The sequence below is a fragment of the Thamnophis elegans genome, chromosome 6, assembly GCF_009769535.1.
Source record: "Thamnophis elegans isolate rThaEle1 chromosome 6, rThaEle1.pri, whole genome shotgun sequence".
Taxonomy (NCBI): domain Eukaryota; kingdom Metazoa; phylum Chordata; class Lepidosauria; order Squamata; family Colubridae; genus Thamnophis; species Thamnophis elegans.
The window spans coordinates 23891766-23963854 of NC_045546.1; the positions used below are offsets into that span (position 1 = coordinate 23891766).

The following is a 72089-nucleotide window of genomic DNA, read 5'->3' on the forward strand; positions in this document are numbered from 1 at the left end:
ATAGCAGATTTTGTGCAGCACAATGTTTGCTTCATATTAGATATTTAGGAGAGGAAATGGAAGTGTAATGGCTCTGTAGTTCCCATAAGGCAGTGATGGCTAACCAAAAGCATGTGTGTACGTGCAAAGGTGCATGCACGCACCCACAATGCAATGCGTGCATGACCCCTTGTGTGTGGCCCATCTCCCCGCATGCGTGTGTGACCCACTGCATGCACCCAGTGCATATGTGCATGATCCCCCCATGTGTGCCCCCACACAAACCCCCCTGTTCCCTGCCCCCCCATGCATGCACGGCAGAGACCCAAAAACCAGCTGGCTGGTGGGAGACGCGCATGCATGCAAGGCAGAGCTGAGCTGGGGCAATGACTTGTATGCCCTCAGAGAAAGCTTTGCATGCCACCTGTGGCACATGTGCCATAGGTTTGCCATCATGGCCATAGGGGGACTTTGGTAGTGCATAGGAATGGATTAGTAGCAAAAATGTTTCCCTTAATTTGTATAGGGAGGGAAAGGAGTTCCAAAAGTTTAACAGTAGGAACACTAGACTGTTATGAAGTTAAAGTTTTCTATTGCCATTCTTGCAATTCCCAAATCAAGCAAACTGTACACAAATAAATCAACAGTGAATAAAAGAGGCTTGTTCTTCCATCTTGTGATAACACTTCACCGGAAGTTCTTTCTAGGACAGGAAAACTGTTAGCCATCAATATGAAATATACAAGAATTTGTTCATCCCTTGTATAGTTCACAGTTTACCCATGCAGGCTCAGTATGTGATGAACCATAGATTACCAAATTAGGAGGAAAATCTCCATCACTCCTTCAGTGACTTCCCACCTTCTCTGTAAACTCTTCCATATTTTCTAGTTTCCCAGACACAGGCTTGAGATTGGAGGAAGATTAACATATGCCAGGATCAAATCACTTAGTGGTTAGTTTGCAGCTTTCCACTAATACCCCCCCACTTCCAGGGAAGTGGATCCTACCCTAAATGCCTGAAACTTGGTTTCAAGCAAGTCCACTTGGAGAGTTTTCTGAGTCTTTACTCAGCTGTTCTTTAGAAGTCTTGGTTACTTCCTGAAACAAGGCAGTGTTGCTGGTCTTGGATAAGGTTACACCTGGGTACTGTAGGAAGTTAAAACCCACCCCTCTCTTAGAAAATGAAATATTTTAGGAAATATTAAAAAGGAAGAATATTTCTCCTAAAGAGAGAAGTAGAAACTCAGAGAGGCAGAAACTCTTGCCCCCCACCTTTCTCAATGGGCCATTAAGGCCTGAGCAGGAGAAACAAGTATTTAGGCAGGAAATAGACTTGCTCTTAATTATAGCTCCCCCTACCTTTGTCAATGGGCCATTAAGGACTGAACCAGCCTATTCTGCATAATCAAGATCTACCCCATCTCATTGCCCTTCATTGCACCACCTACCAAGTTTCAACCAAACTTAGCACACCATCTACAAAGTTAGCTGAGACCCGCTGCCCCTGGGAGTCTGACAACCAATCAGAATACATTTCTTACACAGAAAGAGGAAACAGAGAGATGGGGCCCAAAGAGGGCATAAAACCAGGGCACTCACAGCATCTCTTCCCTTTTCTGCTCAGGAACTCAAGCCATGTGATTCTGCTCAGGAGCTCAAGCCATATTATCCTGTTCAGGAACTCAAGCCATGTGATTCTGTCCACCATTAAACCATCTTTCCAAGCAGCCTCCATGTTTCCAGTGTCTTTCCCCCCACTTGGAATTGAACCCAGATGGACACTTCTTCCAACAGTACCTTATCTCTATACATTGATCTTAGTGGGCTATTTGGTTTTGTGACAAAACTCCAAGAAATGTAGCATCAGAAGAAATGCCTAGAATGCTACCAGGGAAAGGTGAATAATGAATCCGATCAAATGCTTGTATGAACCCATATTAGCAATTAAAACCTATATTTTAATGATAATAAGGTTAGCAAAACATGATGTTCTGCCTTTACTAAATGTGTATAATGTGGCTCTGCAGCCCTTTTTTAAGTAATTAAGACTCCTATGGAGGTTAAGATTTTGAAGGCTGCAATCTGGAATATTTCACATATCTAGCCAATAAAGTTCTTTGAATGTTTTTGGAGTCAGACTCTGGCTTGGCAGGTCCTATGGACCTGACTGGGGAGGGTACTTGCTCCATTGTCTGAGAAAGGTTTGAGTCTGTGATTCTCAAGAAAGTGGAGAGGATTTTGCAAGAAGTGCTGCCACCTGGATGCAGATCCTTATCTCTCCTGCTCACCAAGGCTTGCTGAGATATAAGGATTGGTTCAAACAGTGATTAATCCTACTACCTTGTGGCGATTCATGCGGCAAAGCGGAAATAATTCTCTGCATAAATTGTATCTTCTGATAATTGCCCAGCGGCCTTTTTCAGGGTGACCCAGGTATTTCTGGGAAAGGTAGACTCAGAGATTTATCTGCAGGGTGTTTTGAGGAAGTTGCTGATTTTTCTGACAAATAAAAATCACTCAGATTTGATCAAAGTTATCTGGATACTGGAGGAAGCAGATTATCTGAACCTCTTTCAGACAGATTTAGGTCTGGGTACAACATCAAGGAAGCACCAACTGCCGTAGGTAGCAACTCGGCCCACCATGCACCTGAACCGGTTCTATCGCTGGTGCCGCCATCTTGATTTTAGGTTCTGTGCATGCGCAGAACAATCTTCACATGCAGAAATGTAATTTTTTTTCTTTTTTTTAATGTTGTGTGCACCGAACCAGCAGTAATGCTGGCAGCAACCCAATGTAAGCAATGGCTCACAACCACTTCAACATCGTCATGGTCATGTGATCAAAACTCAGATGTTTGACAACTCGTTCATATTTATGACGGTGGCCTTTTGCGACCTTCTGACAGGCTAAGTCAATGGTGAAGCCAGGTTCACTTAACAACCGTGTCACTAATTTAACAACTGTGACGATTCACTCAAAAACTGTGGCAGGAAAGGTTGTAAAATGGGACAAAATTCACTTAACAAATATCTCACTTAGCAACCTAAATTTTGGACTCAATTGTGACTGTAAGTTGAGGTCTACCTGTTTTGAGAGCTTAACCTAGCCTGCAGCTTTCTGCACTGCTTTCAAAGGTTCTGATAGAGCTTTTTCCTCCCACGGGAGTCAATTCTTTTCCCTCCTGCTAAATATGTATTTTTAGTCTCTGTCCTTGAAATATTTGGCTAGGACTGACAACCTGTTTGCTATGTTGTTAATAACAGCAAAAATAATGACTGTTTTTATAGTAATTTTGGAACCTCAATTAAAGCAGTATTTTAATAGAGTGGTCCCATCAAGCACACCTGAATGTGTATCCTGGAAATTACCATATAATACTTTCTATAGGACAATATCTGAGGTTGCAATATACAATTATTGTATCAAAGAATTACAGAATTAGTCATAAAGCCCAGGTGTGCTGCCATGACTCTTGTGGATTGTCTGTTCTTGCATTTAAAATACCCTGGCAATTACCATATAAAAGTTCAGTCTTCTACATCAGGAAGAATCTTGGAAAGGAGCAGCAGTAGAGAAATGACGAGTTTCTGGATTTTGTCCCACTTGCATAATTGATCTGTGTAATTCACTGCTATGTGCTGAGTTCTAATTTGGATGACTTAAGACTTGATAGCTTTATGATGCAACATTATCAACTATTTCTTCTCATAAGGGCTATATGATGTCAGCATAACCACATCTCTGAAAACTACTTGCAGTGAAACAGCCATTCTGGTGATGCTAAAAGGCTTTACGTTAACTATGTAGCTGGCAACTTAATAGGACAATGGACTAGATAGATTGCTAATGTGATCCAAGACTTTTCTTAAATTTTGGGAATAGCTGATATTTCATAATGTTATCCGAACCTCCTTATCTATAAAAAGAGGGAGAGGCATTTTTAAAGATCTAATGCTGGAATTATTTTAAAAGGATCTTAATGGGCTCTCACATACTAGTGAGATAATGGACCCCATCACTAACATCTCTATGTTAGAAAAATTAGGCAAGCACAATGCACAAACCTATCTTTTGTTGCTTTGTGTCGGCGTCCCCTCTTGCTTTGCCTAACCCTTTTCTAATAATCAGCCAAATATTACAAATGGGAGAAGTGCTAGAGACCCCATTTATAGTTTGAGATGCAATTCAGATTATCTTAGTTTAGCTATTACTAATTCACTTTACCAGGCAAGTAAATGCTCATCCCTCACTCTGGTTCCAGTTTGGCTGGGAACTTGGTATCAGTTTTTCTTTTTCTGAGATTTTAGGGTATTTATTAAGCCAACAGCCATCTGAACCATTACATTGAAATATCATTGTGTTCTTTTAGTAATTCTCATAGATCATTAGAAGAAAATGGCCCTAGTTTAATTACAAAGCATATGCTTGACATACGTATGGGTTTAAGTCTCCAGGTCCATGAAAGAGGGTGCTGTTTCTATGATACACGTATGATGGAGGCTGAACTGATGTTTCACTATCCCTCTTTGTATTTTTAGCTCTCTTTCTTTTTTCTTAAGTGTTGTTTTTGTCCCTATTTTTTTCTTTCTTTTGTTAAACTTAATCCAGTGATGGCCAACCCATGACACAGGTCAAAAGGTGACATGCCTTGTTTTAGGTGATACACTAATATTCACCAACACCCCATAACAACTATTCTTGAAATCCTGCCCCATGCTCATGTGGTTTTCAGAGGTTGTGGATGCCATGTGAGAATAGGGTATGCTGTTGTGTAGCCTCCAGATCTTCTGGAAATCATGCAAGAAGGTCATGCTCTCATACTTCGCACAATTTTCTGAGGCTGTAGAAGAGCAGTCTCTGAAGCTGCTTAATAATGAAGGCCTCTTGTGACCCAGAACAGCCTTGAGTAGGTTGTGAGGGCCTATAAGCAGAAAGACAACAGTGTCTGAAGTGGTGTGCAGCAGTGCTGGGCTGTGGGAGCAATTGTGCCATTCCCCAAAGGCTTGCCCAGCCCATCACTTTAGATCCAGTTTCGGCATTGCCAAGTGCGACTATTCAGACTGCACCACCAGATCTCTTGTGTCTGTAAGAAGATAAAGGACATCACAGAATTCCTTGAGGCAAGGGGCATGACATGACATTATGCAAAAGATGCAACTTGTGTCAGACATCATAGGGCAGGTACATCATTACATTATTTGCACAATGATGTGATGATAATATTGGTTTGACATCATAATGGCTTGTTATAGAAACCAAAAGGAGGAGGAAACTTAAATGTGCATCATTTCAGCTTCCATAGAAAAGGCTGGTAAAACTGAGACAAATACAATTAAACTAAATTGTAAAACTCACATCACTCCTGGTATTCCAAACCTAATAATTTAATGATTAAAAAGAGAACTAGGAGAGTTCTGTTACAATAGAACTAATTTAAAAATGATGCAGGCCAGATCAAGCGCCCCAAATCATAACCAGGTACACTACAATATTCTTCTTTTATTTAGTTTACAGAAGAATCTATCAGTACAGGTTGCAGAATGAAAATGTTTAGTGCTATTTACAATTTGTTTAAAACTCTGCTCTATACAAATTTAATTTTGATCATTATGAACAATATCTTTGTAGGCCTACTGCATATAAAGCATTTTCTCAAAGCAGTAACATTGAATAAAGTAACCTGATTACATTTAAATGAAGATCATTCAAAACACGGAACGTTTGTAATGGCTATGGACTCAAATACAGAACACAATGTTAGTCTGCATCTTTAAAAGCCTAGATCTATTTATATAGTTTATTGTTGTATTATTTTACCCGCCAATCTATACTTAAGTTCTATAGCCATGTTTTTATAAGTTTTTTTAATTAAATATATTCTACATATTTTTTACTTTCAACTAGGAAGATTTCTCCCTAGTAGAAAAAATATAAAATCTTTATATAATTTTTACAAGTTTAGATGAAACTACCTCATGCTTTAGTGCTGTGCAAATTTTTTAGCATATCTTTTTTTTAAATTACATGAAATAAAATAATGGCATCCTTTGTAACTATGTATGCTTTTAAAAAACAGCTTTTGATTTCCAATACAATTGCAAGCACTAATATCAAATGCAAATAACAAACAAATGAACTCATCATTTAGCATTTTTTTCTATTTTATCTTTTTCTTTTAATTATCTCTTTGAAGTCACTGTTGAGTAAGCATGACACTGGACACTAAGATCAGATGAATAAGGATGACTGAAAAACATCAATTGTAGATATTCAAAGACATAAATTGATTAGTAAATGAGGTCTTTAATATTTATGCACAATAATAAAAGCCTATGAGCTACAGGAAATTACCCCTCCCATATTAAGGCTAGGAAATGCACTCTCTGCACTTATTTGTGCTGTCTAAACAAGCACTCAACAAATGTACGAAAGAAGAGTGCACATCAATTAAAAAAAAAGTTGCAAGAGCCCTCTACAGAGTGCTTTAAAATTACAGGCACATAGTTTGTTGCAGTGAGATTTTTTTATATATATAGACAATTTTAGTAGTTAGTGTTTTGTGCCACTTGGTAATCAAGGGTGACTTAGGTAGAATTTACTTAGTAGTTACTCTTTTTGCAGTCCATCTATCTCCCTGCTTCCTATTGGCCATGACTGAATTTAAGAAAAAAAACTATGGATTTTTTTCAGTGCTGATTCATTTCTTGGTGTTGGAAATACTTAAGAACATTTGTTGATGAGGTCTATATATTGTCAACTGTTTTAGTGCAAATTGCCTCTAGTATTCGTGATTGGTTAAAGTTCCGGTTAAGAATGATTTTAAGGTAGCAAAATGATTTCTGCTGAAGAGTAGTTAATTTTTTTTTTCTTGGAGAGAAAATTCATTGGCGAAATGATGCATTAATAAGCTTGTTCAACATAAGGAGTAGAAATAAAAAAGTATTAATTGTTCTAGAAAAAAAGTGTGACCAGGTTCATGTAATATTTCAGTTCAGTGGATTCACAGATAGGCAGAAAGGGTTTTTGAAACAATGTTGGTCTCCTCTAATCCTGCAGCATGAGAGACAAAAACTATTCTACATCACAAGTAGCAGATACAGTGGCGCTTCTACAGGATCACACAACAATTGCTCTCTCCAGTTTTTTCACGATTTCTCTGCCCTACAGAAAAATAAACAAAATGTTTTCAAGGTAATTAATGCAAAACACCATATATGCATTATAAAAGCTTTACAGTATTACTATAATCTTGAATAGGCTAGTAATAGGGTTTTACATGGGCTGAAAACAATTGCTATCCTATTTTCCCAAAAGATTCACTGGAATATTTTGAATTGCCTATGTTCTGATGGAATAAGAGCCATAAAAATAATCAACGGGAAATGTCACAAGTTTCCTGTTGTCTTGTTTTTTTATTCTTGGAATACAAAAGTAGATTAGATGGTAGACCACACTGATTATTATCTACCATGCAATGTACTGAAAATTGGCCAACAGGTCACATGGATATGTGTGTGTTTGTTTCTATAAACATAAACAATAGTTAAGCGCTTTTGTAGCCTGTTTGAAGAAAAAAGCTGTCTCTCTCTTCACTTTAATCTAACAGTTGGGTTGAGCATTCTCCCTAATGCACATACAAGATATGGATTTTTTTACAATTGAAATCCCCATTTCAAAGCTCAGAAAGAAAATGCAGGTTTATGAGCACTATTCTAATAATAAAAAGATTAAAAATAATGCATCAGATTGGCAGCAATAAATGCTTAACAGACAACCCTTACCTCTTACCTCACCACCTTTCTCATCACACTATTTCCAACCAAATTCTGCAGGGACAGAACAAATGTGTACAGCTAATATTGTTCAAGTCTCCATGACCTAACCCAACCCATGAGTTTTGGTCTCAGATTAATGTCCAATTCTGAATTTAAATTCAATAGTTCAAAGGAACCTAAGAAAACACTAGACTGATAATAAATGTAACATATTTACAACAAACAAAGTTGTTTTCTTCCCAATTTTCATATTCAAATCCAGTTTTAAAATATGTTGTAATTTGCTAAGCCTACCTTGAGAATTTGGCTCTGGCAATGTCTCTCTAGCCACCAAATGCATCACTGTTGTTTTGCCAAAGGGCAATTTTAATGCTGCAAAAAAGAAAAAAAAGGTTTTGTAATGCTTCTCTATAATGCACAATATTGTTCCATAATTTCAACTACATTACAATTGTTTCCTGATTCTGCTAGTATTCATAGTACACATTTTAAAAAATATATTAGCATTTCTTTAACTGAATCTCTCATGCCACTTACAGAATATAAGCTGTAAAAGCAGAAAGTAAAGTATTTTATTAACTTCTGCAAACCTATTGATGTGGAAGGATAAATTAAAAGTCAATGTAGCCATAATTGATTCAATTAAAATAACAGATAATGAAACACTTCTATGCCCATGAGGTTGCTGTGGATTGAACAGCTGTTTTATATCACTTCATACTCACTGAACCTTCACATTAATTGTTCTGTATTACCCATCATTATGCCAATGATTGTGTCAATTATGAATGGAAGAAACTGTAATACAATATATAATACAATCTATATACCTAAATTCAATAATACACAGATGATTGTGTGTGTGTGTGCGCGCGTGTGTGCATAAACTCTTTTGTAATTGAGTTTGGTTCCTGTTGATTTTATGGACCTATCCATTTAGTATTCTTGTCAGTAATATAAAAGTGACTTGCTATGGCCTTCTGAGATTCTTCAATTTCCAAGCATAACCTATAGCTTTGCACTTTCCTGGAAGTTTTGTCATCAAAGTCCTAATCATGATTAACTCTATTTAACTTTTAAAATTGAAGTAAGTTTGATCACTGGCTGCTACCATGCAGGTGTAACAGGGGTGAAATTCAGCAGGTTCTGGAGAACTGGTAGCAGAAATTTTGAGTAGTTCGGGGGAACTGGCAAATACCACCTCTGGCTCGCCCCAGAGTGGGGTGGGTATGGAGGTTTTGCAATATCCTTTCCCCAGGAGTGGGGAGGGAACGGAGATTTTACAGTATCCTTCCGCTGCCATGCCTACCAAGCCATGCCCAAAGAACCAGTAGTAAAAAAAAAAAAAATTTCACCACTGAGATGTACAGATCCAGATAAGAAAGTGTGTTTTTCATCTGGTGTGGACATATTCATTGCACACAGGATCTGAAGCTCTTTTCTAACTTTGAATCTAAATATCTGCAGAACCCAACAGTACTGTAAATATAGCAGGTTTATTTTGCTCTGTCTTAACTTCTTCAGTATCTGCCTGTCAGAAATGTCGCTGGAAACAAGTTTGGTAATTTCAAAACTGCATTATGTTTATTTTTCAGATTAATGTTATAAACTGAGAAATTGGGATTTCGTGATTCCCCAGTGCATGGTTACACTGGCTGGGGGCAAAAGGAAGGTCAAAGCAACTAGAAAAGCTGAAAAGAAATGAAAAACACAAAGATCTGTTGTACTTCCTATAGCTAGACTGATTTATATTGCTACCTAGCAGGTTTTCTATTTCCTGCTGTGAGATAAATGGAGAGGAAATAGTCAGAGACAGAGATTTCCTCATGTGCTCTTTTAATTTTAGCTTTTCAATGGACATCTCTGATGGCTTTCTTGATAGCTATTTAATCTGTTAGTCCTTCTCAAAGCTCAATCACAATGCCTTGCGTGAAGCATCATTATAAAAAAGTAGAAAACATTAAAGTAGAAAACAATGCCAAATTTAAATATAGATGCAAGAGTACATTAACAATGGTACAAGAAAAAACATTCATTGTTATGCAGAAAATATCCTGAAAGAATGTAAATAATTCATAGAAAACTAGTAAATGATAAAATCTATCGTCTGGGAAAAGCCTACATCAAGAATCCCAATGCTTCCAACATTCCAAGAACTTATTTTTTCTTCATGTTTCAAAGCATCTTAACTGCATTGTGACAGAGATAGTAGTAGAGAAAAAAGAAACAAGTTTATCAGCTCTAAAGACAGAGTAGGAATCTTTGGCTTCTTATTTGAACTAGTTCTATTTTCAGTATTCATAAGAATTTTTGCCTGAACTCATTCATTACATCTTCTGTCCCACTTTCTTTCCTTGCTGTGTCTTGCTAACAAGATAAGCCTAAATGCAGGATTCTTCTGTTAGTTCAATTTTGTTCATTTTCTGGAACCTAAAAAAATCCACGTTTAAGTGCTGTGGTAGAAATTAGAGGTAAATTGTCTATATCCAAATATACTTATATGCCATCTGAGATGTCATTCACAATCTAAGAATAACCTGGCAGGTACTAGATACTGTAGATGTTATTCAGTTAAAAAGAATCAGTGAGGCATACCACAAGGGGGCACAACTGAACAGCTTTTCTACTCCAAGTGAGATAATATCATTCTTGTGTAACTAACTAGTAGTGTGTATCTGAAAAGCAATGCTTGATGTGGGAAAATTTATTTTGAAATAGCCATCAACATTTTTACTCACAATTATGATCTAGGTCACTTCTTTAATCTTAATTTTATTTTGATTATATTTTCTAACATTCCCGTGCAATATAAAAACTAAAACTATAATACTGTTATAATGTCAATTAAAAAACAATTCATATTAGAAGTATTCTCTGTTTCAATTTCAACTATACTATTTGCTGAACTTTCCAAAAAGTGTATTTTAACTCTCGATTGTTCCCAAATCAATTAAATATCAGAAGATGTTTATGAGCCAATTTCTTTTATTACCTCCTAGTGTTACATTGCCATGAAGAAATCTTCCTTGATAAATAAGTCTCAGAATATTTGGACTGCTCACTTGTTCTTCTTCCCAATCTGGAAAAGCAATAAGAAAAATAATACAATTCAATTATCTAATTTTGAAACTATATATTATTTCTTATAAACTTCCAGCAAGGCTAATCACACATCAGTTTATAAATATTCTTCTGAATGTTTCTTTTCTTGTCATAAGGATAGGTTTATAATTTCAGCCTTAAAGAGACAAGTCAAAGGGAACTGAACTAGAAAATAACTCCAGACATTCCTTCTAAAAACACTCAAGATAAATATAGTAACTGTTTATTTTGAAGTTATTTTGTAATTGATATTAACAGCTCAGTGCAAATGAGAATATAGAAAAAGTAGGTCATTTAGGGAGTAAGAATCAGAATAGTAACTGTTTAGAAATACCTACTTAGTAAAAGATCTGTTTCAACTATGTGGGTTAAGTATCAGTCTATTTACATTTATACATCACAATGGGATGATTCTAAAAGAACATGCTTCATTTGACTGTGATGAAACATTGAGATAATTCACTAAGGACATTAGGGTGAGAAAAGATTTCAGTTAAGGACCAAATTAATTTGTTATTTAATTTGTTAATTAAATAATTAACTTAATAAAGAGGCAGGGCACAACCCGGTGGCTCAGCAGTTAAGATAGCAATAGCACTTAGATATATATACCGCTTCACAGTGCTTTACAACCCTAAGTGATTTACAGAGTCAGCATACTGCTCCCAACAATCTGGGTCCTCATTTTACCGACCTCAGAAGGATGGAAGGCTGAGTCAACTTTCAGCCTGATGAGATTCAAACTGCCAAATTGCAGGCAACCGGCAGGTAGCAGAAGTAGCCTGCAGTACTGCATTGCTGGGCTTGTCGGCTGGAAAGCCAACAGCCCAGGTTTGAAACCTGAGCACTATGCAATGGGTGAGTTCCTGTCCTCACCACAGCTCCTGCCAACCTAAAAGTTAGAAAGCATGCGTGGGCACGTGCGCACAAACACACACACAAACGCACACGCACACACTGGTGGGATTCAGCTGGTTCATACTAGTTCAGTCGAGCCGGTAGCTAATTTGGGGGGCAGTTTGTCAAACTGGCTGAACCACCTAGCCCCTCGCCCCTCCCCTCCCAGGCACTCCTTGTCTGGCCTCCTGGATGCTCACTTGGCCTGAGAAGATAAGACCAATGCTGGGGGAGGGAGACCCCCTTGGGGGAGGACACAGTGAGGCCTGGCTGTCTTTCAGGTCTGACTCTTGGCTTCTGTGGGACCTCCAGGCGGGAAGCCCAAGAGAAAGCACCTAGTCTGAGCACACAGCCCTGGCGGCAGTGCTCGTGACAGGTGGGTGGGCAAATGTCCCGTGCTGCATGTGCCCACCTCGCCGCAGAGCAGTGGCTTCCACCCCAGCATAGCACTCTTTTCTGAGGACTGCCAGCCCACCTGCCAGCTGGCTGGCCAAGAAATGGTGCCCCACCATTACGGGCTGGATGTGGGACCCAAGGTGGAGGGGAGGGCGAATGGGTGGCAGTCACTAAGAGGCCTCGCAGAAGCCAAGCATGCCATGTCTGAAAGGTGAGTGAGCCTCACCATGTTTCTTCCCCCCCCCCCCCCAGGTCGCCCTTCGCCTGAGTGCAGTGGGCCCAGAGCGGATCTCCCTCACCCGCCGTAAGCCTTACCTTTATGGGCAGCTGCAGTGAGCAGAGTGGTATGAGCCCCGTGGGTTGCAAGGTAAGGCCAATGGCAGGGGAGGGAGATCCGTTCCAGGCCCACCGTGCTTGGCCAAAGGGCTGCCTTGGGGGGGGGGGGACACGGCAAGTCTTGCTTGCCTTTCGAGCCTAGCTAAAAGGGCAATCATTTTGGGATTAAATTCCAAATGAAATTGGGTCTTCAGGGTAAGGAGACATGAAGTACTTTCAACTGCAAGTTTCTAAAAATCTATTAAAATGAATGTCTAGATGCAACTCTTTGACTCATTAGTCCAGAGTGAGCAAAAGAGATAGGGTCCCAATGAAGGTCTTAGCATATTTAGCTCAGGAATAAGAGAGTTGAAAGAGACTTTGGAGATCTTCTAGTCCAACCTCCTGCTCAGGCAGGAAAACTGAGGGTGCCAAAATCGGAGTAGGGTCTGGAAAAGGTGTCGGAATAACAGAATAATATTTAGAAGGGACCTTGGGAGGGGGACCCCATAGCATTTCAGAGAAATGGCTGTCCAGTCTTTTCTTAAACACCTCCAGTGATCGAACACCCAGAACTTCTGGAGACAAGCAGTTCCACTGGTTAATTGTTTTCACTGTCAGAAAGTTTCTCCTTAGTTTTAGATTGCTTCTTTTTGTTCAGTTTACATCTGTTGCTTCTTGTTTTGCCTTCTGCTGCTTTGGAAAATACATTGCCAACTTCCCCCTTTTGTTTTGTGACCTGCCTAACACACTCTTGGGCAAATCATGTGAGCCATTTCCTTGTTTCAGTGATCCATGAAAATGCATCTATAGTATGTAGATACAGATAATAAAGTCAAAAAAGGTGAACATTTTTACAGAACCTATAGGTATGTTTTTTATAAAGATTTTTTTTATTTTTGAATAAACACAAACACACAAAACACACAAAAAAACCCCACAAAACCATCTTCCATTACAAATTGTAGAAAGTGTGTTGATTGGTTACAAAAACTTCCGTGCATCCCTTCCACAGTCATCACCTACAATTCATATCAAATCATATATTTTAAATCAAGTATATTTATATATATATTACTATCATCATAACTCAACTTTCATTTGACTATAATTGTTTTTACGTCCTTTTATATAAAATATTCCAGATTTAAAGCAAAACCACATAATGGCATTCCATTAGCTCTTCCCAATATCATCCAGTAACATTACATCTTTATAACATGTTCTATATAAAAATTGGTTATATTTAATAACAGAGTTTCTAAACCTTTCCAGTAATAGTGCCGTCTTATGTCTCTTGCCATTTGTGGCATTAGTATTCTGGTTATTTCTTAGTAAGTTTTCTATGGACTTTTCTTCACAACTTATTGGTTATTGCATATCTTGTATAAGCTCAAAATCCTCCATCTGCTTCTTCAATCAGCTTATCTTTGGTTATCATTAGTGCTTCTGACAAAATTTCTCTCCTTAGTTCCATCAATTCTTCTCTCTTTTCTTCTATACTTTGAGATCTGGGGTAGAGCTCCAGTCCATCTATCTCCCCTTTCCATATTCCACTCTTTCCATTTCCAACCATGCTCAGTTCACTGTCAGTATCAACAATTTTCTTATTTCTTTGTATATTTTTTCCTTCAGTTTTTAGAACTCTGACCTCCACTTTCTTCATTTGATGAACATCCTAAATTTTTCCATCAAATTTTACTGTTCTAGGGTCTATGTTCTCCAATCTCTTCTCAATTTTCTCTGTTACTTCTAATAATTTTGGAATTTGAAACATAATCTTTTGCAATGTTAAGGTTTCTTTTTCATATTGCGCCATTCTTCCAACTTGTAAACACTGCCACTGCATTCAAAACTTTTTATTAAGTTTAAAGCAAGTTCATTTATAATCTTTCAAGACAAGGCTTTGTTTTCACTCCACTCCAGCTGCCAATGAAGCTCACGAAAAGCACCTGTATAAACAACCCATGCTCTTCTCACTATTACTCTCTGTGAAATGCAAAATCAAATGATGAGAGAGAAAAAAAAACAATATTTCCACGCCTCCAGCCTCCAAGTGGCAGTGTTACTTCCTTTCCCTCTGTTATTATAGTCCTCTTTGTATTCCTTTTATATCTTCTTTATATTCCAGGCTTAAAGAAAACAAAATTCTTAAATGGAGCAAAAAAATAAACAAACCATCCAATCCAGCATTATAAAAATATGGAAAAAGATTTTAATCCATAGGTATAAAAAAGTAGTAGAAAAAAAACCTAATCCGTTCAATTTAAAGAATAGGAAACATTTGCAAAAGTTCCATCCATAAAAGAAAATTAAGAAAAAAAGGATAACACACTGTCTAATGTAGTTTAATTTTGCTGCTTGTTCTCTTCTGTTTTCAATTTTTTTTTTGGGGGGGGGGTTGTCTCTTTTATAAGATTTCCTCACCAGATGCACACACTTTCTCTTTCCATTTTCCTTCCATTCCGGAGCTGTCCCAACTTCAGCAGCTTCAATGGCTATGCTTCTGTCTCCAGCAAAAAGGTCAATCAGGATCTTTGGATCAATCAGGGACTTTGCGGTGTCCCTGAGATCAGCAGGACCTACTCTTCCCTGTCACCGTCTCTTCGGGACAGTTTAGGTCCAAAAGGACCGTCCAGTGGCAAAAGTATCGACTGCGATCTTGGAGTTCCAAGTTCTCACGTCGTGTTGTTGTGACGTCAGCTCCTCCTCCTCAAACTTGGTCATGAAGTAGAGTTGTGGCTTGTAATCATTGCATTTTTCTATATAACATAGATAGGGCTGCCTATACACTCTGCTTACTTCCCCTATTATTAGGTGGAAAAATAAATGCATGAAAATTTGCTTTCAACATGGGAGAAATGTTATGTTCCCACTTTTGTATCACATACAAGGGTATATCCCTGCATTCTACTTTAACAAACATATTAGAAATACGGATTAGTAGAGGGGATAATAGGATCCATGCTTGAGATTGTGTATGAATTCATACTCTGGACATTGATATAGCAGCCATTATACAAAGGTTGCCATTAACTAGGTTTCAATTTTAAACTCAATTTGGTTACCATAGTTTACTTCAGAATTGATCTACATAATTATGGGTTTTTTAACTAGTTCAGGAGGGAATTCATTAATCAGAGGCCATGATAAACACAGTTCAGACAAGTCATCACCATGGCCAAAACACTGATATCTGAAAAGTATTTCTTTAGCCAGCTTTGCTTCCAGCCAGTTTACACGTAAGAATTTAGCAGCTTAAAGCTGCAAGATGTAAAAGCTCTAAGGTTCAGGTTTAGCACTATAACTTGCTAATCATTCAGTTGGAGCATTTAAGTTAATTTGACAATAGACAAACTGCCATTTTGTTATATTCCTAAACCCCTCAACAACTTGTGATATTTATTAGACTGGTTGGTAGACACACTGTGTACCAGTGGTAGGATATTTAATTGAAAATTAGTTCAAAGAGAAGTTCTGACCATCCATATGCCAGAGAAAACTCTCAGAACTGGCATGCTCTCCGATGGAGCTTCTAGACAGTGAAATAGAATTTCTACAGATTATAGTTACATCACCTTTCCACTTTCCAGTTCTACTCTATTCCATTATCAAATAGTCTAGTGAGCCTTCTCCCCCCCCACACACACACAAGGGGCGGGGTAAGTATCCTGAAGCTGATTTGGAAGTATATTTTGGACTTTTGTCTTGATGAGACAACCAGTCTCTTTTTAATTATAAGACTATGCTTGTAGGTCATGTTCCCTTGAATGTTGAAAAAAGCAGTATAAATTCAATAAACAAACTTCAGATTGTCCAGGTTAAATGCTAATCAATTCTCAGCATAGTTAGCATAGATGATTGTGAAGAATGGCAAGAACTACAGTCCAACATTTGGGGAGCCTTGCATGCCCACCTCTGAGATCAAGTTTGAAGCATTAGTATTAGATTACAATACCCAAAAACATGTGAAATAAGGACTTTTTTTTAAATAACAGAATGTAATATACTAAGTGTGCGTCTTTGCAATAATATTAATATTATACATTTATAGTAATGTTACCACCCATTGGTAACATTAATATAAATCCACTACAACCTATTATACAATGGGCAGTTTTTGAAAAAACATTAATAAACATATAGCAATTAAATAACTGGCCCTAATTAGTTGCTTGAAATTTTATCTTCTTAAATGCAATTCTATTAGTTTTGAAAATGACTAGGCAAAAGTTATAATGATAGCTTTAAGTCGTACATGACTTGGTGCCTAGATATATTAAGGACTGCATAATATTAGAATTACTCAATCATTAAATTACAAAGATAAGAGCAATTAAGTAAAGTATCTTTACTGAGATGTACTTTGCCAATAGAACTCTCCTCCAAAATTTGATGAACTTGGTGCCACGCTAAAAATTTCATTACTTTTCTTTGCTCTTGCTGCGGCAGCTATTATATTTTTCTTTTTACCATTTCTACAACCTCAGACATTTACACTTTACTGATTTTTTTAAAATGTTGCCAGTATTGTTTGAAGAGTTTTTCCTCAAGCCTCTATGTAAATGTTTAATTATAACATTAGTAGGATATATATTGCTAAATATGATTTAATGGTGGTGTCACTACATTCCTAATTACACTTAAGTGCAGTAGAGAGCAATGCTAATCTAATTCCAATCACATGGTCAGTTACTTACATGCATTTAGGTTTCACCAATTTTAAAGGCTTAGCCATGCAAAAGAGGACTCCAGTTTAAAAGTTTTAACATTATAAACGTTATCTGTTGATAAATATGCACATGAATATATATTTATAGAGGGAAACAGGATCAATCCTACAGTCAGAATTATAATGCCTAGCAGACAACTTGTCTTTGGAGGCCTGGTTCCTACTTTTCTACTTCCAAATAGCACATGGAGAATATAATTTCATAAGACAATGGTTTTATAGATGTATAATTATTAATAATATGCAAGATGTTATGAACGTGAGCCATGTCACATTTAAAACCTTTCTTTAAAAAAAACACTCTTTCAAAACAACTAAGGATGTTTATTTGGATTGTGAAACAATTTAAAATGAGGTGGTTTGAATTTGAAACATTTTGCATTCCATTAGCCTTTCCCTTCTTGACATTTTTCCTGCTAGGTAAGAATTCAAAATATCAGTTTATGAAAAACATAGTTCTAGTGTACAATTTTGTCCCTATTGTTACTTGCATTCAATGGTCATTCAACACTCACTGATTTTAATGGGGGGTTGTGGTGGTGGAATAAAACCAGATTGGATAAAGCACATGAAGAGCTGATGCATATATTTTGAAATGCATATATTAGCATTTAAATATTTTATTTTGATGAGGATATTCTTTCTCCCCATTCCATGGAATAGATTGGAATACTGAGCAAATAATAAACATTAACATTCTAGTACTTACCCATTGGCCAATTGTCATATACATGTTTTGCAATGTCCGCTGCCGAATCATTTGGTGAGAACAAGAACTCTTTCGTTTTTCCACTTACCAAAATGAGGCGCAAATTTATCTGTAGGAAAAAAGTAAAAGATCAGGGAGATCTGTTCTAAATTATAGAAGTAATTTTTTGCTACAAGTGTCTAAAGCATTCACAGAAGAGGAACATGTACTATGTTCAGAAAAAAAAGAAAAAATTGCCTTGTGTTTTATGATAATGTAACAGGATTGCAGCTACTACATAAAAAGTGATATCCCTAATTTTTTTCTTTTTCTTCAGTTTCTGATACTAACATGCAATAATATATTTACATATTGGCTAAAAGAAAGACAATTCTAACAAAAACTATCTGGATGATTAGAAAGTATTAACTATTTTTAGAAAACAAGTCAGAAGAACTGTAACAATAGTCTAAAATACTGAGACTTATTGATTTTAGGACACAGAAAGATAACATCAAAAAATCAAATATAATTTTGTAGAACAGAAAACCCATTATATTACATTAGATTACTCATTAACACCAATTATATTTAAACATTTTGGTTTAAATGACTAGTTATTTAACATATCAAATGCACCCTTTATGTTCAAATACAAATATCAAATTGATTGAATTGATGTTTATAGGCAAAGAAAATCCAATTTTATCCCATGGTTAGTCATGTAGAAAATGATACATATGAAAGGACTGCTGGCATGAGGTTATAGCTCCCATTTGGTCAGTGTGTTGACCAACACATCATGATCTTAATTAGCACAGTTTAAATCAAAAATGGAAAAGAAAAACTTGAAGTAAGACTACAAAGAAATGTGGAAACTAAAATGTGGGTGAAAAATAATGAAACCACTCAATATGGTCTGAGCACCACCCAGAAATATGAGGGGGGGGATGAAAATTGGGTCATAAAATGCATGCCTTTTGTCTTTATTCTAATAGTTGAAGTAGAAGAAATAAATAAAATGAGGCCAAATATGATTTAATAGCAGAAATGTGGTGACAGTTATAACAACATAGTAATTAAAGAATGCATTTGTTCAAAAGAAACAAAAACAAAAGAAAGGGAAAAGTTATACTTAGGGTTAAAAATATCCATTCATGCTCAGAAATCCAAATGAATAAATCTGACAACACTGTACAGAGCATTCAGATTAAAACAAGAGGAAGAGGAAGAAGAAGTTCAATATTGTTGTTGATGTCTACTATTATTTGCATAACCAAGTAGAGGAAGTGGATGAGTCCTCCAAAAAGCAAATTGCACTTCTTTCAAAGATGCATGAAGTTGCAGTGATGGAAAACTTTAATTACCCTGACATCTAGTGGAGAACAACCACTGTGAAGCATAGCCTTTCCAGGAAATTCCAGACTTATCTTGCTGACAGTATTCTCCTTCATAGGCACCAGACAATCAGTTATTTTATGCTTGACTTAATACTAATCAATAAAGAACACTTAGTTGAGGAAGCAGGAGGAACAATAGGGCAACTCTGTAATGATGGAGTTCTTGATATAAAGGTAAACTAAAACTGAGGACAATAATTTTATATTTTAGATTTTAATAAGCTCAGAGCTATGCTAAGTAAGTCCCATGACAGAGGGGGAAAACTTATGGGAAAATGAGTTGAAGATGATCTCAAAATGAACTATCAAAGACTTCAAAAGTTTCAGTAAGGAGAGGGGGGAAAAAAGAAAGACGGCAGAAGTGGCTAATACTTCTACCAAAATCTTAGGGAGAATCTGAAAACAAAAAATATGCAGGGCCAGGTCATAAAAAAAGTACAGACAGGTAGTTTACAAATGTGGAGGTAATATTAGGAAAGCAAAATCTCAAAATGTGCTGAGGTTAGTGAAGAATCTTAAGAATAAAATCACCTTTAAGATTCAAAATAAAAGGAAAAGAAGTAAGATAGTTTTGATAATAGAACATTGAGAAAGCCCCATTAAACTATGCCTCCCCAGAGAAACAATTCCTCTGGAATTCAGAGCACCCACACTTCTTTCTTATGGGCAGAGCAGAATAACTAGTTTCTCACTGAAACACAGTGGAAGTAAAAGGCAAGCCAAAACAAAAGGAGCCTTCCTAGAAGTAACCTTGAGGGGAATAAAATAGGATATGGAAGGAATTCTTCTCACCAAAAGTAATAGGAAGAGCAATAATACTATTGCCCACAAACGTGTTCAAAAGACGTTTGTCCTTAATTGTAAAATATATTAATGTCTTTGATGGCATTAACAAATAGAATGATAGAACATAATACCGTATATACTCGAGTATAAGCCGACCCGAATATAAGCCGAGGCACCTAATTTTACCCCAAAAAGCTGGAAAAGTTATTGACTCGAGTATAAGCCTAGGGTGGGAAATGCAGCAGCTACCGGTAAATTTCAAAAATAAAAATAGATACCAATAATGTTTTTGAATAAATAAATATTATTTATTTATAAATAAATAACTAGCTCTGTAAGTGGAAAAGAGGGTCAATAAAAACAATATGGTATCAACAATAACTTTAAATGTACAAAAACCTTAGCTCATTCAGCAACCAAGCTAAAACATAAGAGTTAAAATCCTTCAAAACTGGATTCCTCCTCATCATCTGTATGTCCAAACAGAGCTTCAGCATTAGCTAGTGTGAGGTTATCAGCATAGACATTGTCATCATCACTGAGTTCGCAGTCATCACCATCAGAGCTGTCGTTCTCATACAAAGCGCTGTCTTCACTGCCATCCATAGCATTACTAATGCCACATTTCTTGAAGGCGTGTCGCACCATGTCCTCCGGAATCTCTTCCCATGCATCACGAACCCACTTTGCTATCAATTCTATGTCGGGCTTCATCAGATTTCCACCTTTTGTCAGTCGGGCTTGACCAGATGACATCCATTCATGCCACATCTTTCTCACACGGTCTTTAAAAGGTTTATTTAAACACACATCTAGCGGTTGCAATACAGATGTAAGCCCACCTGGAATAACGGCCAAAGTAACTTGAGAAGATTTTGCCATTTTTTTTATGTCATCAGATGTGTGGGCTCTGAACATATCCCAAACTAGCAATGATGGTTTTTTTCTTTAAGGCTGCTCCTGGTCGTTCTTTCCAAATTTCTTCCAGCCATTTTTTTGTTCCGTCTTCATCCATCCAGCCTTTAATATGTGCGCGCACTGTAATTTGTGGTGGGAATTTGACCTTTTTAGGCAAGGTCTTTCTTTTAAAAATAATGACAGGCCGCAGCTTAGTTCCATTAGCCAAACATGACAGAACAACTGTGAAATGTTTTTTTTCATTTCCTGTGGTTCTGAGAAAAATAGTTTTGTCTCCCAAACTTGCCACAGTTCTGTTGCTTGGAAGATCAAAGGTCATAGGTGTTTCATCCATATTTCCAATATCTCCCAGGTCATAGTTATGGATCCTTCTTTGTTTTATGATGAATGAATGGAATGACATCACTTTTTCATCAAGGTCTTTTGGCAACTTCTGTGAAATCTTTGTTCTTTGCCGCAAACATAGGGAAAACCTATTCATGAAGCGGGTACACCATCCTGCTGACGCAACAAATTTTTCAATGCCTGGTGCTTTAAATTTGTCATCTTGTGCCATTTGAAGGGCACGTAAGCGAATTCCCATGCGTGTTACACAGTAACCATTTTGACGACACTCCATAACCCATTCATACAATTCAGTCTCTAGAGCCCCATATGAAGTTGTTAAACCACGTTGAGCTTTTTTTGACTTTGGAATCTTTTCCAAGTCAGCTTTCTTTTTCCGCCATTCCCTCACTTGTTTTTCATCAACACAAAATTCCCTACTTGCAATACTGTTATTGCTTTCTTCTGCTCTTGACACAACCTTAAGTTTGAAACCAGCTTCGAATGACCTGCGTTTTTGTTTTGGTCGAGGATTACCGGTAGAAGTACTGGGATCCATTTCTAACAGGATAAAAAAAAAAAAAAAGACTTGTTCGGGTACCGTATCTTTTGAGGCCTAATGCAGGCTGATATTATAGAAAGTGATGACATGACTGTTTGCATAGAGCAGCCTGATTGGAACCCCCAAGGAATTTGTCTTAGGTGTACATAAATAAAATAAAATAAAATACATTCATCAAGAATCATAAGCTACAACACAGTGATACTCTCTCTCTCTCTCTCTCTCTCTCTCACACACACACACACACACACACACACACACACACACACACACACAAATACACACACACTCCTCCTCTGGATTCAATGGGGTTTAGGAAATCTCCCACCCTCATACACTCCTTCTTTCTTTCTCTCTTCCCTCCTCTGGATTCAATGGGATTTTTAGAAAATCCACACTCCTGTGCACACACTTCTTCTTTCTTTCTTTCTTCCCTCCTCTGGATTCAATGGGGTTTAGGAAATCTCCCACCCTCATACACTCCTTCTTTCTTTCTCTCTTCCCTCCTCTGGATTCAATGGGATTTTTAGAAAATCCACACTCCTGTGCACACACTCCCTCTTTCTTTCTCTCTTCTTTATAGCTAAATTTGATACCATTAAAAATTAAATAGGATTAAAATCTGTGGTTTATAATTTACCAGTTGTGTCCACCCCACTCCTTTCACCAGCGTTAGCCCGCTGCACCAAGGGGGGCACGTAAGAGGAAGGGGAAAATACAAGAGTGCACGCGGCAACCTCGACGTCTAAGTGGGCAAGTTCACAGCATGCGCGCCTGCACGTCTGAGACAGGGCATAAAAAGGGGAAAAAAGGCTGATTGGACCCAGCTCTGTTTGGGGCGCAGGCGTGGCGCGGCAGCAGTTTTTCAGGCTGCTCCCAGATGGGATTGTAAACCCCTTCTACACCCTGGCTCCTCCTCTTCCAGAGTTCAGGCTCTCTTTCTTTCTTTCTTTTTTTCTTTCTTTGAAAGAGAAGCCCAAATTAGCCAAAGGGGGGAAAGCGAGCGAGCAAGGGACCCCAGGAAACTAGACTCGCTTGGCTGGACTACGTACGCTCCTTGGCTTAGTTGCTTTCCACGCGCCTGTTAATATATTCAAGGAAACAAACCGCGGCAGTTTTCCCCAAGGGCAATGCCGAAGAGCAGAGCCCGGAGAAAAACCAAGGAAGTCACGGAGGGCATTTGCCACTTTCTCTAGAAGGTGATACGAGCTTCCCTTTCGAATGGGAAGGGACGGGGGGTTGGCTGGGCTCTTCCCAGCAGGAAAGGGGGTTGTTTGAAACATTGGGACCGGGGGAGGGGTTGGTTTTGTTTTGTTTTGAAAGGAAATCTCAACCTGTTACAATCGTCCTTTCCAAATGAGCCGAGGAGGACAGCGGTGAAAAGTTTTCTCCAACATTTAGGGGAAAGTCGCGAGCAGCATTGCCCTCACAACTGAGGGGAAAAAACCCGCCCTCTTCCCCTTCCAGGTTTTCTTTAAAAGCAGGCAGCGCTCCTTGGCCGCAGGGCTTCACAGGGACCCTTTCCCGCTCCCACTGCTTCGCTCGCTCGCTCGCTCGCTTTCCCCCCTTTGGCTAATACAATCCCCCTCCCTTCCCATCTGGGAGCAGCCTGAAAAAACTGCTGGCAGGTATGCGGTTCCTAGGTCAGCGGCCCCAAGGAAAGGAGAGGCTGAGCCACGGGAACGAAAAGAAAAAGGGAGGGGGGAAAAACCCGCCCTCTTCCCCTTCCAGGTTTTCTTTAAAAGCAGGCAGCGCTCCTTGGCCGCAGGGCTTCACAGGGACCCTTTCCCCCTCCCACTGCTTCGCTCGCTCGCTCGCTCGCTTTCCCCCCTTTGGCTAATACAATCCCCCTCCCTTCCCATCTGGGAGCAGCCTGAAAAAACTGCTGGCAGGTATGCGGTTCCTAGGTCAGCGGCGCGTGGGATCAAACTAGGAAGAAACTGGAGGTGGGGGGGAGCAGTTTGAGAGACTATGGAGAATATGGACTTCAGAGGCGGACCAGAAAGAGGTCCCGACAAAGATCCGAGGCTGAATTCGGCAGTGTTTATGGATCAGGGTCAGCCCCACCAGCTGGCGACAGGAGAGCAGAGAGGAGCGGACGGAGCAGAAGCAGCCCCAGGGCTCCGCTGCCGCTCCCCGCATTTTCTGGACAGGGATCCCTTGGAGAGGGGATTCCTTCCTGCGAGACCCCGTCCACAAAATGCAGGGAGCGGCAGCGGAGCCCCGGGGCTGCTTCTGCTGCGTCCGCTGGACTGTGGGGCTTGGAAGGGGGCGGGAAGAGCGGCGGGGTGGCGGTGGCCGGCGGTGGCAGGCTGGTTCGCCTCCTCCTCCTCCAACAGGCAACAGCACTGCCGGATCCAGTTGTAGACTCGAGTATAAGCCGAGGCGGCTTTTTTCAGCCCAAAAAGTGGGCTGAAAAACTCGGCTTATACTCGAGTATATACGGTAATAATAATAATAATAATAATAATAATCATCATCATCATCATCATCATCATCATCATCATCGCACAGACTGATTATAAATTGCGGCACAATTCAGTAGCACAAATGATCCATTATCTAGATTATCTAGATAATGGGATTATCTAGATCCCTTTCAGTCTGGTTTCAGGCCTGGTTTCTGCACCGAAACCGCTTTGGTCGCGCTGACTGATGATCTCCGGCGAGCCAGGGATAGAGGACATTCTTCTATCCTGGTGCTCCTTGACCTCTCAGCGGCCTTCGATACCATCGATCATGGTATCCTTCTGCGGCGGCTGGAAGAGGTGGGAGGCACCGTTTTACGGTGGTTCTCCTCTTACCTCTCTGGCAAGTCACAGTCGGTGTTGGTCGGAGGACAGAGGTCGACCCCTAGGCCCCTTAAATATGGGGTGCCGCAGGGCTCGGTCCTGTCCCCCCTCCTATTTAATATCTACATGAAGCCGCTGGGTGAGATCATTCGCCGGCACGGGATTAAATACCATCAGTACGCGGATGATACCCAGCTGTATCTGTCCGCCCCGTGCCAATTCAGTGAAACGGTGGAAGTGATGTGCCAGTGCCTGGAAGCTGTCAGGGTCTGGATGGGAATGAACATGCTTGCACTCAACCCTGACAAGACCGAGTGGCTATGGATGTTGTCCCCAAAGAAAGTCCAGATATTCCATCTTTAAACCTGGGGGGTGAAATCTTACACCCCTCAGAGAGGGCCCACAACTTGGGTGTTCTCCTGGATCCGCAGCTGACACTAGAACACCATTTGTCGGCTGTGACCAGGGGAGCTTTTGCCCAGGTTTGCCTGGTGCACCAGTTGCGGCCCTACCTGGACTGGGAGGCACTCCAAATGGTCACTCATGCCCTCGTCACCTCAAGACTTGACTACTGTAACGCGCTATACATGGGGCTGCCCCTGAAAAGTGTTCGGAGACTACAAATGGTCCAGAATGCAGCCACGTGAGCGATATTGGGTGTACCTAGATACACCCATGTGACACCTATTCTCCGTGAGCTGCACTGGCTCCCTATTGGTCTCCGAACGCGCTTCAAGGTGCTGGTTATCACCTTTAAAGCTCTACATGGCCTAGGACCTGGATATCTCCGTGACCGCTTCCTGCCACATACCTCCCAGCGTCCGATAAGATCTCACAGGATAGGCCTTCTCCGGGTGCCATCGACTACACAATGTTGACTGGCGGCTCCTCGGGGGAGAGCCTTCTCTGTCGCTGCCCCAGCCCTATGGAACGATCTACCCCCTGAGATCCGGACCCTCCCCACTCTCTCGGCCTTCTGAAAGTCAACTAAGACCTGGCTGTTCCAGCAGGCCTGGGGCTGCTGATTCTTGATTGAGTTCCAGCCCCACTAAGAATTGAGTGCATGTTGTGTTCTTTTAACTTGCTTTGTCTTTGTATTTTAAATTTTTTAATATTTTTAAATTGTTTTTATGTAAGCCATCCAGAGTCCTTCAGGATTGGGCAGCATACAAATTCATTAAATCTTAAATCTTAATCCATTGCAATTTGTGCAAAAATTATAATATTAAAACAGCAACAAACTGGTGGGAACATCAGCCTGAAAAAGTCACGGAAATCAGATGGGCAAGATCTAGTGGGATTTCCGTATACAAACGGAAAAAAACCTGCCGCATAATACACCAGACATCACACTGGTTGAGAAAAATAAGGTCACAATCATAGACATTGCAATACCAGGTGATAGCAGGGTCGCCGAGAAGGAACATGAAAAAATCGCAAAATACCAGGACTTAAAAATTGAAATTCAACGACCATGGCACAAACCAGCAGTGGTAATTCCAGTGGTAATTGGCACACTGGGTGCTATTCGAAAAGCACTGGAATTACATTTAAAACAGTTAAAATTGACAAAATCACCATCAGTGAAATGCAAAAAGCCGCACTGCTTGGATCTGCACGCATATTACAAAAATACGTTACGACGTCCTAGGCCCCTGGGTGGGGCCCGACTAGTAACCAATGCCAAATCCGGTGAAACAACTGGCCGCTGTGATACAATTCTATAACAATAATAATAATAATATAAAACTTTAATAAAATCTATAAACAGTTGGCATTGTAGGCAAAGGGTTGGGGGAAAAAAAAAATCAGACATTTTTTGATATAACTAAAGAGTTGACATAGTTTTTTGTTAATCAATTTAACAGCCATAAAAAAGAACAAATGAAAAAATACTTCATTTGTAAATGCAGGCAAGTTGAGGTGAATAAAAATGATATTTTAAATCACTTGGTTCCAGGACATATGATCTGGTCTTGTTAACTACAACTATTTCCTCTAAGATCCTGAGCAAGGATCTTCCATCAACCTGTTACTTAGTCCTGAAGGCATTGAGGATTAAAACTAAAGCTGTAAATGTTTAGCTAACATATTTACAGACTTTTCTATCCAAATTATTCAGTGACTTCCTTGTCTTTATAGTTAAATGGCATTTCAGAAGTTTTGTCTAAGAGGAAAACTTAAAGTCATGGGTCGGTTGCTACCAGTTTTACTACTGGTTCACAACCCCTGCGCGCGCCAGATACGTGCTGTTCAGTGTAGATTGTTCTCTGCGCATGCGCAGAACAATTTATATTGAATTGCGCACGTGGGGGGCAGGGCAGCAGCAGCAAGGGAACCAGTTTGGGGGTTAGAGTTTTTGAGACCCAGGCCTGAATTCCACTATTGGTTTGGCAGAACCGGGCACAACCCACCTCTGCTTAAAGGTTATAAATTGTTAGTAGAAGGACAATATATTTGTTTAAATAGATAAACTTGTAAATCTAAAAATGATGAAAGCACCTAATATAATATTCCATGTAATTAGCAATAGCAGTAGACTTATATACCGCTTCATAGGGCTTTCAGCCCTCTCTAAGCGGTTTACAGAGAGTCAGCATATTGCCCCCAACAATCTGGGTCCTCATTTTACCCACCTTGGAAGGATGGAAGGCTGAGTCAACCCTGAGCCAGTGAGATTTGAACCGCTGAACTGCTGATCTAGCAGTAGCCTGCAGTGCTGCATTTAACCACTGCGCCACCTTGGCTCGGAATATCAATAGACTGCAAGCTATATAAAATGGTGCTGAACAGATAAACTAAATAATTCTTCTAGATCATAAGTACAGTATATTCATGGAGGGACAATAAAATTAAGAAAAACATAGAAAAGACATGATCACAGGTTAGGTTTAATGAATTACTGTCTAAATCAAAATCGGCTGGGTCTGCACACCATATTAAACTATATAACATAACTACAATGACAGGGTCAAAAAATGCATTAAACTAAAACCACCAAATATTTTTTCACACACTTCAGTTTTGCCATTTATACCAATTAATGCTTATAATAATTTTTTAAATAATGTAAATTTAAATCAAAAACCATGTAACAGAAAGATCCATTTGGAGTTTTGTGGTTTCATTATCCAGACTTTTACCTTATAACCCTCATTTTGAGGTGACACGAGGCTGGATCCAGGCGGTTGTTACCGCTTCTCTTCGGGAGGGGTACTTTCCCACCGCGCTTAAGACAGCGGTGGTGAGACCCCTCCTGAAGAAGCCGTCTCTGGATCCAGCTATTCTTAATAACTATCGTCCAGTCTCCAACCTTCCCTTTGTAGGGAAGGTTGTTGAGAAGGTGGTGGCTCTCCAGCTTCAGCGTACCTTGGAGGAAGCTAACTATCTTGACCCCTTCCAGTCTGGCTTCAGACCCGGTTACAGCACAGAAACCGCTTTGGTCGCATTGACTGATGATCTCTGGAGAGCTAGGGATGGAGGCCATGCTTCCATCCTAGTTCTCCTGGACCTCTCAGCGGCTTTCGATACCATCGACCATGGTATCCTTCTGCGACGACTGCGGGAGATAGGGGTGGGCGGCACTGTCTTGCAGTGGTTCTCCTCCTATCTCTCGGACAGGTCGCAGTCGGTGTTAGTGGGGGGGCAGAGATCGTCCCTGAGGCCCCTAACCTATGGGGTGCCGCAGGGGTCGGTCCTATCCCCCCTACTATTTAACATTTACATGAAACCGCTGGGCGAGATCATCCGAAGGCACGGGATAAAATATCACCAATATGCGGACGATACACAATTGTATCTGTCCGCCCCGTGCCAACTCAATGAAGCGGTGGACGTGATGAACCGGGGACTGGAAGCCGTTAAAGACTGGATGAGAGCGAACAAGCTGATACTCAACCCAGACAAGACCGAGTGGCTGTTGTGTTTCCCTCCCAAAAATTTGACCACCATACCATCACTCAGGCTGGGGGGACAAAATTTAAACCCCTCAGAAAGGGCCCGCAACTTGGGAGTCCTCCTGGATTCACAGCTAACTTTTGACCACCATCTCTCAGCTGTGACCAGGGGGGCATTTGCCCAGGTTCGCCTGGTGCGCCAGTTGCGGCCCTACCTGAATCGGGAGGCCCTCACAACAGTCACTCGAGCCCTTGTGATCTCTAGGCTGGAATACTGTAATGTGCTCTACATGGGGCTGCCCTTGAAGAGCATCCGAAGACTTCAGCTAGTCCAGAATGCGGCCGCGCGAGTGATCGTGGGCGCACCACGGTTCGCCCACATAACACCGATCCTCCGTGAGCTGCACTGGCTACCTGTTGGTCTCCGGGTGCACTTCAAGGTCCTACTCACCACCTATAAAGCGCTCCATGGTAGTGGATCTGGCTATTTGAGAGACCGCCTTCTGCCAATTACCTCCCTGCGTCCCACCCGATCGCATAGAGTTGGCCTCCTCCGTATTCCATCCGCCAGTCAGTGCCGACTGGCGACTACTCGGAGGAGAGCCTTCTCTGTTGCGGCTCCGACACTATGGAACAATCTCCCCGTGGAGATCCGTACCCTCACCACCGTCCAGGCCTTCCGTACAGCCCTCAAGAACTGGCTAACCCGTCAGGCCTGGGGATAATCTTATTTCGCCCCTCCCGAATGCTGAGTGAATGTCGAGTTTTATTGTCTAATTTACTTTGTGCACATTTCTTTTTTGTATTGTCCTACACTCCCTTTCCTTTTTGATTGTAAGCCGCCCTGAGTCCCCTCAGGGAAAAGGGCGGCCTATAAATAAATTACAAACAAACAAACAAACAAACAATTTTAAATGGCATCTTCCTGCACCTTTCTGGTTTGCTCACTTTATCTATGAAAATAATTTTGAAGAAAGGCCAAATAACTAATCGGGCAGAATACTACAGTAAACAGAAGGTAAGGATTGAAAATTGGGATATAGTAAAGTGCTATGTTTGAATGAGATCAGGTTTAAGTCCCTCTTCATTTACAGAGCTCACTTATTTTGAGCCAGTTACTATATCTCAGCCCAACCAACCAAATGGGACTGTTCTTATGACTATAAAATATGCCATTTTGAAGTGTTCAGAATAAAGAAAAGATACAAATGTATGATATAAATAAAAATGACAGTACCATGTTATGACGTAACACATATTTTAAGTGACATGAGCCTAGATTGCCAACCACAAATAAAAGTGATTGATTGCCACTACTAAAAATGCATTTCCCCCCTCTGTTCAGGAAACCATTCTGGCTGTTTGCTGGTTAAAAATAATTGCATTCCTGTAGTATTTTTACTGACATCACAGATATAATACCCCCCCCCCAACATAAACATAGTAATAGTTTTTGTAAGAAAAGTTGCCAAGAATCATCATAAAGTTAAAAAGATGAAGTTGACCACAACAAAGAAGACATTTCCAGCTCCAGATATAATGTGAAATGTAAACTGTGTTCAAATGCCTGATGTTGAGAAGAAGTGAGAGAAAGATAGAGGCAACCTGCACTCCACATTATAGAAAATGTGCTTTTGCATAGCAGACACATTTCTAATTTTCTTTTGAAAGATTTAGAATGCCAAAAACTCATGAGATATCTGAATCTAAGTAATCTGAATGATACTGGCTATATTCCAAGAAGATATAGCCACAGTATTATACTAAAAAATGCAAACATTTTCATGGTGAAATCAGAATTAGATTTTACTATAGTCAAAATATTAGCTAATTATTTATGTTGTTATGGGAAGCAATCTGAGCAATTCTCAAGCTAGGAGAAAAATGTTCCAGACAGTTGGCTGCATTTTAGGATTAGGGTTTACATCTTATTTATTTAAATTTATAATCCTATATGTACTTTACTGTATTTAATCAATAGTTGTTCTCATGCAAGTATGTAAACTACTAAGGCAGAAACATGACAATTCAATTCAAACTCGAATTGCCAATTCAAAGCCCTAGTTTTTTTAAAAAACCTTCTAATTCTAAAGCATTCTTATCTCTAGTTAAATGTTTAGGTCAGGGGTCTGCAAACTTAAACATTCGAAGAGCCATTTGGACCTTTTTACCACAGAAAACAAAACACTGAGAGCCACAAAACCTAGGTGGGCATGGCCAATTCAATATCACTCCCACCCAGTCACATGACACCCCCCCAACCACGCCTACCCAGATTTTGTGGCTCCCGGTATTTTCTGTGGGAAATAGGTCTCTCTCTCTCCCTCCAATTTGTTTTTCCCACTCTTTTTCTTTCTTTCTTCCTTCCTTTCTCTCCCCTTCTCTCATTTGTTTCCGTCTCTCATTCTCTCCCTCCAGCTCTCTCATTTCTTTCTTTTTCTTCCCTTTCCTCTCTCTCATTTCTCTTTCTCTTCCTCTCGCTTGTTTTTCTTTTAAATCTCCTTCCTTTCTTTCTCCCCCCATTCTTTACCAGTTGTTTCTCTCTTTTTCCTCTCTCTCATTCTCTGCCTCCATCTTTTTCTCATTTCTTTCTCCCCTTTTCTCTCTCATTTCTCTCTCATATATCTCTGACCTTTCCCTCCCTCCCTCCATCTCTTTCTTTTTCTTTCTTTCTTTGTGTCCCCTTCTCTCCCGTTTCCCCTTTCCCTCGCTCTCATTCTCTCCCTCCAGCTCTCTTTTTCTCTCTCCCCTTCTGTCTCTCATTTGTTTCTCTCTTTCCTCTCTCATTCTCTCTCATATATCTCTCTCGCACCCATGGGATACCTTTCTGGGGCGGAATCATGGCGGTGGCGGCAGTGGCAACTCCTCCCCCCACTGCCACTACTGCATGCTCAGGTGTATAGCCAGCCATGCTGCGCAGGAGAGCCAGAGCTCTTCCCTTCCTGCATCCAGCGCTGCTCCTCCCCATTCCCCCCTTTCCTGAGCCAAAACGAAGGTGATCATGGTTGGTGCTGAGCTGCCTATGAGCTGCTTTGGCAGAGAGCAGGTAGAGCAACCAGGTCGGCAGAAAGCCACAGGAGAGAGCTCAAAGAGCCACATGCAGTTCGGGAGCTGTGGATTGCCAACATCCGGTTTAGGTTATAGTTAATTATCTGGATGTTGTTTATTCTTAAACATAAAATGAATTTTCTATTAATCACACAAGCATGTTGTTGTGTATTTGTTTAATTCTAACCAAAGCAAGCAGGAAAAAAAATCTACTTATTCTATACCTAATCTTTAGTTCAGCTATTTAGTAAGATTTCAAAATACAGGGACAGAGTGTCTATGGAGATTCTCAGTCATCCAGATCATGGTTGTCCCAAAGGTCCTTTCTCAAAAGGCAACTGGACTTTCTTTGTGTTTTTTTGAAGTTGTTTCACTTCTCATCCAAGAAGCATCCTCAGTTCTGATTGAATGCTGGGGAATAGAAGGATTTACATTCTTTGCAGTCATCTGGTTGTTAGCACTTTGAAGGTTGGTCAATAGAGCTTTAAGAGTCATTGAGGCCCTTCGGAGTTTTTCTGTGCCCTCAGGATCACCTGAATCAAAGTGCAAATGGGTGTGGAATCTTCTTGAAACTGCTGAAAGGACTGCACTATAAACAGGAGATAGGTGATGTCGTCCCCCCCCCCCCTCACCATCTGTTGAGAGAAGGCTGTTCAGTTTTAACATAGATTTTTTTTACCCCTCTTTCAAACCAGTGATCCTCTCTAGCCTGTTGGGATATCGGAGGCAGGAAACTTTTAACAATCAGTGCTACCATTTCTTTAAAAAGAAAGGATCATACTGTTTCAGGAAGTGAACATCATGTACATGTGGGAGGATGTGATACTTTGAAAAGATGGTTCGTTTTCTCATTTTTAAAATGACTTTTTAAGTAATGGCGCCCTGATGTGGCCCTCAATGAAATTGAGTTTGACACCCCTCCTCCAGAGCAATCCAATAGCAATATCAAGCAATCACACCTATATCCCAAATGGGCACTACTTTGAGAGCAGGACTCCCCAGATATCAGGGATACACACCAGGTTTGGCTCTCAACCATGAGCTGTGCATGGAAGACTTCTTCTAGGCAACTGTCAGCCCTCCCAGGTAAACTACACAGGAAACATGACTAGATGAACTAACTGTATTTATTGTAAATCTTACAAGTCAGAAAGTGCAAATGTGCTACCACCATTGCTAGATCAGTTAGGGCAAATCCTTCCTAAGTTTTTTCTCTGTTAGGTCACTGGGAGCTCCTGCTTCTCTTGCAAATTGCTTGCTAGACATCTCTTTCCCTCATTCCCCAAATTCATCCACACATTCCATTACACCAACAAACAACAAAAACAACAACCAGAAACCAGGTCCATTGAGGCTGGTGATCTAGTACCAGAAAGAGCATCAGGGAACTTGCTGCAAGATACCAAACCCTCTTTCCCCAAAACTGGATTTTTACTGTCATAATCTCTCTCTCTGCTTGTCACCATCAGACTATTTTTTCTTACTAATTATCAGGCCCCTATTAATCTAGTCTTCTCCACTCTTTAAAGACCCACACTTAGGTATTGCTTGAATTCACATGAAGATGTATGTACACAATGCAAGGCATTGGTGAGTAGCATTTGTAACAAGCAGTAATGTTAATAAAATTTTATTTACTTTCAAATATTGTTATTACAAAAAATAGAATCTGAGTGAAAATACTGTTTGTCTCATTACTGTGCAAGTCTGAAGGAGCTGGTTCTACTTTAGGAGAAATAGTAGCTCAGACATGAATGAAACAAAAAACAAAGAAGTTCTTTTCACAATAGTTTTGTAAACATCAAACATGCATATGTTTAAGATAAAAGACAGAGCTGCCCAATTCCTTGGAACAATACTGTAATAATGGTTTTTGACACAGCTTTTTCATAGTTGTGCATAAAACACTGTAACCTTCTTGCCTTCCATGCATGATTCATTAAGTACTGCATCACAAAAACCAACACTTTTAAACATAGTTAATTGACTGGGCCAATCGATCACTGTTTTACAACAAACATGCAGAGTTGTTTTATTGCTAATTAGTAAATATCGAATCTTTAAATGAACACAATATAATTTAGTCAGGTAGTTACAAGGCCAATAATGTCATTCAGGAACCTTAATACTGGGCCTCCATATTGAGACTGAGTGTTCCATCTTCTACACCAAACTGATCTTTCTCAAACAGAATAGGGAGTATTTGGAACCAATCATTATAAAGCAGTTACTGAACAAGCACTTCTGGACAGAAAAAATAAAATTAATCCTTGAGGCATGCTAATTTTGAAATTAGCATTTAAAGATAAGTATATAACTGAGCAAAGCCAACTAAACTGCAATAATAAACATGTATTAAGAATGCAATTACACCTTATAAAGCATAAATCTAAGAACAGAGGAATGCAGTTGTTATGATAGAACTGCAAGCACTGCTAAAGTTATTTTCTCTAAAATGCTATCTGAAACTACTATCCAAAAATAAAAAAGAGGAAACTTAACAATTTTTTTCTAAGAAAAATCAACACATTTTACTCCATGGAATTAGTTACTAATGTCCCCTTATGGAAGAGGGAGAAAGAACTAAGTGTTATCAGTGAAGCATTAAATCAAAATATTGGCAAGGATACTTAGCTGAAGTCCGAGGGGGTGTGATGGCTCAATGGCTAAAATGCTGAGTTTGTCAGCTAGAGAGCTGACAGCCTGGGTTTGAGACCTGAGCTCCTTGCAATGGGGTGAGCTCTCGTTACTTGCCCCAGAGTTCCTATTCACCGAGCAGTTCTAAAGCATGCAAGTAGATTAATAGGTACCACTTCAGTGGGAAGCTAAGAGTGTTGTATACACTTTTGGCGTGTAGCCATGCTGGCCACATGGCCATGGAAATTGTCTTCAAATAACACTGGGTCCCTCAGCCAAGGAACAGAGATGAGCACTGTGCCCTAGGGTCGGGAAAAACTGATAGGGAAACGTTTACCTTTACTTAGCTTGGTCATTCACAAACCCAATCAAACCCAATTGCTTGACATTCTAGCTGCATCCAAAATATGTAGATTGAAGATCAGAATTTTGGCAAAACTGAATACCAAGCTATTTTATTTTGGAAATATTGATACATGATTCCTCAAACCTTACCTTACTGGTAATACTTCATGCCATCATCAGTCTCCTCTCTTTACACAAAAACTCTCATTTTTTCTTCTCCTCATGGGAATCAATCTCTGCACCAGGATTTCCAAACTGTGAAGTGTCCCTACTTTGGGGAGGTGCAGAGCCCAGGGAATGTGCATAGAACCTTTTAGTTGCACTTTATAATAAATTCATCTTTCCCAAAGTTTCAGTGTATTGTTTTCATTGTTCATTTGTGTTCAATTTTGTGTTTGGATTTTTAAGGGAGATATGCACATTAAGATTATACTAAAGGAAGGTAATGGCAAAAGCTTTCAAATCCCTGCTCTATTCCATGCCCAGAGCTTCATCTGTCCTTATTAAGATGTTCAGATTTCTTCTGCTCTTCTTTGGTGGAGAAGTGAGCAGAAAGAATGACTTTAAATTAAATCCATAATTCAAATTTCAAACTTTAAGATAAAATGTTTCTGGTAATATTAGGAACAATTAATTTTTTTTGTAAGTTGCATAGTGTCATTTTGATTGTATTGGATTATAAGAAATGAGAAACCATCTTTTTATAACTGCCTTTATACAATAAATTGTAAACATACAATGCGTACATTATTTTTCAAATGTAAAATTGATCACAGATATGTTGTATTTACAAATTTATACTGCTCTTCATAAAAAACCAGCAACTATCTGAAATGCATAACACTAACCCAATATAAAAATTAGTTTCCCTTAATTATATAAACTATTTTACAATACAGAATTGTTTCCAAAATTGCTCATTATATATTAAAGTTGAAAGAATGTTTTTAAAAGAGTAATCATAAAATCAATAATTTTATAATTAATAATAAATTATCAAATAATTGTTTTAATAAACATTATATTCATTTTATTTTTAGAGTAAGATAATCTTATGCTTCTGAAATTATTCTGTTCTGGCCTTAAAAACAATATCCACAGGGTTGTCAGCAAACCTCAATTTAAAATGAATTACAGCTTTTTAAAAAGTTCAGAGTAAGTTCATAGTTCAGTGATAGAGCTCAAGTTCTATATTCAACATCCATTATTGCAATTAAGGAATTTTAATTATTATAGCCTGGAAATACTTCCGTTTGGAATCTTAAGGATTAATGCTAGAGTAGAAAACATTCAGGAACCGATTTAGTATTTCATTTGGATAAATTAACTTTATTAGAGTACCAGTAAAAATTTTACACTGTGGGTTAAGATTTCCCACAAAATTGCAATTCAGAGGGAATTATAAATTGTCATTAAACATTATCAAATTTCTGAAGAGTACTATCAAAACTCACTCGATCCTTTCCTGGATAAGCTCACAGCAAAGCTTGAGAAGCAAGTGGTTTATTTACTTCTTGCTGAGCCCTAATCCCCTCTGAAAGAATTACTTTTCTTCAGGGTAGATTATTCCAAGTTCATATATCATTTTCAGGGTCAAAGTTCTCAAAGTTCAGCATTCCTAGAGTATTTCTAGGCTAGGTGGGTAACATATAATTTAAATAAATAAATTCTTATATTGAATAGCATTATTAAATACATATAGGAAAACTGTGGAACTGTTTTCTTTGAAATATGTATTAGGCAAGAACAGAGAATGAGGTGGCTGGATGGAGTTACCGAAGCAGTAGGCATGAGCATAAATGGACTTCAGAGGATGGTAGAGGCTAGGAAGGCCTGGAGGAACATTGTCATGGGGTCACGAATGGGTCAGACACGACTTCGCAACTAGCAAATGTTTTTCAGAATGAAGGTCATTTTCTTTATGTTGTATAATAGGAGCCTTACTCCAAAAATTAATTGGGATTGGAATAAAGAAATAGGGAGGGCAAGAGCTTAATATGATTATTCCTAATGCATTTCTCCTTCTAAATACAACTCAGTGGCCATTTTGGAAGTTCTGTTGGTATCAGAACCAAGGCTTTCTGGGGATAGATACAGCCTTTATGATCTATGCATAGTTTTTCCAATTGGACACATTACCAGGATGATTAATTCAGAATAAACATATTATTCACTCTAATCCTATGTAAAATAACGTAAGTATTTGGGGACATAATTTCAACAGCTGAGGAATTGAACATAGTGCACATATTCTCATTACCCTTGCATCAAAATATGTTGAAATGAAAACAGTCACTATCATATGAATTTAATATTCTGGGTATAAGAAGTAAAACCCAATGCAATGCTACATAAGTGCATAAATAGCAAGACGGTATATAACAAATCAGTAGTCATTATCTTAACAAATTTAACTACATGCTCTATCATTTACACTAAAAAGTGCTATGCAATCGAATTTATATGCTCTCCAATAATAATCTTATTGGATAAGATCCAGTAATTGGATACATAATCCAGACCAAAGCTCAGATGTAATAAATACAGAGTCCTCACTTAACAACCCTAATTGGGACCAGAAACTCTGCCACTAAGCAAAGTAATAATTAAATGGGAAATAATTTGACTGTGACAGAGCTTTCCAATCAGAAAGAGACAACCTAATTCCACTTTTTTGGCTTTTTAGAGCCTATTAAGCACTCCCCTTCCTTTGGAATGCTTAAGTGCCTGCTTACTGTTTTGTATACATTGAAAGCAATATAATCATGCTGCAGCCCTGGACTGGGAGTCATAGATATGCCAAACAGCTTATTCACTTGAAATCCCTTTGGCTTCAATCTCTCCACTCTGTATGAGGGTGCAATTTTTCCTCTGCCTAATTATTTCCCACTGCTAGCAAGGAAGAGTCAGACAAAGGAGAGATTGCCTACAGAAATCGGTAACTTTTTTCTTTCTTTCCCTAGTCTCACAGAGCAGAGAGAAATTGCAGAGAAAGTGATTTCAAGAGAGTAAGCTTTTTTACACATCAAGAGCAATGTGACTTCACCAGCAGCAGGACAAAGTCAGGGAAGAATAAGGGAGATTGGAGAGAAAGAGAGTTCAAAAGAGCACTGTAAACACCCTGTCCAAGGCAAGAGTCCGTATACCATCCAGACAAATGCATGAAAACAAGATATGAAGACAAGATGGAAAAGAAACAAGAGCAATATCAAAATTGCCTAGATCTGCAGATGACGCTATAGGACTAGAGCAGATGTGTCAAACTCAAGGCCCGGGGCCCAGATCTGGTCTGCGGGGTGTTTAGATCTTGCCTGTGGGGTCACCCTGGAAACAGCCCATGGTGCCTGTGCCAGCAAAAATGGAACTCAGGACAGCTCCCTGCGGCCCACCTGAGCTCCATCTTCGCTGGCAGAGGGTTGCAGGAGGCCATTGCAGCTAAAAATGCAGCTCACAAGGGCTGCAGGCGGCACTCCCCAGCTTTGTTTTCGCTGGCAGAGGGTTGCAGGAGGCCGTTGCAGCTGAAAACAGAGCTTGGGAACCCGTTTTCGTTGGCAGAGTGCTCAGGCCACCACAGGAATCCTCGACATGAGTGATGTCGAGTTGGCCATGCCCACCCTGGCCATATCCACCCCAACCCCCCCAAGGTCAAACACAACCTGACGCGGTCCTCAATGCAATTGAGTTTGACACCTCTGGACTAGAGTAAAAGAAAGAGGAGATATTATATTATGTAAAATATACAATAATATATAAAACATAAACTACAAATTAATAAAACCCCAAATATAGTGCACAGAATCCCAAAAGCCCTGTAGAAAATCTCTTTTCTCAGCTTTTTCTAGAAAGCAAGCAAATTCACAGACAGATAAAATATCCAGGAGGATCTACAGTAGCTCCATCAAAAATAATGCTTCTGGAAAATTTAAATAGAATTCTATTAAAGATATCCAAGGCATAGATTCCAACAACTATTCTGTTAACAGAATTTATCTTTATATTAAATTTGTATTAGTTTTGGAAAAAGTGTTTTAAGCAAATGGAAAATTAGAAAAATCTAATATTTTTAGTATCTTTTACAGATACAGGATATATAAAAATATCTTAGAATCATGCTAATCCATAAGCAAACAGTTTTTGATTATTTATTTAAAGTAAATATGTTGTTCAAACATAGTAAGCAAGCTACAAGCATTCACATATAACCAGAGTATGCAACAATAGCTTATTTTAGATTTTGTTTTGGCCACCTCTGGAACAAAAGTACTTATCTCTAAATAAACTGAATGGATGTTTCGCTAATTGTATCACCCAGGTGACATTCAAAACAATCACAACCTTCTGCATTTTTGTTAATTAAGTTTTATGGCTTAGTGTAACTTGAACATAGATTCAAAAAATGTTTATATAGCTTATTACACTTTTGTACATATTTATATCATGCTTGAAGTTTAAATTTGAAAGTTTGGTTGATTTAAACATTTAAAACTGTGAATTAATTAGTAATTTTGTCACAAAATATAAGATTGAATTCTTATCCCTCATAGCTTACTTACATAGATTAATCAGTTTCCTTAGTTAAATAGAGAATTAATGCCATTAATTCAAAAATGCAAGTTTCCATGAAGTAGCCTGCCATGCTTATTTTCAGCTGCTCTGGCATTTTTATGGATTTGACAAGCAGAATCACAAGACCAAGAGGGATTCCTTCCAACTCCAAAACTTGTAGCCAGCAGATCAATCCATTCCATGTTTCCAATTTAGTCTCTATAGCAATATATGAAATGCTGCCCAGACTATTTATTTATCACAATAAACAAGAGCGCACACAAGCTAAGAAAGCATCAGTCACTTTTCCTTGTATTGTGAAAATTGGAAGACCTTCTCTCCAACCCCCATCTTTAACGCAGTAATAAATGCTGCTCTTATAAAATGCTCTCTCTTTAGTTTAGAAGTCATAGCAATCTCATTAAGAAAAATCTTCCTCTTACATAGCTTTATAGATCATTTTGGAGTAAATTATTAACATTTACATCATATATAATTTAAATTAACAATATGGAGTATATTATTATCGTGCCATGAGCATTTTTAATTCATGCACTCCATAAACCTTTAGTATTTTTCTAAATTCTTTGGTGAAAAAAACATAATAAAAGACTAAGAAGAAAACAAGGGAAAAAAATAACCACCACCACCACCTCAAAAAATCCCTCACATTCTTCCTAGATTCTTCTTGTGTTGTCTTCTACTCATAAAACCAATGCTATCTAGAAAGTCATATTTAATATAATGTTAGACAAGATGACGCATTGGGTCAGCTTTTCAGAAACATTTATTTCCTTATCAGATCTCTCAATGCTTTCAACAATGGTAGATTTTCTAGTGAACTGCCTTCAATGGAACTGTTCTTAAAATTTGTGGAGATATTTAGAGGTGTGTCTGCCTTAAAAGTAGACCATGCTGAATTATATAGCACAAATAAACATCACCAGCTGACCACAACAAGTGTTTTATAACACTTTATAATATGCCATAAATGTCTTTGTAATAATTTTTTATGTGATAAAATGTTTTATAAAATTTGCCATTTTCAATTCTACAGGACTCTTAGTCCCTGATTTTGGATGCATTCTGTGCATTTTAGCTCTTGGTTCAAAACATTTTATACTACAATACACCTTTTCACTCAGTTTAAAGGTTACACACAAACAGGAGAGTTTTAATGGTACATTGAATTCCATATTTAGCAACTGTGGATTAAACATCAATCTTTTCAATGAACAATGTTCTTTTCAACTGATACCTAACTTGAATTCACTACACATCATGACCAAAGTAATTTCTACCTTATTGGATTACCAAAACCATATTTATTTCTGGGGCCACATTAATTTGAATATTTAAGTAACAAAAAAAAATGCTTCGCTATCTATAGTAAATAGCTACCAAATTGTACTTTTATGAAAAAATAGGCTACTTCTGGTAAGTAAAAAAAGGAATAGGACAAGCCTTTGTAAAATAATTTTAAAAGGTCTCCAAGCAGTAACATACTGCCAAGAACTCAAAGTGCAAGAAAGACAATGCCATTGATTATTTTCATACTTAATATTTTAATTCAATATTGCAATTTAACAATCTAATTAGTTCTTTAATATCTACTCCTTCTATACTGACTAAAATAGCTTACACTATTTCAAAAACATAAAGTAGTCACCATGGGATGATTCTCTGATGATACCAGTGGTGGGATTCAAAAAAAATTACTACCAGTTCTGTGGGTGTGGCTTGGTGGGAGTGGCGTGGTGGGCATGGCTTGGTTGGTATGGCAGGGAAAGGATACTGTAAAATCTCCATTCCCACCACACTCCAGGGGAAGGTTACTGCAAAATCCCTATTTGCTCCCAATCAGCTGGGACTCGGGAGGCAGAGAATAGATGAGGGTGAGGCCAGTCAGAGGTTGTATTTACCAGTTCTCTGAACTACTCAAAATTTTGGCTACCGTTTCTCCAGAACTGGTCAGAACTTGCTGAATATCACCTCTGGATGAAACCCAGCTTTACATCATGTTAAAGATCCCACCCTCCAAAGAATGTCATCTAAAAGGATCCAGGAAAATAACTTTTTCTGCTGTGTGCCCATTAAAGTATCAACTTAGACTGACCCTGGTGACCTTTAGGAAAGCCCTTGAAGACATGGCTTTGCCATTGAGCTTTCCTCTAGAGGTAGAAGGGAGTTTTTGTTATGAACATTGTATTATGAAAATATTGAATGTGATGTAGTTTTGGGCTTTGCTGCGGATTATGGTTAATTTTTGTTACAATATGGTTTATTAATGGATTTATGTCTCTATATTTAATTTAGTTGTTTTTAACTGTGAACCAGCCAGAGTCACTCAGATGAGATGGGCATACAAATCAAATCAATACATAATGGTCCTACTATGCTAGTATTTTAACACAGTACTATAATATTTACTCAAAAATATGGAAATATTCACCCAACTCATTCTGCTAAAATTATGTCTTACATTTTCTATTTTCCTCCCAAATTACTCTTAATATATTGGGAGGGAGGGAGGGAGGGAGAGTGGTGACACAAGAAGTAAGATTGTGATTTCTGTCAACTACTACTACCAGTCTCACAACAATGTAACTCTTCTTAGACAGAGTAGAACTTGTTTTACAACATTTTTTCCTACCCTCTCCTTGACCTTATTTTTTTTTACTTGCATTCCTCATGAGCTGCAAAGGTACATGTGCAGTCACCAGACTTCTTTAAAAAATATAACTTTGAACAGCAGCAACACTTCACTTCTGTAATGGCAATACTCACATGTTTACATATAAAATACATAGAATCCTTCAAGCATTGTTTTCTTGTTAGTGTTCTACAATGTACTAAACTATGGCACTTCGTTTTGTTCTAACACAGCAGGCATTATATTGTATTCATCGACAAGTGCCATATTATGTAACAATTTTTAGAGTGCCAACATCACAGGGATTGGATGGTGTAAACATTAACTTTAAAAAATTCTACCATGGCAAATGTCCTACCCCACCAATAAACAAGCAACTAACATAATACATGAAAAAGATTGTCATTCAGCACCATCAGCTAGGTGTCATGCCTCAAAGATCTACTTACAAAGGAATGTTTAAGTGTTTCTTTGAATGCCAAGAGTAAAGAGGCCAAGCATATTTTTGGAGGCAACAGAATGTTGAGACAGTAATGTACTCTGGCTTAAGTGTGCCTTACTTTTTGCTGGGTTGGAACTTAGAGCAAGTCGTCTGCAGTTGACTAGACAGGTTGAACAAATTCATTCTGAACAAGTCAGATCTAATGTAGTCTCATACCATGCCAAGTAGGCTTGCACCCCGCCAAGTAAAGTCTCAAAGGTGCTTTTTCATTTCATTTTCAAGTAAAGCTTCATAAAAGAAAACCAGCAGTAACCTGTCCCCAGAAACCGACTGATAATAGCAACCCTAAAACTGGGATTATTCTACTGTAGAGGGTGTAGTCCGCTGGTTACTCTGTACCAATTCTAGTTTCTGGGTCATCTTCAAAGACAACCCTATGTAGAAAAGTTCTTGCCACAAAGAAGAGGGAGTCAAGTTATTCTCCAAAGCACATGAGGGCAGGACAAGAAGCAATGGATGGAAAATAATCAAGGAGAGAAGCAACCTAGAACTAAGAAGACATTTTCTGAAAGTTAGAACAATTAACCAGTGGAACAACTTACCTCCAGAAGTTGTGTATGGTCCAACATTGGAAGTTTTTAAGAAGAGATTGGACAACCATTTGTCTGAAATGGTATAGGGTTTCTGGCCTGAGCAAGGTGTTGGACTAGAAGACCTCCAAGGTCCCTTCCAAATATTATTCTATTCTATTCTAGAACACACTGCACATCAACCAAGTGGTAATGTAGGTATAATCATTGTTGCCAAGAGCTCCAGATTCAGACAGAACTATATCTACATATCAACCAAACCTAAGCAATCCTCGCACCATCCCGTTATGGCTTCCACTTGCTGTTCACATAGAAATCACAATGCCAGGAAGCCCTAATAACACAGGCATGCTGTTTTGGGGAGCATGGCATCCCCTAGAGCAGCAGTCCCCAACCTTTATGGCTTGGCAGCCTAGCTGGGGAGAGAGAGAGGAGCTGGGCTGTGCGAGCAGTGGGCTGATGTGAACACATACATAGCCCAACTTGCACTAGCGGCAGGCCAACAAGCATGTGTGTGCAGCTCCAACTTGCACAAGTCAAGCTGCGCACACGTGCATGCAAGCCATTGCATGGCCCAATTCCAAATAGGTCACAGCCCAGTGGTGGGCCATGGCTCGGGAGTTGGGGACTCTTGACCTAGATCTAATACCAAAACTGATGTTTCTGGGAACCCAGCCTAGGGCTAAAGACTTCAACCCCACTCGAATGGTATGACTGTTGTGCTTTTTTTTAACGGTGTATGGTCTTCATGTTTGTAACTTGTCTGTTCTCCCCTTCCCTTGAATTGTGAGCCGCCCTGAGTCCCCCCAGGGAAAAGGGCGGCATACAATTAAAGTAAAATCAAATCAAATCAGTATGAACAGCAATTTTGTCTTCCTTGGATTTAATCAGAGCTCAGTTTGTCTTCCACTAACCCCAACATTTAAAGATTAGGTATAGCTATCTATGCCTTTGCAAAGCTAGAAGCTTCAGTATAGCTACTACCAAAAACCTAGAAGAATTTAAATACAAACACCACCACAATAGGCTCAAATTTGTTTTAAAGACAAGATATCCTGAACTGCTTGCTGATAATTGTTTTATACAGGTATGTCTCAGTGAAATTACTTGCAGAAATAACTTTTCCAATGTGAATTCAATAGAGTTTAGAAGTCACAATGGTATTTAATAGCTTCATTATTAACACATCAGGAAGGAAATAGCACAGATGGAACACATAGTTACACTTTTCCCATTGGTGAACCCCCAAAAAAATAAAAAACACAAACATGTCTATTTAAAGATTATGTTCATGCATCAGTATATTTGACATCATTTGCTAAATCATTAGCAGAACATCTCTCAATAGCACACTGCTAACAGAAACTCCCTGTAGCTGACGCAAATTCTCAAAGAGCCCAAGGCAATATCTGATTATGTCACTGTTGATATTTTATTCTTCTTCCAATACCAACTGGCACTGTTCAAACTAAGTTTTACGTACAATAAATACAGTATCATAAGCATTACTGTCTTTTTAAAAAGCCAATCTTCTAATTTACTTATATTGACAATTATTTTCTTAATCATGGTAGTTCTGCTTAGGAAACAGCAGCAGTTCTGCAACTACAGTGGCTTAATCACATTTTGACAGTAGCATATTTGTACATTTAGGGGCTGACCAACAAAAACAGGAACAGAAACATGTATCTGACACTTTAGCAATTATGACCGAAATGGAAAATTAAGACTCAGGTCTTGCATGAATGTGGCCCAAATGTTCAGAAGAATATTTTAATTGGGGCAACTATTCAAACTGATAAACAAGAAATTCATATATCAGTTGACAGAACGTAGTGTCATAAAGGTGATACTAGATAAAGTGCTAAAGACTCTCACAGATCAAATTCATCTCCTGTGACTTTCCTGACCTTCAGCTGGTCCAAAATGAAGATGTGTAGGCAAAGATGGGCATGCCTCAATATGCCCATGTAACATCTCTGTTTCACAAACTGCACTAATTGCCAGTTTGTGCCTGGGTGAAAATCAAGGTGTTGGCCACTATTTCTAAACCTCTACATGGCATAAGTCCTAGTTATTTGAGAGACCACTTCTCTTTCATAGTATCTGCCTAACTGGTTCAATCAGGCAGAATTGGCATACTCCAGGTTCCATTGATTAAGCAATTCCACCTACTGGGCCCCTAGGCCTTATCTGTAGTAGTTCCTGCCCTATGGATTGAAGCTACTCCTGAAATTTGAACAGTTTCTATCCTACTAGGATTTCAAAGGGCCTTAAAGACTTTTTCAGTCCTCTGAGAGGATGATTGATGTCCCTTTCTTCCTTTTTTGACCTCTCTACCATTTTGTTCCTTTGTCTTATGCTTTTATAAGAGCCGAGGTGGCGCAGTGGTTAGAGTGCAGTACTGCAGCCACTTCAGCTGACTGTTAGCTGCAGTTCGGCGGTTCAAATCTCACCGGCTCAGGGTTGACTCAGCCTTCCATCCTTCCGAGGTGGGTAAAATGAGGACCCAGACTGTGGGGGCAATATGCTGACTCTGTAAACCGCTTACAGAGGACTGAAAACCCTATGAAGCGGTATATAAGTCTAACTGCTATTGCTATTGCTATTTCGGTATTGCTCTGTTTATTAAATGTTTTAACAACTGTAAACAGACCAGAATTTCTGGAAGTTGGGTTGCATATACATTTAATAAATTACTATTTATATTACTATTATATTGTTATGATTACAAAAATTGGTTGCTATTGTTTCTTCAAAGTTATTTTTTCAACTTCTCACCTAGCCTATAGCTGTAGGATGAAGTCCAAGGAATCTCTTATCAAGGAATTAATCAAATTCAGCCATGCTGTTTTTCTCAAGATTATCCACAGTAACATAGATGCTTCAACTAAAGGCTTAAAAGGAGTCAAAAATATTAATAACATGTTCTGGGTATATCACTGTGTAACAGATGCTTCCAATCTGCAACAAACATATCTTTGGTCATCACAAAACATGTTGTGAAATTAAACTGAATTCTTGTTTGAATTTATAGTTTCTTAACTTTCAAATAAATTTCCTTACACTTTAGCTATATATTCAGAATATAAGCTTATGGTGAAATCATACTTTTAAAATTAATTTCACCTGGAATTAGTAAACAGTTAAGTATATTAACATTTTAACTATTATTTAATTGCACTGAATTGCTTTAGCATCTCTTCAACTAATCCAATTAATTATTTCAATTTATAGGTCCACCAATCTCAAATACATGCTTGATAACAATTAAAAATCATATAAAAGTCCAGAAAGCAATATTGTAGAAAACACATTAAAAACATATAGCAGAATTAACAGCCAAGATATAAGAAATCAATAGCAATCAATTAACCCTCTACAAACTCCACTACACAGCTACAGAATCATATCTTATGAAAAGCCTGCAGCATCGGATTCAATCTAATCTCTGGGGAGATGATGTTTCAAAGGAGAGTGCCATGATAGAAAAGAGTCTCATCTTGGCTCCACTAGGTGATATTTCCTGACAAGTATACCTCTTTTGTCAGACCTAAAGGGACAGGTATAATTAGAGATGAGGTGCCTCAAATAGACCAATATCCCATATATCAGTTTGCTCTGCCACAATAGCAGTTGCCAAGAAAATAGCATGGAACATATCTATTTAGTCACTCAAAATGAAACTCAAATTAAGAAAGACTTGATTTTACTTAAGTTTTTATTACTTAATATATTTATATTCCTTAAATAGTCTCAGAAGATTAATTCATGTGAAAAAGTAGCATACTGTTGCAGTAGTTTTATAGAGAATATGGGATCAACAGAGAGAACTGTATTACTAATCTTCTCAATTTTATACGTAACTAAATTAAAACATGTTGTTCAGTCCCATATATTTCTAAATCTTAAGAACCCTATTATTTTTCATAGAATGTTGACTATATCATTTAAGTGTCTGGAAATATACCTAGGCAAAGAAAATGGCACATATGCACCATAATGAAGGTCTTTTAACACAAAACAGAAAGAATCCAACATACATATTAGGCCTTAGTCTTTAACAATTTTCCTTCATCAGCTATACAGAAGTTTGGCATGTCTGGAATGTGTAGAAAACATGATTATATTAATCAGGAAATAGAGAACAATTTTGTTAATACCTTTAACTAAAATATTTAGGAAATAGATTATGCAGTTGAAGTATTCATGCGTTTTCAGACACATGAAAACATCAAAGTTTCAAAATAATGAAGGTATTTCAAACATATTAGTTAAAAATCAATTACTGTAGTTTCATAGGAGAAAAAAATATTTATAGGTGGTCCACATTTAATGATTGTTCAGCAATCACTGCAACTTACAATGGCATTGAACAAATGATATTTACAACTGGTTCCTTGGAATTCTGGCCATTATAGTGTCCGCATGTTCACGATCTGGATATTTGGTTCATGATTACAACATTAGAGTGAAGCATGTCACACGATCATAATTTAAGTCTTTCCCTGCTGGCTTCCCATAGCCAACAGCAAAGCTGGCAGGAAATCAGAAGCAGCAAAGTTGTTGTGAGGACCTTGCATAATGATAGCAATCAGGAATGCCGGAACTGTCATCAGAAAGCAATGCACATGCTGTCACATTTTACTACCACACAGCTCTGGTCCCAATTGCTGTCATAAATCTATAATCACCCCATCCCTATTTATTGTACTTTGAATGCATTGGACACAGTTTTCATCCAGACATCATTACAACATTCAATTTAAAAAAATCCACTACATCTGAAGAAATTTAGATAAATATAACAAAATAATGTAATTTTAAATGCTGTATGTGTTATGTGTCAATTTATGTTATGGCACATAACAATGGCATTGTTAAATACTAAATGACTGGAAATGTTTTACTTATGAATTTAATTGACATTTGTTAAGACAAAATGTTATTCTAATTATGAAATAACATTAGGAGTAGGTAGAATCAGCTGCTGTTTATTTTAAAAAACCACACACATAACAACAATCTTATAAAGTGGGTTGGGCTACTGGTCTTAACTGCCCTGGTTCTAAGTTCTTCAATAGCTTCTACTTCCATGATATCATAGTTCTTATATGTGTGCATTAACATACCACACTTTGCTCCAATGCTCCTAACAAGATTAATATTCAAGTCTCATATACGAACTGGAAAACCAAACAAAAGAAGTACAACTGCTGTTTTGCAAAATGTATTCTGTAAGCAAACTTTGTCCATGTAAAAAAAAGTAACATTTTATGTAACTAGTTTTTTTAATATAAGAATATACGTTTTTGAATATATATGTTTTTGAGTAGAAGTGCCACAGATTGAAATACAGAAACTATTCAATTCTTGGAAGCAATTTGCTTAAGAACCAATTGTTTCAGTAAAAACTTCTATTAAGGTTTTTAAAAATAAAATACAATGGACAAGGAATATTAATTTCAAATCATGTCTGGACAATTCCTAATCATTCCATAGCTTTATTCTGGTAATTTTAAGAACCAGTTATGTGAACTGCTACATAGTTGCAAATATATATGGTCATTTTATATAAAGCCCATCCTGGATGCTCAGATATAACAGAGCAAAAGACAATGAAGCAGAATAAATTTCTAATATATTTTAATGAAGGTTCATTAAAAGTGAAACAGTTTAAGTTCTACATTTCAATTATAACACTTAGGAACGTGGAAAAACATGTACAATTTCATGTACAGAACAGATGATTTTGGCTGGCTTATACCCAATATGAAACATGTGTTTTTGGTCTGGATATGGAATGAAGCAGGGTCGTTTTGTTCCAGATACAGAGTAAAGTGCTATTTGTTCCAGACTGAAGAGTTTCAGTGGAAGAAATGTGGAGGAAAATGCCAAAGCTGAAGATTTTATTTAGTGATGGCAACTGAGAGAGGGCAGGAGAGGAAAAGATACCAGAAAGGATAAAAGTGAGCAGTCTGGCCTATGGGAACTGAGACCATTTGGAAGTGGGTGTAGTATAGGCCATCTGGAGAAAATAAGAGAGGCACAAGGTATCCTTGTTTCCGAAGGAGGAGAGAAAGGAAGAAGTGGACACCAGCTTTGCCCTATCCACCCTACAAAAATCACTCTGAGATTGTTGTAGGACAGGTTTCAGCTGCAGCACAAAACAAAAACATTCAAAGTTGTTTCTGCCAACAGCAACCAATCCATCCATAATGGTTCATCAAAATACCCAGAATATGAGGGCTGTGCTTTAAGTGTAAAACAAAACACGTTTTACAATCTATGCACACTCCTAAGACATTATATAGAAGGATATGATTTAATTATCCAGCCTACTAAATAGTGCTTCTCATGCAATAATTGACATCCATTCAGAATTAAATTCCAGCAAAATACAATGTCAAAAATACCAGATGGATAACATTAACTGCTGTATATTTATTATTATCTTCATATAGGGGGTATTTTTCAAATCCATCACACAATTTCAAGAAGCATTGTTAGAAAAAATGTATATTATAATGAAAGACAAGGTGCCACAGTGTTGCAAAGAAAATCAAATAAAAAACAGTTCAAAGTTGAAATCAACATGATTTTCTGTCCTTTTTCTCGAATACTTTGCTCAGCTACTTTAAGCAAAAGTTTGAAGCTGTGGTACAACCTTTATTATAGTAGTGACTTGGTCACAAATTACTGTTTTCCTTCTCTGGAAAGCCAAAAACAACCTCCTACCAAGCCTGAACTGAAGTTTTAAAAGCTGAGGTTTGTATGCATATACATAGCACATACAGAATACTAATGGCCCAAAGCAATTACTATTTTTTTAACAGAATCACATAAGTAGTAAAAAAAAATCATTACTGTATGCTTTGCATATGAAACCAAAAATATTTCTTTAATGCCAAAAAGGAATCAAGTTAATAATGTATCAAAGTTTAGAAATAATTCAGATTCAAACATGTTTATTCATAAGAATACCTGTAGGTGGTACTCTCTAAAGTATATAATTTTGCTTCCTTTTGTCCAGAATATATTCTGATCACTAATTCAGCACTTTATTAGCATAATATCTAATATTACCTCAGAAGGACATGGCTCGAAAGAGAAGAGTTTCTAGAATGTTTTGTTGCAACCAATACACTGTATTAAATTATAGCCTTTTGAGGTTATTAAATACTGTAATTAGATTCAAATAATAAAATTATAACAGGAAAAAAGGTACCAAAATGTTGATTAATTCAAATAAAATAAGCCCAATGAAAATATAATTTTGTTTCATTTATACTTGTGCTCAAGTTAAATCTCAAATATTTATAAAAAGTTAAATAGTAAAAGAAGGTAGATGATTAATTCTACTATACTGAAAGTAGGATGCTTCTTCCTTTCAGATCTGTTAGGAAGAACCAGTGTAGTACGGTACAGAACTGGGCAGATCCAGATTCAAGTTCACCCCCATCAAAGGAAATTGGGTAACTTTGGGCCAATTACTCATTCACAACTCATCCTGGATCACAGGATCATTGATTTGTTGTAAAAATAAATGAAAATGAAATGAAGGGAAACCCCTGTGTAAGCAATCTTGAACTCCTGGAGAAAAGGCTGTGAATGAACTTAATAAATACTAAGTGGATTCTACCCACAAAAGCTTATATTATAATAATCTGGCCTTTGATATACAAAAACACTTCTTGCTGCAACACAAACCAATTTTCTGAAAATCAGTTCTTTGCATTTCTGGATTCTACCCACAAAAGCTTATATTATAATAATCTGGCCTTTGATATACAAAAACACTTCTTGCTGCAACACAAACCAATTTTCTGAAAATCAGTTCTTTGCATTTCTGGAATTAAAAGTCAAATCCAAACTTACCATATCAGATGGAACACTGCTAGACATCTTGATAACTACGCTGTCGGTTTCAAGAAACAAATAAGGTAAAAAGCCAGCCAAAACAACACAGGTACAGTAAAAAGATCTTCCAGCTAACCAATCTTTGGTTTGTTCCTGGTAAGTTGTGTGCGTTTGCTTCCTTCAATAAAAGCACCTGACCCCGCAGCAAGGAAACTGACAAAAGAATCCAATTGGTATTTTTTTTTTCAAAAAAAAAAAGGCTGGATCGGAGAGGAACCCACCGGGAAACCAGAGACAGCAACGGATTCCTGTCAACAGAAGCCCGAACACCAGTTGTGCCAGATAGACCAGGCAAAAACACACAACAACAACATGAATTGTGTAGGAGCGCTTTTTCTTCCTCTCTTGCTCTTCCTCTCCAGCCTAGACCAATAATGAATGACGAGGATGATTCAGAGGATAGTTCTGTACCCGAGTCACCTTCTCATTAAAAAGGAGAGAGGGGGAAAAAATAATAAGCGACAGGCACTCAACGAAGTAAATAAAGCAGCGACCGTCCTTCTTTCCCCGAGGCCAAAGTTCTTTGGGGGGCGGGCGGAAGGGGGGGGGCTGCTCTCGTCCGATCCTCAGCAAGTGAAAGTGGGCTGGGGGGGGCACTTCTCTTCCTTGGAAAGGCGTGCTTCCTTACAGCATTTACAAGGCTGGGTTAAAGATATACGTATTAAAAAATAAGCCGGGGAAGACGGGAGGGAGGGAAGGGACAAAGAAATGTTACCCTCCCCCCTCAAACTGCAGCAGCAGCAGCAGCAGCTCAAGGGGGGATTTAAACTGCAGTTGCCTCTCGCAGCAGCAGCAGCCCTCGCCGCCCCCTCCGCCTCAAGTTTCGGCTTTCATCGCCCCCGCCGGTTCGTTTCTCCACAGTTCCTTCTCCGCCTCTTCTTCCTCCCCCTGCGGGGTCTCCCTCAGCAGCAAGACGGTTAACGGAAGCCCCCCACAACCGAGGTGGAGGAGCGGCTCCTTCTCCTCTAGCCAGCCAGGGAGCCCGTTGAACGAAAGAAGGGCCCGGGGTACGGCTTTCTCCGGCGCGCTTTCCGCTCCTCGGTATCCTTCACCGCCTGCCGCCGCTACTCCCGCAGCCGCCTCTTGTCATCTTCCCTTCCAGCCAACATGGCGTCTACGCCGAGCGGAGAAAAGGGGACACAGCAGGGGAAAGACGGACCCGACGCCCCTATCCCCCCCCCCTCCACTCGGCTTAGGCTCCGCCTCCGGATCGCTATTCGGTGACCGCGTCAAGTGCGGCCCCGCCTACTCATTATGGACGTGAGCGGCCGACGCCGCGCGCGCGGGGCATCCTAGGAAGTGTAGTTCTGAAGCTTCGGAAGTGTTAAGAAACCGCGGCCGCCTTTTCATCGCGCTGCAACTTTGGCTCTGGCCGCTGTTTGCCGTTGTGGCAACTCCGCCTTCGAACTTAAAGGCTTGGAAATTCCCTGCTAGAGTCAAAAGTGTATTATGTGTTTTTGGGGGAGGGGGGGAAGATTCGGTTTGACTGGTTTCAGTCATAGGACCAAACACATTTGGTTTCTCTCCATTCCAGGAATCTGACACATACGTGCAAATCAAACAAACAGACCAAAGACGAGAGTTAGATTAACAGAGTTGAAAGAGACCTTGTAGGAGGTCATCTAGTCCAACCCCCCCCCGCCCCCAAGCAGGAGAAAAAGAAACATTTCATTAACGCTCCAGGATCAAGGAGCTACAAACCGAGGCGATAACCGTTTCAGGCAACCGGAAAAATCAAAACAGTCGGGATTGATACCCGAACTCAGTGTCAGTTCAAAGAAGAGGATTCCCAAACTTTCTGGGCAGAAGGTCATAAAAGCGAGAGATTCGTGATTACCCAACCGAATCCGCCCTAGGAGAAAGTTGACTGAATAATCGAATCCCAAATAGTTGCCTGAAATGTGTGGTGAGAGTAAATAGCCATGCAAATATAGATAGCTTATCTTCTTTTGTTTGCTTTTGGGAAAGGACCTTTGAGGGCATTTAAAACTTTGGAGCTGTTAAGACTGCCGATCGACCAGATCCAAGCATTCAGTCTCATTCTAGTTTTTGACAAGAATGCCCTTCAATCGTTTGACAGCCTCTGTGAGTTGCATGCTCCTGCCTTGGTTGTGAAATACTGTATATGTACCCAACATGACATGGCTGAAGAAACCTTAACCCTGAAGAAATAGATGTTGAAATCTAAAAAAAAAAAAAAGGGCAGGCCTTAATTAAAAATATTTTATTATTAAAAATGCTAATCATCTGTACCTTCAGCGAGTCATATTCTTTTTGCTGGTGGAGGGTCTTGTGAAATAGTGTAATATTTGTGAAGCACAATTAAGGGAAGCCCAATAAAACAAGATATGCCTGTAGATGTCTACCGGTAATTGCCTATCTATAACTAGAGCTGATTTCACATATTTCCCATAAGCACTTCCTAAATGAAGACAATCCTGTTGTTTAATTGGCCCAAGGGATCATATGATACATGGTTTCCATTTTCTGTTGTCAGAGAAAGATTCTTTCCAACTGTTTAGCCTACATGTAGCAGAACAATTGTTTAGTGTTCTCCGGGAAATAGGAACACTAGAGTTTTCATTCTTTTTACATTTATTACGATAGATACCAGGCACAAATAACAAAGACTTCCCAAAGATGAATGATGTTACTATATGAAATAATGAATATGCCCTTTTTCGCTTTTTTGAATGCTCTTTTTTTTAAAAAAGAAAGGACAAAAATGAAGAACAGAGAAATTCTATAATGATATATAAAGAAAAGCCACATAAATATACATTAGTTTGTAAAAAAAAAAGTGTTAATGTCATATGTATAGTGGTAGATTACTGTTTAAGATATAAATCATAACTGTTTAAGATATAAATAATAAAGTAGGTGTTTTGTAACTGCATATATAGCTTTAATTGTATAAGCTAACACATGCACATAAAAATAAACAAAAGGGAAACATTATCTGGTTGCTTTAAAATCAGCAGGCAGTTCCTAGAGAATTATCTTTCTGGGTTTGTTTTAGTTTTTTAATTACACTCTTTAACTTCCTATGAAATCTAGTAGAGCTTTTAATAATAGCAGCCAGTATAATTTATTTTTAAAGTTTAATTAGGGGCTAGGTTGATTCAAACTTAAAAGAAAAATATTGTCTGCAGAAACACAGCATGCTGGCTGATGAATTCTGGGAGTTGAAGTCCACATAATGTTGCCAAGCTTGAAAAACACTGCCAACAGCAAACACCTGAGTTGGATTCTCTTTTATTATTAGCCTGCACATGTTTTCTTCAATGAAAGCAAGATGCCCTGTGTTTTAGGTTTGCAGCCTTATATGTATGTTTCTTCAATTTACAATATATTGCCACCAGTGTTGGGATTCAAATAATTTAACAACCGGTTTTCTGCCCTAATGACCAGCTGGGTAGATGGGGCTTGGTGGGCAAGTGACCATGTGGGTGTGGCCAACTCAATGTCACTCAGGTCGATGGGTGCTTCTGCTTAGCTATTACAATGTAATAAGGGTTAACCAGAGAGGCAGCTTCTGTAAGCAGGGCAATAAAGATTAGGATAGAAGCAACACAAGAACGGTTCCTTCCTGCCTTCTTTACAGGATTAGCCCTGTAAAGTGGAAAAAAACAAAATCAGATTTCTTCCAACAACCGGTTCTCCAAACTGCTTAGAAAATTAATCGGTTCTTCCGAATAGGTGCGAGCTGGCTGAATCCCACCACTGATTGCCACTTAGAATCATATTTTATGAGATGGGCAGAGCTATATACGGTAAATATGATTGATTTGATCAATATTGTTCACCTCTATGTGCCAATAGTATAGCTCTGTCACAAAATGCACACCATGTGAGAAAACTCTTCCAAATGAGAACTGCTACAAGTGACAAACTAAGTAAAAGTTGTTTACAACTTTCACTAAACTGATACAACTAAGTGTGAGCCAAGACACACTTTCATACTTTCTGTGAGATCTCCATATAGCAGGGGTGTCAAACTGACGGGTCGCGGGCCAAATGCATCACATGCAGGCCATGCCCACCCCAAATCTGTGAATGGAGGAAACATTGTGAAACGTCTCATGACGGCAATGTGACACCGCGAGTTTGAACCGGTGCCATAAAGGGTTCAAAGGGGCATATAATGAAATGAGTGCCACATCATAAAAATGAAAGCTCTGCTCCTTTTGTACATACTTTGTGACATTGCAGAGGTGGGAAAGAGGGTAGAAAAACGATCTTCCCTTCTTTCCTTGGACCACACAACCTATGGGCTTCTGAAAAGTATAATCGAAAGAAATGGTGGCAGTGAAGCAACCACAACTTTGCCAAATTTCATTCCCAAATGAGTCATGGATCCTGGCATCCTCTAGATTAGCCCTCTTTGAGTTACCTTGGCTCAATAATTGTTGCCTTTCCAATTTCGCTCAATTGAAGGTTACAAACAATCAAATAGACATGAGAATTCTATATTAACATTTTATATATAATCCCTTTTTATGATCCTATAATCTAATGCTGGGAAAGACTGAGGGCAAAAGAAGAAGGGGACAACAGAGAATGAGGTGGCTGGATGGAGTCACTGAAGCAATCAGTGTGAGCTTAAATGGACTCCAGAGGATGGTGGAAGACAGGAAGGCCTGAAGGAAGGTTGTCTGTGTGTGTGTGTGTCATGATGGGTTGGACATGACTTTGCAACTAATAACAACAACAATCCCTTAATTTGGGGTAGAATTGGGGTGACTTGATAGAGATGAGTGTTTATTGGCTGGATGCTCTACCTTACAGCCGATATTTTTTCTTTGCACCCTAGGAGAGAAACATCTGCCACTATCTAGGACTGAACTCTCAACTTTGAATGGAAGACAAGCAACCTCACCACTAGGCCACCATATAATTTATACATTTCTTTAAACACCTTGAGTATGAGTAGAATTTGGGGCATAAATTGAATGAATTAATGAATGCCTAGACCTAATTTAATATTTTTCTATTTAGTGCTTTTTTCATATATATGTGTGTGTGTGTGTGTGTGTGTGTATACATACATACACACACATAATTGGGGCTTACCAGGGGTTGTGACACTAATATATACCTTCTTCCCTGGCTTCAGCTGATAAGGAGGAGACCTGTGGCTTGATGGCTAAGACGTTTGCCTAAGATGCAATACAGCACAGGTTCAAATCCCAGTAAGGGTGTGGCTAGCTGATGAGAGCTAAATAGCTTGAAATAGATCTATACTAGTCTCCCTTTATTTATTTATCAGCACAAATAAAACACACACACACACACACACACACACACACACACACACATATATCACAACCCCTGGTAAGCCCCAATTATGGGAGGAAGCTAATTGCTTCCATCATCTGTCAATCGGCTCGTCACAAGAGTCCATCACGACAGAAACCCAATATTTTTACTGTTGCCTTTGTTATATTTGTGTTTTATTTGCCTCCCTTTATTTATTTATCAGCACAAATAAAACACACACACACACACACACACAAACACAAACACACACACACACACACTATATATATATATATATATATATATATATATATATATATATATATATATATATATATATATATATATATATATATATATATATATATATGACCCAACACCCAGAATTACCAGGTAGTAGAGAGATACAGTCACCACATAGCTGAAGAATGTCAGTTATGGGGATAGGAATCCTAGAAATCCAGAACGGAAAAGTTGTGGGAAATTGCAGTGCTCTGGATATTCATATATGTAGTACATTTAGAGTGGTTGAACACGATAAACCATGCAGGATACATCAATATCAGCATAGACCATTTTTCTATGTGGGCATCTTTTTGAGTACAGGTAGTCCTTGACTTACAACCACAACTGAGCCCAAAATTTATGTTGTTAAGTGGAGACATTTGTTAAGTGAGTTTTGCCCTATTTTATGACATTTATTTTCACTGTTGTTAAGTGAATCACTGCAGTTGATAAGTTAGTACCATGGTTGTTAAGTGAATCTGGCTTCCCCGTTGATTTTGCTTATCAAAAGGTTAAAAAGGGGGTTTGTTAGGAATATAATCTAACGGTTGGGTTGGCAATATATAAATCATATACTAATGCTGTACCTGTTTCTTTAAATCATACTGTAAAATGTGATTGGTTGCTGTTTCTTCAATCGGCCATAAGAAGGAGCCAGAATGACTGTTAGCTCTCTGTTTCATTAGATGCTAGGCTGATCTGATCTGAGTGTTTTGGAAACTGGCTGTTAGAAAGTGCCGTGAGCTATTGTAAGTTTTGCAACTGCTAGCAAACTTTGAGTACTGAACTGATTATACAATACTGGACTATGTTATTTGGATTATCCCTTAACTGAAAGACATTGATGACTGACTGTCTTATCCGTGTATGACTTGGACAGTATGATGGACTCTGATACCTCTACTTCCACGAAAGTAAAAGCCTATTTAAACTGCAGTGTCTCTGTATGCTGGTTTGTGTGTTCTCCAACACAACTCTCACAATGCTTCTCTGAACGCACTTGCTCTCACAACGGGGAGCTTACCTAACCGGTAGTCCTTGACTTACAACCACAATTGAGCCCAAAATTTATGTTATTAAGTGGAGACATTTGTTAATGAGTTTTGCCCCATTTTATGACATTTATTTCCACTGTTGTTAAGTGAATCACTGCAGTTGATAAGTTAGTACCATGGTTGTTAAGTGAATCTGGCTTCCCCATTGATTTTGCTTATCAAAAGGTTAAAAAAGGGGTTCCCATGACCTTGGGACGCAACAGCAGTCATAAGTATGAACCAGTTGCTAAGCATCTGAATTTTGACCACATGATCCTGGGGCTGCTATGGAGGTCTTAAGTGGTCATAAGTCACTTTTTTCAGTGCTATTGTAACTCTGAATGGTCACTAAATGAACTGTTGTAAGTTGAGGACCAGTTGTATTGAAAAGAATACTTCTCCTTTTACTAATCTTTCTCAACAGTTATTCTCCTCCAGTCATCTGGCATTTCACCAGTGCTCCAAAATACTTCAGAAATAATGTTTTGGTCAGACTATCAACTACTTAGTTCAGCACCCTAGGATGCACCTCCTTTGGCTGGCCTGATATTTCACTTAATTAAAAGTAAAGAAGTATACCCTGACCATGTTTCTATTACAGTGTTCAGCCTTCCCCCTTTTCACAATTACCTGGCGAGTCACATATTTTTTTATTGTTAGAGAAAACCAAAGAGGAATTGAACAGCTCTGTATTCTCTTTATTCCTTGTTAGCATGTTGCCATCTTTACTGAGCAACTAATATACTAGTTCTTCCCTTTTAATTTGAACACATTAAAAGAAACCCCTTTTATTTTCTTTGCATCCTTCATTAATTAGCTTATTCTGAGATTTCATTTAATGTCATGCTTATATTTCTGGGCTGCCTAGCTGTCTTTGTGACCTCGTCCTCATTCAATTTCCTCTATATCTTTTGCTTTCAGAATGACGGTAAGTTTTTGGGTAGCCATAACAGCTTCTTCTGTTGCTCCCATTTTTTCTCCTCATAGAAATTGTTTGCAATTATGATTTTAATTGCCTCTTCTTTAGGAATTCCAATTCATTTTGAACACATTATCTCAATAGTTTTCCTGACATGGGATCTTATTTAACCTTCCTCTGCATTAATTAAAATCCACATGTTTTAACTCTAGAAATGTGTGTTCTTGCATTTAGTTTCCCTTAAAAATCAGAATCCCAGCGTTCTATAGTTACTCTCCCCAGCAATCTTGCTACTTGCACCTGTAACTTTTTGAACTTCCTGTTGGGCCTTCTTCCTTCTTCTGAAAGAGAAAGCAGTATTCTTATCAGATATGGGTCAATTTTGCTTTGCCAGACTGAAAACTACACTCAGAAGGTGAATTACAACAGGCATGTCTTTTCTGTTGATAAAGATCATGAATTAATGTTTGATTCTTCTAGAAATTGCTTTTAAACAAGTACAGTACGTAGTAGCGATTTCTTTTTTCCATAAAAAGAATACCTGCTTACTTTAGATTTTCTGTTTGCAATTACCAAGCAATCTATAAAATTAACTAGACATATGGGTATGTTTCTCTTTTTCTAGACTAAACTGTGAATGTTTAAATACATTACAGACTAATCTATTTGTTTTCAACACCTCACTGTTCTTATTCTCTCTTTTCAAATATTGTGTTTGGATTTGAGAACAACAATCTGGAATTTTAGATAAGCTGTTTATTGTAGCAGGTTTGTCTTCTGAGTTTATCATCTCAATGGATCAAGACTTTATTTTTCTGTCATGACAGTGGGGTTAATTCTGATTTGCTTCATTTTAAGAAATGGCAATGGCATTCATCTTTTCATTTTGTAACTTCAACACAACATAAATAATGCTTTGTTCTGCATTCCCTTCACATTTGTCCTCTCATCAACGCTCATCTTTCTTCCCACCCACTTCTCTTCCTCCTCCAGCATCTGACCCTTTCATCTGCAACAGCCATCTTCTTCATTCTTTTCTTTGTTCTTCCTTTTGCCTTTTTGAGATCTTCCTGTAGTACCCAAAATTCTACAGTTCAACTGCCACAGATTGCTTCCCATGATCCATAACCTACCTTCTTTCTCTGGCAAATAATCTCTCTCTCCTTTTCTCAACTACTGTACAATTTATTAAAGTCTCATCATGGTATTGCCAACCAACAAATATCTAAAAGAAGGGGCCCAGATAAAATAGACACATACACAAGCTAATCCAAGAAAACCTTGACAATAAATAGGGAGAATTAAGATGATCATGAAGAACTTGATGACACAAAATTGACTTAATCCCTATAAATATAAAAGCTTTAAAGGGTGTTTGGATTTTTAAAAAAATCCTCTTTCCCTCATAGTTATGTTTAGTTCTCCTATAACATTTATGAGGGGGGATTATAAGAAATACTCTCACACATAGAGAGGCAGACAGACAGACAGACAGAGAGACACAAACACGCACATTTTCTCCCTCCTTCTCTTTTGCTTAGATTTTATTGGTCACTGTATTCAAGCATTATTGATGATACTTTCCCTTTGCTAAAAACCCATTAGTAGATGTTCATTTCATTGCCTGGGTTTTTAGACAACCATTTAAACAGAATCCACATTACAGCTTGAACTTCCTCCTCTTATCAAGAAGATTAATGCTCTCACAGTTCAGATTAAGGAGCTAGCTTCATAATTCATGCACATATTTTGGAAGTTACTTCCAAGGTTCCCAACAAGCTGTGCTTTGTCTCAGATAATATTTTATGTATCCAGGCTAATATACAGACAAGGAGGCTAATAAGAGCCGATTTTTTAAAAAAAACGGTTCTGTGGAGTAAGGAAGGAAACTATAGGCAAATTTGCTTGGCATCTGTTCTGTAGAAAATATTATGATGTGAAAATAAGGAAGTATCTACAAGAATTGGCCTCACTGAAAAGAAACAAAACCTTGCTTCCATGTGTAGACTTTTTGGGGTTATTAATAAGCACGTATGGTGCTTATTAATTATGGTGACAAAATGATAAAGTAAGCTAAATCAATATGGATAAAAGGGCAATTACAGTCAGACAACTGATTAAAAACAGGAAACTCATATTGATAAGTAGGACAAAGTCAGCTCCTCTTGAACAAGAATTAGTTTGGGGATAGATGTTTCATTACCCAACTAGCATCATCATGTTAGTGTGTGCGTGGTTTGCTTCCTGTTCTGCCCAGCCAATGTTGGTATAGTGTTGGCTTTCTTCTTGGTAACTCCTTAATTAAGATATTCTTTTCCGCTTCATTGTTTGCCTGGTGTTAATTCCTGCTTATCTGAGTATTGGCTTTTGGAGGGGATGCGTTTTGGTCTTTTGTTTCCTTCTTAGCTTTTTCTTGTCTCTTTTGGATGGTGTGTGAATATGGTTTATTTCTCTGTGATTATTGTCTATGTATGTGTGTGTCAAACTCAGCTACATATATTTTATTTTATTGTAATCTTTATATAAATGATTTAGAGTTAAAACAGAGCAGTAAATTGTCATGTTTGCAGATGATACCAAACTGTTGACGTTGGTAAAAAAAAGACATTGTGAAAAACTCCAAATGGATCTCTCCAAATCAGATAAAATGGCTTTAAAGTGACAAATAGACTTCACTGGAAACAAATTTTACTTCCCAAAAATATCAGTGTCACTTATACTTGATAAGATCTGAACCAGCAGCAACTGATAAGGAAAAAGATCTTGGAGTCTGAATGAACAGCAAAATCAAAGTGTCAGCTCAATATGCAGCTGCTGTCAGGGAAAAAAAAGTTCATTCCCACTTTGGAATCCTTCAGGAACAGGAACAGAGAACAGAACTGCTGATGTGAAAATGTCTTGAAATAAATATATAATGGGACAATGGTTGGAATATTGGATAGCCTTAAAGAAGGTACACAAGCACAGTATCCTTAAGAGGGATATTACAAGGGTAGAAAAGAAGCAAAATGGGTGTGGGAATCAAAATTACAGTCAAGTAGTTCCTTGTGTTGAAAACTATAGCAGCTGAACTCTGCAGTTTGGAACAAAAGAGACCAAAGGAGAGTCTTCATGCTTATAATCATGCATGACATAAACAACATGCAAGGAGAAGAATCTTCTTCCTCTCTGACAGTTTTAGGTCAACCAGTGAACTACACCAAAGGACAAGATTTAACCAAAGAGTTCTTTCCCCCATGATTAAATGTACTGTATGGAAGTTACTGGCAACCAATTTAGCTATGGTCTTCCCAGTTGCAATGTATGGCTGTGAAAGTTGGGCCATAAGGAAGAATGAATGCCAAAGAATTGAGGCCTTTGAATTATAATGCTGGAGAAGACTCCTATGAGTCCCTTGGACTGCAAGGTGATCAAACCAGTCAGTCCTAGAGGAGATCAACCCTGCCTGCTCCTTAGAAGGCCAAATCCTGAAGATGAAACTTAAATACTTTGTCCACCTAATGAGAAGGACGGTCTCACTGGAGAAGAGTCTAATGCTGGGAAAGATTGAGGGCAAAAGAAGAAGGGGACAACAGAGAAAGAGGTGGCTGGATGGAATCACTGAAGCAGTCGGCGTGAGGTTAAAGGGACTCCAGAGGATGGTAGAAGACAGGAAGGCCTAGAAGAACATGGTCCATGGGTTCGCGATGGGTCGGACATCACTTCGCAACTAACAACAACAACAATTTAGCTACATTTTTTTCTAATGTAATTATAGAAGATCAAGTGTCAGTTTTATTTATGGACGTGTTCTGCCAATTGAATTGTAGGCTACTTGCTTTGACTACTGGTTGCTGCAAGATGATACAGAGGTGGGGCTACTGTCCTCGGATCCATTCTTGTGAGTTTCCCAAATGCAGCCAACCAACAGTGGATGAGAGACAGTGCTGGCTGACATGGACATATGCAAGAGAACAATCCTCATAACCCTTTTTAAGAAGGTCACTTGGGCAAAATACCCTAGTGTATTCTCCAGATATGCAGCAAGCCCCGTGCAAAGACTGTTTTGTTATGACTGGCAATATCAACATTTATAAATTAGGTCAGTAAAATGAATCACCAGTTATGTCACATGATTTACTGTTATTTCATCCACTTCTGTTTGGGAGGTATTAAATTTAATGGACAAAAACAAATAATAAAAAACTGACATTGCCATAGAATTCAGTGTGAAGAACATCTTGCTGAAGATCCCTTGAAATATCAGAACATCCATTGTGGATTTCAATTCCTTAGTAGAAAAGGAGTTTGGCTATAGTTTGTTTATTTCATTTTGGTTTTTGATAATTTTGCCCCACTCACTCCCATGTAATAATCTATGCCATTGTTTTCTACATGTTTTCTACAATAGAACGTTTTTCGGGGACCAATCATGTATGCAATTAATTGCTAATTGCCCGTACTGTTATTTTACTTGCTACTCACCATTAAACCAGCACTGTTTATGTCACTCATAATTTGAGATGTTAATTGGTCTGTCAGCTGTTCCTCTGGCCTCTCAAATTCAAGTACAGATAGTGCAATGAACTGCAATCAACTATTTTGAAAGCATTCAAATGAATTGTTGCCAGCCCTTCAAATTAGACTAGTGGAAGAAATAAACATGAAACAAGCATGACAGGAATTATTTGTAGGGTGGAATGGTGGAATCTTGAAAGCCTGTCTCTCTATCCCATTGCTCTGACCTAGGCTTCCTTAAAAAGCATGAAGCCGAGTCTTGGTCCCGGCAAAACCTCTTTTATATACATGACTGTGAATTCCTTTCATTCACAGTCAGCAAGGCTTGGCAAATAGTCTTTCAGAGGAATATTTATCAACATGAACCTTATCTCACTTGGAGAGCTGCCAGATAGCTAGTTTCCAAACACAGGGCAAGGCAACACTTGGCACAGAGTCTCTTATAATCAAAAACAGAACTTTCCACTCTTGAAACGACTGAAAGAACGAATTGTTTCCTGCAAAAGCCCACTCCCTGTTCGCTCCTCTTTTGTTTCCTATGGGCGGGGCCAATCACCTCCAAGGTGTGGCTTTACTCCCAAGTTGACCCTGCTTTCTTAGTTTTTCTTGTCTTCTGGCAGTTCTGCTCATGCACATACTAGGAACAGACTCCAGCTGTTTCTCTGCCTCACTGCTGTCTAACTCTTCGCTGCCTCCGATGCAGAGTCCTCGTCTGAGCTTTCCTTAGCCCCCAGGACTGGCCCATGTTCCTCCCCAACCTCCTTATTGTCCAACTCTGCTGCCAGCTCTGCTGGCCGTCAGCAAGCCACAACACCCTCTTATATCAAAAAATAAAAAATAAAGAGGGGGATATTTTGACTTTCCTACATTTTCTACTTTCTCTGAAAGTCCCCCTTTAGTAGTTTGCTTATTCGTTCCCATTCCTAAAATTAGGTCTGTTCCATCACAATTATAGATCAGTGTGCTGTTCCTGGATTAACTTTGATAAAAATTTCCATTATACAGTCAGATAACCTGCAAGTTACTCCACCTAAATAATTAGGCAATAAATCTTAAAGGCAAACTGTTTTTCTCATTACGTGTCTCTTTTCCACTATACACGTATGCTAAAATCGTTCAGCCCTGAAACCAATCAGCATGTAGCTACAAGGAAGGAGATTGACTGCATATATGATTTACCAAAGTCTTCACTTACTCAGAGAGTAATGTGCCTAGTCAGCACAAAGAATAATGGAATGTAAGATTCACTGGAGATTCACTCATGCTCTCTGCAACCTTGTCACCTGATTTGAAATGCACAGAAAAACATTAATTCTCTGTCTTCCATTACTAATTTCTTTATTTACTATGGTTTCTGTGATACTTGATTCCTCCAGGCTCTGAGCAGTTCATCTCACCCCCTTACAAGTGCTAACAAAAGTCAGACAAAATTAGTATTGTATGAAAGACTGGCCCTGCCCTCGGTTTTATAAATATAATTCTTGTTGAAGACATTTTAGCAAGATAAAAGCAATACAAATATTAGAAAAGAAAAAAAGGAAAGGAAAGAAGAAGTGTGAATATTTATGAAAGAAAATAGAAGAAGAAGAAAAAGATTATAAAGAAGCGGCTTCCAATCTTTTTGGCAGTGATTTTAAATGCATTTATATGTAACTGTAGGGGGAAGGAGTGATAGAACCCGGAGTAGGGTTAAAAGAGGGATCAACCTAGAATTTGTACATGGCCACAAGCAGACTAAGTGTACAGGTCCCCTTCTGTTCCATTGTCCCTTATCTAACTCTAGTAGTTGTCCCTTATCTAACTAGTAGTTTCAGAATGTTCCTGTGCATAGGAATGAGTAGCAATAAATCAGTTTAATGGAATGTTCATATGTGGACCTGGTCTTTCACACCTGATATTAACCTTCTCACCTGTCTTATCTTCTGAATGATCTCCCCCCAATATATGAAAGGTCTAACTCTGTTCACCATTAGAAAAACAATTAAGACCCAGTTTTCCTTCCAGGTATTTGGAAATTAAGTCCCCTTTTGGTTATTTAACTATTGTGTTAAATTACCACTTTATATTTTATATATTGGATAGCTTTTTCAATGTTCCATAGCCTTCGGCAATTTATGACTTAATTTGTTCATTTATTGGTTTCTTGCTTGTGTTGGGTGGCCCCATAAATCCATTACATTGATAGCTGTACCACCATCCAGGACAAGGTAGTTCCTCTTCGTCTCAAGCCAATCTCATTAAAAAAGCCACACGTGGAGTATGACATACAAATCAAATTGGTTTCTTAAATTAGAATTGCTTTATAACAAGCTCTTTAAGTTGACCAATCAGTAGCTTTTTTAACCCATCTACATGTGTCATTTTTATCTTTCTAAAGGATATGCAAGAATTATGATTTTCCATTTGAAAATTTAATATTAATATTGTATTTAAACAGCATTTTTTAAAGAAAGGCACAAATAAGAAAACCAAGAAGTAGCTAATCTGCAAATGTTGCACACTTCAACATAATGTCACTTCCTTCTCCTGTCTGTGGGTTTAAGCAATGCATGACTTTCATCAGAATAGTGCCCTCTCTTCTGATTCTGCCAGCAAAAAGGGAAAAGTTATAATCTAGCAGACTTTATGTCTCACCTGATTTCTATTTTATTTTAAACTAGCTGGATACCCGTGCTCCGCTATGAAACTATGTGGTTGGGCTTGATAAATTGACACTTATAGCTTAAAAATTAATGAGTAGTTACGATCGGCCTCTCCTCTCCCCTTCTCTTCCTCAGGCTTGCCCCACAGAATCCTCCCCTATCCCTTTCTCAACCTCAGTCTAACTCCTCAGCATCAGAGTGTTTTTCAGGTGGGGAGGGGGAGTAGAATGTCTAAACTCCCAGCCCACAGGCCAGATGTGTCATATGCTGGCCACACCCATGTCCAAGTGGCAGTTGGAACAGAATTCTTTTCAGGTGGGGAGGGATAGTAGAATGTCTAACTCCTTAGCATCAGAGAATGTTAATAATAATATAAGAAATACTAACGATTTGATGATCATTTCAAAAAATAATTTCTTAGTAAGCACCTAAAAGGAACATATATGTCAAGTTTGTAGGCTTTACGGTACTGGAGATTTTGTGATGATGCATGAGTTGTATTTTTCTTTTATATATATAGATAGGAAAGCACAATTCAAAACAAAGTACATTCTTCAAGCATAGTCTTTTATTTTTGAGAATTTACCTAAGCAACATATATATCCTGGAGCTCTTTTGGGGATGGGCAGGGGAGTTAGGGGATTACTATTTTTGAAATTCACTCTTCTTAGAAGAATTACTTGATCTCCTTTTCTGGTTTTTCAGCAGTAGGCTAAGATTGTTTTAAAGACAATCCTTTGAATAGTTTTCTTTTTTGAGTTGCTTGTCTAAAATGTTTTTTTCCCCTTGTTAAGTTGTACCAGCAATTGATCAAAGTTCTGGTAGCAGAAATATGTGCAGCATCATTTTTAACTTTCCATGTTTCAGACTTATCCATCCATTTGCACTCAAGATAAACACCATCTTAGATTCCTTTAACTGAATGTTGCAACAAATAACTCATTTCAGGAATGGCATCCACTTAAAGAGTTTCAAGGTGATGTTTGCTGTGAAAAAGAACAATGCCAAGAATCTGAAAACTCTGGACTTCTGGGGGAGACAGGGTCAGCTGAACCAACAGTGATGAACACAACAAAGACTGAAGGGAGCCAGTCAGTAAACCTTTGGAACCTCTCCAGACAAGGAGATCACTCACTTGTGCTTTGGTCAGCTGCACCTCTCAAGGAGGCTGCAAGATAGCAGTCTTCCACAGGTTTGAGCACAAAGGGATTATCTATCTTGTTCATAACTGGAGCAGATTCTTTTAAAGGACACCAAGTTTGCAAGCGTCCTTTTCTAATCCCATTCAGAAATTGCCCATTAATCATAATAAATCTACTAGGGACTTGGGAAAATGTTTGAAAAGTCACTAAGTGAGTTTACCTTCACCTCTGAACAAAAGAAAATTTTATGATAAGGATAAGAATGTAAAGAATTTGAAAAATACAGCAAAACGCTAAATATTTTGATCTTTAAAAAATTATAAACAGATTAAAGGTCCAGTTAAATTTTGGATATTGATTTTTTACTATAAGATATTGGAACTACCTATAAAAATAGCTTCTTTATTTTGGTTATCCTAAGTTATTGCAAGTCATAACAAAGATAAACGACTTTATGATCTAAAAACGATTAGAAGGTGCTAAACATTCTACGTAAACGGGAAAAAAATGCAAGATTGCTTTTGGTGTCAGTTAGAACTGGGATTTAGAAAATTATTAAAGGAGATCTTTGAAGAATAGAGCCAGAGGTTTGTGGCTACAATATCAATATGTCTGACTAAAATATCAAAAATGATGTCTGACTCTCTGGATAAATTATATCTAAAATATATGATGATGAGAGAATGACAAATGTGGGGCAAATTTTGTCTGACAAGACAGAGAAAATACTGAGAAGGGAACTATAAATGCAGGCCTGTCTGCAAAAGTTTGGCAGAACAATCATGGAGACGTCAGGAAGAGCAAGGCAAAGCTGCTCAGAATCATTTGTGATCTGCAATCCGGTAATGGTATGTGGGAATGGCCTTGGGAGACAGGAGGAAAAACAACAGACTGGACAACTGTCATGGAAAAGGTTTCTCAGCCCTCAGTCCACAGAGGTAGAGGGTGAGGCATGGGAAGCATTTTAGAAGGGGTCCTTCTTAGTTTCTATAGAGTAAAAAGAGAGAAGGAAAGAGATAATTTCAAGAGTCTTTTAAAGTAGCCTTACAATAGAGTTGATACCCACAGATGTGCTTTTGGTCATTGTGTGTAAGGGACTGACAAAGCCACAAGTAGTCCATTGCAGTATTAATGGACTACTTGTGCCCTGCCCCCATGCATGCACACACACCCTGTGTGCGCCTTGCCCTCCACACGTACATGTGCAACCCCCCACTCCCCCACCTTCCAGTGCATGCATTCCCCCCTCGCCCATTTTTGGCTTCCGTGTTGGTGCAGGAGGCTCTCCAGGTCCTGGTTCAAGGCACCAACCTGGAAGCCAAAATGTGGTATGGGGCGCTGCATGAGGCCCAAAAATACAATGTGAGTGCCCCCATGCATGTGATTCCCCCGCATGCGTGCATGTGTCCCTTGCATGTGCCCCAGCCCCCATGCATGCCTGGCAGAGACCCAAAAACCAACTGGCCAGCAGGAGGCACGCGCACATGCGCAGTGGAGCTGGGCTGGGGCGATGGCTGATGTGCCCACAGACAGGGCTTTGTGTGTTACCTGTGGCACGCATGCCATAGGTTCGCCATCACAGGCTTAGGCTGTATGAACATGCCAAAGACTGCAAGGAGTATTTCTGTTGCTACAGCATCCTTTCTTAATTTTTAAAACATGCTCTAGTCAGAGAGGTTACAATAGGGATTCCCACATGAAATATGGGGTGTGCAGAGATTCAGCCTCCTAGGGGAAGAGGTGATATGCAGGTAGGCAAATACATAACACCAGATGGCACATCTTTAAATCAACTGCATTTCCCCCCTGAGAGTTTCAATCAATGGCTTCACAAGGCCAGAAGAGATACAACTTCTTTTTTGAAAGAGGTGTCGAGAGATGCCGTGTGCATATCCATAAATCCTCCGAATCACGTTTCCCTTCAGATTCAGATCTCTGGCTTTTGCTTTCCTACTGCACAATTGTGCTTCTTTCAGATTAAAACTGAGTTTAACATCAAAGGAGCAGCGATGATTGTCCCTGTAGCTTTTGGGCTTTTTCAGACAATCCTTTCAAGCAATCAATCTTCCAGTTTCTTTGGACGTTTCAGAATCCAGTTTAGAAACAGAGAGAGTGGGAGAGAACTTATTGAAAATAATCAAAATAAACCTCCATAAATAATGATTTGTAGCACGTAGAATAGAATAGAGTTGGAAGGGACCTTGGAGGTCTTCTAGTCCATCCCCTGCTAAAGCAGGAAACCCTATACCATTTCAGACAAGTAGCTGTCCAATCTCTTCTGTGAACATGGGAACATTCATGTTTGGGCATGGAGGATGAAAGAAAACCAGCAGCCAATCAGCGCTTGCATTTTCTAGCATTAAAGTGTCAGCTAATCAGGTTTTGCTTTTTGACTAGTCACAGTGCCCTAACCTACTCCCTTAGGTCAGTACATAACCACCTAACTCCTCCCCTTCTTGGCAACAGTAAAAATAACAAATTGCTAGAGTTTCTCCATGTTTCTAAATTTGATAGATAAAATGTTTCTCCATTCAGTGCAGTGGCGAAGCTTTGCTGCCTTTCAAATTCTGCATTTAGACCTCCTTTGCTAATCATGCAGTCTGCTACTATAATGGAATCCCAGGAGGTAGGATGTTAGCAAGCTAAAAATTCCTTCCTGTGAAAGCACAGAGTGTGCCTTCAAGCACAAGATAACAATATGTTGCCATTTCTGAAACAGCATGTCAGTCATAAAACAGCGTTTCTCAGTCCAGGGATAAAATCAAAGTCCCTCACAATTGCAAGCCCGTAGTTGTCACATCACATGTTCACAACTCCCAAAATTCCTAGGCAGCATAAATTTGGAGAACACCTGGTTGGGGAATATAATCTTGGACTTGAAGTTGTTCAATTTAAATGTTTGCTAGGCTAAAAGATCTGGGCTGTAAAAATCCATATCCTTACTGGAGGGCAGCAAAGAGATAAGAAAAACTTCTAATTTTTGCTGCTGTGTTCCAGAATTTTGCAACAGATATGGAAGCCTACAGATTAAATGTAGTAATAAGGAGGGTTGTGTTTAAGCCCTGAAATAAACCACAGAGCTCCTTTAAGGTTAGAAGCATCTCATTAAATCATGTTGCTGAACGTTATAGTTCAAAAATAGTACATCAGTGACCTTCAACCTGAGACCTCTCCAAAGTAGTTGGGACCCAGTTCCCTAAATTCATGCTGGTTCAGGAATTCTGGAAGTTGTGATTCCAACATTTTTGAAAAAAGGCCCCAAAAGTGGGCAATGCTGATCTACATTTAAACCACAAAACAGCCTTTCCCAACAAAAAAATTACTTTAGAAGTTGCAGTCCCAGTAAATCTGGAAGCACCATATTGAGGAAAGTTGCCTCAGACAAAATGATCCTGTTGAGGCAGATAATGAGGAGTTAATCTGTTTTATGCTTTTTCCCCTACCTATTGATGCATAGAACAAACTGCCTTCGTAAGCTACTCAGCAACAGCTGCCTGGGCTGAGCTGTTCCCTCAGGAGTAGCTCTAAGCTTACCATAGATTTTGTTTTGCCTTCAAGTCAGGTTCTACCCAGGGAATTATTGTGACTTCCACCAGCAACATGCCATGATCCAGCTTGACAGTGCTTCTGATAAACAAATCTCAGGGCCAGTCTTTCGGTGCAAACTGTGTGTGCATCTTAGAACGTAGAATTCTTTATTGGCCAAGTGTGACTGGACACACAAGGCATTTGTCTTGGTACATATGCTCTCAGTCTACATAAAAGAAAAGATACATTCGTCAAGAATCATAAGGTGCAACACTTAATGATAGTCATAGGGTACAAATATGCAATCCAATCATATTAGGAAACAATCAATATAAATCGTAAGGATACAAGCACAAAGTTACAGTCATACAGTCATAAGTGGGAGGAGATGGGTGATAGGAACAATGAGAAGATTAGTAGTAGTGCAGACTTCGTAAATAATTTGACAGTGTTGTGGGAATTAGTTGTTTAGCAGAGTGATGGCGTTTGGGAAAAAGCTGTTCTTGTGTCTAGTTGTTCTGGTGTGCAGTGCCCGATAGTGTCATTTTGAGGGTAGTAGTTGAAACAGTTTATGTCCAAGATGCGAGGAGTCTGTAAATATTTTCACAGCCCTCTTTTCTACTCATGCAGTATACAGGTCCTCAATGGAAGGCAGGTTGGTAGAAATGGTTTTTTCTGCAGTTCTAATTATCCTCTGAAGTCTGTGTCTGTCTTGTTCGGTTGCAGAACCAAACCAGACAGTTATAGAGGTGCAGATGACAGGCTCAATAATTCCTCTGTAGAATAACAAGTAGCTTAACCATGATACTTAGGATAACAAGCAACTTAGAGGTATGGAGGTACGGATGAAGCCATGTAGGAGATGGAGGGTTGAAGTTAATTAGCCCTTCAACTGTCAGGTCTGATTATTTCCAGCTGGCACTGACATTTCTAGGATTAATTAGGGAGTAAGCTGTCATATTTCACAGAGACCACCATTATATAAGCAATGGGTACCTATTTCCCTCAAAATTCATCCCAAAAATAATTGTGGATCCACAGAAGGAAAAATACCAATGGTGGGTTGCTTACTGAAGAAAGTGCCACATTTCCCTCTCTTTCCCTGACCTCCCCCCCACATAATTCTATACATGTTTATCCTGTCTGGCTTCCAAATACAAACAGAGAGATGCACAGCCATATACACTGTGCCTTGACCTTTGAAGTGTCCTGCTGCAGCTTCAAAATTGGCTGATGGGCTTCATTTCAATTCCCTTGTAAGAGCAGCTATTCATTCTGATGGCTGAAGTTTTGTAAAGGGAAACAATATGAATAGAACATTTCGCTGCAGGTTGAGTTAGCTCAATGAATATAGTCAGAGAAAGATCAGGAGCTTGAGAAAAAGAGTTAATAATACAGCAGCCTTTCCTAAGCTGCCACTCATTGAATTTGTTGAGATGATAATTCCCATGAATTCTCCAGTCATCTCAAGGATGCCAAACTCCAAAAGGTTGATTGAAGCTTTTCAGTTATTACACTGAATTGCTAAATCTGTAAAATGAATTGCACCCAGGTTTCTAGCAGAACGGTATATAATATTGGTTCCTGAGGTGGTATTCAGCCAGTTCTGACAGGTTCTGGAGAACCAGTAGTAGATATTTTGAGTATTTGGAGAACTGGCAAATAGGCTGGCCCCGCCCCCCTCTACCTCCCAGCTGATCTTCTTTTGTTACCCTGAACAGGAGGACGGAGCTGGAAAGCAGGTTAGGAGGGTGAGGAGGGAATGGGGATTTTGCAGTAACCTTCCCCTGCCACACCCACAAAGCCATGCCACACCCACAAAGCCACACCCACAGAACCGGTAGTAAAAAAAATTGAATCCCACCACTGATTAGTTTATGAGGCAGCTGGAGTGAACATTCACTTACCCTTAATATTTTGCAAATCTGCAGGAAGCACGTTTAACCAATTTCAATATGTTTTCATTCTGGGAATCGTCATTCCAACACATCTGGAATGTGTCACTGTGACAGAACTGCAATAGGCCATCGAAATA

The 72089-nt window shown here is 38.8% G+C and overlaps 1 protein-coding gene across 1 annotated transcript; it reads right to left on the reverse strand.

Annotated features, from left to right (window-relative positions):
- Positions 1-5469: 5469 nt before the first annotated feature.
- UBL3 (ubiquitin like 3) lies at positions 5470-51930 on the reverse strand. Its single transcript, XM_032219566.1, has 5 exons — positions 50707-51930; positions 17912-18020; positions 10753-10839; positions 8055-8132; positions 5470-7146 (listed from the first exon to the last, which is right to left on the reverse strand). Exons 1-5 carry the CDS (start codon positions 50731-50733, stop codon positions 7094-7096), a joined length of 354 nt encoding a protein of 117 aa, XP_032075457.1. The 5' UTR covers positions 50734-51930; the 3' UTR covers positions 5470-7093.
- Between the last annotated feature and the right edge of the window lie 20159 nt (positions 51931-72089).

Excerpts from the sequence above, each read along its gene's own strand:
- UBL3 (XM_032219566.1), bottom strand. The coding sequence starts at position 50,733 with ATGTCTAGCAGTGTTCCATCTGATATG. Across the intron at positions 18,021-50,706 it reads GCAGTGTTCCATCTGATATG|ATAAATTTGCGCCTCATTTT; the intron begins GTAAGTTTGGAT and ends TTTTTCCTACAG. Across the intron at positions 10,840-17,911 it reads ATATGACAATTGGCCAATGG|ATTGGGAAGAAGAACAAGTG; the intron begins GTAAGTACTAGA and ends TTGCTTTTCCAG.